Here is a 72,089-nt window from a genome sequence, read left to right on the forward strand (position 1 = left end):
AGCATCAGTGGAGAGCATAAACGGCCTGTCAAAATCAGGATGTGCCAACACCACACTGTTGAGGAGTGCGCTTTTGAGATCTTCAAATGCCTTCTCACAGGCATGGGTCCAATCCTCGGGTGTCAGCTTACGGAAGGTTCCAGCCCTCCGACGGCCACTGGCACCCTTAACCTTCCTCTTCTGACCCGACGTTAGAGAATAGAGGGGCTTTGCAATAGATGAGCAACCGGGGATGTAATGCTGGTAGAACAGGGCCATGCCTAGAAAAGATTTCACTTTCCGCTGAGAAGGCGTACAGCCATCGACATCCATGAGGTCCTCCTTCTTGAAGCCAGAAATGACAGCCACCTTCTCCTGGTCAACAGCGACACCACTGCTGTCTACCACGTGACCTAGGAACTTCACCGATCTACGGAGAAAATGACATTTCTTCTGCGACAGTTTTAGGTTGTTGGCCCTGAGACGTGAGAAGACCACCTCAAGCCGCTTCAGGGATTCTTCCTCAGACGGGGCAAAGACCAGGAGGTCATCCAGGTAGCAGAGGAGACTGGAGAAGTTCAGGTCGCCAAAGATGCTGAGCATCATCCGCATAAAGGATGCCGGAGAGTTGCACAGTCCTTGGGGAAGTCTGTTGTATTCGTACAGACCTAAGGGTGTCGTAAAAGCTGTGTACCGCCTATCAGACTCATGAAGGGGAATGTTGTAAAACCCAGAGGTCAGATCCATAGTGCTGAAGAAGGCGTTACCACCAAGGGCAGCCAGACAATCTCCCTGATGGGGCAAGGGGTGGGCATCCTTCACAGTCTTGGCGTTGAGCCAGCGGAAGTCCGTGCAGATCCTCAAGTCCCCTGATTTCTTCCAGACCATGACCAGTGGGGAAGCATATTCACTGATAGACTTGCTAATGATGCCTCTCTCCTCCATGTCGGATAGCACTTCTCTCAGCTTGTGATAGTCGGCCGGAGGAACACGCCGGTAGGGCAGTCGGAAGGGGCGTTCATCAGTGAGGTGGATACGGTGGACAAAATCATGCGCTTCTCCACAATCCAACTTGCCCTTCGAGAAGACATCCTGATAGGTCAACACTAACTCGGCCAGCCTCCTCCTCCATTCTTCAGTCACTTCACAGCTCTCAACATCAACATCTGCCAAGCCACAGCTTCTGAGTTGCTGTAAAGGGTCGAGCCCAGGGTCTGAGTAGGACATAGAGTCAGGGTGGGAAGCAGTCTGTGACTTGCATACACCTTGAGTAAGGGGCAGGTCCTCCATGGCGACACAAGGGAAGACGTCGGCCAACTTGGCATTTCGGCGCAACGTCACAGATCTCTCAGTGGGATTGAGGACCTTCATAGGAACCCAGCGGTCACCCCACATGGGTGTCACTACTCGCCCCACCATGATGTTCTTAGGAGCTGATCGGGCAGAGGTGGGCTCGACAATGACAGTACTCCCAGGTGACACAGGGGCATCACTCGGCAACTTGCCCCACACCAAGTACTCCCGCCGGGGCAGTAGAGTGACTGCTTGTCTCAATCTCACAGTGCCAACTCTATCCGGTAGATCTGGTTCAGACCAGCGGTTAATGCAACTCAGCAGCTGGATGAACTCCTCACACTGCGGGTCAGAGTTAGTGGAAGATATGAGATCCCAATACTTCTCAGTAGACTTCATCCTCTTCACAATGGGCCTGATCACATTGCTGCCAATGATGAGTTCATCTCTCTGCCCAGGCACGAGGAATGTAGGGACTACAAACTTGAATCCATAAATGTCCATTTCCAAATCATAGATACATCTGGGCTGTGTAACAAGGCCACCACAGCCAATGAGGACCACCTTCCCAGGCACAGGTTTAGGATGCAGAAGAACACCCGCAGACCTCAGCTTAGCCTCCGCGTCTTCACTGAGTGTGCAAGACATGCTGCCTGAATCAAGCATCCCCTTCATTGTAGACTTGCCACTGACGAGCACAGGAGAATAAAACAGATCACTGGCTACCCCCACTCTCTGTGACCCCACAAGGATTACTGTCTTATCATCAGGAAGCTTGCGGCAGCAGTTAACATAGACGGACTGCAGATCTTCAACGAGGGTTATCGCGTCACTGCCCATGCTACCCCTCTCACAACATGGGCGGGCTAGTTTAAATCAGCACCAGAGGCAGCTGCAGGTTGAGCGGCTTGCGTACATTCATGTTTCATGTGCCCTGGACAGTAGCAGTTGTGGCACAGCCTGTAGAGCCTGCAGTGTGCATGAGTTGAGTGTTCTCCAGAGCCACAAACTCTGCATGACGAAGGCTGAGAACTCTGCTGGGGTCGGCCAGACTGGCGGGGGCGGAACTGCTGATGAGAGCGGCCAGACTGATGGGGAGGCCCTTGACCTGGAGCAAGAGAAGCAGTGCACAGGGATAGGACCTTGTCAAACATAGCAACCACCTGCTGAACACCAGAATCAGTCACTGTGGGGCTGGCCGTAGGAGTCACCGGGGCGACAGTAGGAGTAGGGGGATGGGCGGACGAAGCAGGAGGCTGGGGGCTCATCACTGCAGTGGTGGGCTGAGAATGACCATAATAGACTGAGGCAGGAACAGAAGAGACAGGTTCAAGAGCCGGATGATGTGTCCCTTGCGCTGGCTGCAGCTCCACACCATGAGAACAATGGGAGGGAAATGCCATGGGCATCTGACTGTGAGCTGACAATGTCAATACATGTGGGGACTGGACCGCTGTTCTCCTCAGACCCCTCATGTGAGCGTCAATGCGTTCCTGGACTTCAGCTGCAGTCCACTGTTCAGGTGTCTTCAGTTGAAACAACATGGCAAGACTGGGGTCTGGGCAGTGACTAATGAACATCAACACCACTTCAGCCCCTGGGTCCTCCACATATTTACCCCGCCTGCGGAGACACTCATCTGCGGCATCCACGGACTTGTTAAGGCGAATCCAATAATCCATGGCACTCTCACCAGTTCTCGGAACAGTGCTATAGAAATCCCTCATGGGCAGATTGGAGTACGTCAACTCACTGAAGTTGCTCTTCAGAATGTCAAACACAGCAGTGGGCATATCTGCAGCATTCAAACCAGGACGGCTGCGGAGCGACACTTTCACCACATCCCTAGCCTTTCCAGTCAGTCTCGACACAATAAGCTCCAACATCTCCTCATGCGTTTTGCAGTCCATCCTCCTCAGAAAACATCTCATCATGTCCTCCCACTCATGGATGGAAAACGTGTCCGCTTGGTCACCCCTGAAATATGGCGGGGCCTTAGATTCTGACTGAACAACAACCCTCAACTGGGACGGATCAACATGACTGGTGGCCTGGGCTGGGACTGCCGGCTGGGTGCTACTGCGCTGGTGCATGGTAGTAAAACTGGCTGCGATGTTCTCCCCAATCTGCTTCGCAAGATCAGCAATCATACTACCAAATGCCTCTGTGGTAATGACTTGGGTGGGGGTAGGGATTTGGACAGGGGGAGGGTTGAACTCCGCAGCTGGTGTGGAACCGCCAACAGGACCGGACTGGGCCCTGGACACGGAGCTGGTAGCAGGGGCAGATTGGGCTATTGACACGGGGCTAGCAACAGGGTTAGACAGGGAAACTGGTGTGAAGCTGCTAACAGGGCTAGACTGGGCTATTGACACGGGGCTAGCAACAGGGTTAGACCGGGAAACTGGTGTGGAACTGCTAACAGGGCCAGACTGGGCTAATGGTGTGGAACTGGCAACAGGGACAGGTGAGTTAATCATCGACAGGTCATCATAACACCCAAAAGAACCCACAGACCCACCCTTCTCATTTTGCATGGAAAGCCATTGTGCCCTCCCCTTCCCAGCAGTGATACGACCACGCCCAGCATTGTCACGACTAGCCATCGTAAAATCATCAATAGTGTCTCCCCTAGACACACAATCAAAGTATTGTGTGTGTGGGGGGAATAGGATAAATAAAATAAAAAAATTGCACAATCCCACAGCATGAAAATTACAACCCAAAACTCAGGAAAACCATGTAGGGATTTGTAGACCTCATAAACACTCAGATAAACAGACTTGAAGTAAGCATGGGGAAATTGCATCAAAACAAATGCACTTTTCCTTTCTTTCTTTTTTTTTTCTCTTTCTATGTTATTTTAATTTATTCCCTTTTTCAATTATAATAACCGGTGTTAAAACCAAAAGTTCGTGTCCCAAAAATAAAAAACAACAAAGTCCATGGAAGTAAATCAAACAAAAGAAACAAAGACGAACTCCAATGAACTCACTGAACCCCAGGCACAGACTGACCGTCACGATAGCATGCCTCCACGGAGGCGGGGCAGATGGGCTGCAGTGCGGGGGGGGGTGATGGACGAACGAGAGGAGCGGGGTTTCGGCAGCTTTTCCCCGGGGACCAGGCGAGCGCTGGTCGGCGATGCAACGGGTCGTCACGGCACCAAGTGTAACCGGTGTAATCTGTCTCTCTCTGCGTTGTGTTGAATCATGGACAGACGGACCCAGAACTCTTTGGAAACCAGCTTTATTCTGACAAAGAATACAACAGAACGTCTCCACGTTAGTTCTCTTAGTGCATTGGCTCTCTCGTTCCAAGACGGAAGTACAAGAAGCCTACGAGCGACAGTAACATAACAAACAAATAATATAACGTAACATACCTGACAAAGAATACAACAGAACGTCTCCACGTTAGTTCTCTTAGTGCATTGGCTCTCTAAACAGAGTGAAACAAACACTGTATAAATCAATATAACAATAACATGACAATTCTTATTATATTATACGGAGAAGTCAACAAAGACACCCACCTCGTTCCAAGACGGAAGTACAAGAAGGAAGAGGTGGGGGTGTCGCGGGACATTTATACAGGGGCAAAAGGAGACTTAAAGGAGCTGTGACCTTTAATGCACTATGTACTGTATTCCTATACACGTGAAATATGGAGAATTCAGTCAGGTAAAAGCACTTATTTGTGTCCTATTTTGTGTAATTATATAATACTGTTACACACGCTATAGAATGCGTCTCCCTGAGAGGACGCACCTAACCTCGGGTCACAAGACTTTCCAAGACGCACCAAGTACCCAGTGGTCTAGGTTTACCGGCGGTGGGCGTGGCCGTGCATGTACACATGTACCGTGCCCAAATCAAATGGCTACTACTTTTACTACTGCATAACAACAGGTTTAAAGGGATAGTTCAAAAGCTGTATGAAATACTTACATAAATATAGTGGTTGCAATTAAATTAATCCACAAAATTAGCGCTGTGATATGGACACAAATAGTGTGATAGAGGGGTAAAAAAATTACGAAAGTTGCACGATAGAAAACTAGAACTATTCATTTAACAACTGTTTACCTGAACGCACATGCATTCTCATATACAGTATGGTAAGCAACACTGTCTATTAGAGTAATTTCAACTCCATACACTGTCACGTGTGCGGGGCAAGAGGGTAGGACCCAAGTGCAGACAGCAAGGCAGAGGCAGAAGTTCTCAAATGCAATACATTTATTTCACAAAGATACAGGAACAGAACACACCGGGACTTACAATAATAATCGGACAAGGAACTGACAGAACAGGGGAGTATATAAGGGCAGGGGGAAAACAGGACACAGGTGAACACAATCAACACTAGGATAGGCGAACAGGAAAACAGAACACAGGTGACTAGGGTTACACTAATACAGGGAGGTGAGGCAAGGCAGGTGACAACAAACAAGGCAGACAGGAACAAGACTTAAAATAAGAGTACACACTAAAACACACAAACTAGGAATAAGGAACACAGCAGAAAATGTCAGATCGTGACAATACACATACAAAACACCTTGTGTAGAGCAGGGGTTCTCAATCTGGGGGTCTTCTGGGAGTAGCCAAATTAATGGCTAAAAATGGAAATAAAATCTTACATGAGTACATAAGTACATGCATAAACTTTCCTTAATTATTATTATATCTGGTTTCAGGTATTTATTTGATGTATTTTCTCTATTATTAAGGTTATTATGCATTGCACATGCATTGTGTAAACCGGTGGCTGCGCGCACACACAGGTGCCCCCCCCCCCCCCCTTTCCTCCTTTCTTCTCTTTCTCCTCTCATTTTTTATTTCATTTATTTACTTCTTTTTTCTTTTTTGCATTTTTGTAATTTCCCCCTTCTCCAGTATTGTCTCTGCATTGGGGAAGAGTGGGTGGGCACATGTATTAACAAATGTATATGCTGACATGAACAAGGACCCCACATGGGAGGGGAAAAAATGTAAAAAACCCAATAAAAAGATATATAAAAAAATATATATATATATTGTAGTGGTCAATTTATATTGGGGTTGGGAATAGACAGTGTCCATATGCAGTGTCTATGGCGTTAACATTACTCTAATAGACCCCCAGGTGTTTTGTGTGTATACACAAACAAAACACCTGGGGGTCTAATTAGAGTAATGTTAACGCCATAGACACATACAAAACACCTGGGAGTCTATTAGAGTAATGTTAACTCCATAGATACAACACATATTAACCCCCAACTGACTGCCGAGTGTGACCGTGGATCAGGCCTCTTCATGGAGCCCACCAGAAGTGTGACCTGGACCCGGCCTCACAGAGCTCGACCTGGACCAGATGTGGACCAGACCCCTCCACGGAGCCTACCTGCCTATTCTCTGTCTTTTTCTCTCTCTGTCTATCTCTCTCTCTCTCCCTCTACCCCCACCCCCCCCCCCCCCCCCCCCGCCCCACGGTCGAGGCAGATGGCCGCCCACCCTAGAGTCGGGTTCTGCCTGACGTTCCTTCCTAAAGGGGAGTTTTTCGTTACCATTGTCGCAATATTGCTTGCTCTGGGTGGATCTTTGTTGGTTGTAAAGTGTCTTGAGACAACTTGTTGTGATTTGACACTATAATAAAATTGAATTGAATTGAATTGAATTGAACACACCGGGGGGGTCTATTAGAGTAATGTTAACTCCATAGACATACAAAACACCTGGGGGTCTATATTAATGTTAACTCCATAAATGCATACAAAACAGAAGAAAGTACAACAATCATGGCACTCCATCTTTATCGGTTATCATTCCTATAGTTGTTTCCAAATGGACCCTTATGGGTATGTAACTCTGAGAGTGTACAAATGGAACCAAATGGACCCTTACAGGTCTGTAACTCTGAGAGTGTACAAATGGAACCAAATGGACCCTTACAGGTCTGTAACTCTGAGAGTGTACAAATGGAACCAAATGGACCCTCACAGGTCTGTAACTCTGAGAGTGTACGAATGGAACCAAATGGACCCTTACAACTCTGAGAGTGTATGAATTGTTCCTGAGATGTCTTATACAAACAAACTTGCCCGGCCTTGCCTAGTGTGCACAACATGTGTTTTATTTCTTGTCTGTCTGTGCAAGTAAGACACTCCTCTGTGTGTGTGTGTGTGTGTGTGTGTGTGTGTGTGTGTGTGTGTGTGTGTGTGTGTGTGTGTGTGTGTGTGTGTGTGCGCGTGCGTGCGTGCGTGCGTGCGTGCGCTCTGATTCATGTAGCGCAGGGTGCGGCGGCTACAGGGTGTGTCCTCCGGTGACACACAGACACACACACACACACACACACCCACACACACACCGGGTGATCAGTGTTTATAAAAGAGCAGCCATGGTACTGAAGCTTCTAATCTATTAACTGAAGACTGGATTAACGTTCACTTACAGGTCAGTCCTATATCATCTAATCTACTCTCTCTCTCTCTCTCTCTCTCTCTCTCTCTCTCTCTATCTCTCTCTCTCTCTCTCTCTCTCTCTCTCTATATATATATATATATATATATATACACACACACACTGTATATATATATATGTATATATATATATATATATATATATATATATATCCCCGATTCCCCGTAAATTAACGTCCTGCTTGATCACACTACAGCGTCACTCACACTCAAAAGCATCAAAAGTAGCTTGTAGATCTGCTACTTTTGATGCCTTTGAGTGTGAGTCCTGACAACTGTCATTATTCATTTAGTGACATAACTGTCATTATTCATCTAGTGACAAACAGCTCTCAAAGGGCACCTACGGACGTCTGCAATTCGAAACTGGCCCCAGGTCCCCCCCCACCATGCCGTTTTCCCCTCACTGTATATATATTTTTTTCCCTTTTTACCTCCTTTTATGACGATTCCGTGCTTTTTGTTACATAGAAGTGTATATTTGTGTGTCTCTAAATGCTCTGATGAATTGAAAATGGTGGACCCTACTGTGAACAAGTGTAATGCTTCTTGGTGTTTGTCCACAGTTAACAGTGTTTGCATTGATTTGTGCTTGAAATGTAACTATTTTGCAACCTGCATACTGTTTATACATACTTCAATCAATCAATCAATCATTAGCTATTCATTGATATAACTGTCATTATTATTCATTTAGATTTCAGATTTTTATTGAAGGGACAGCCCCTTGAGATGCAGCATCTCATTTTCAAGTGATAATTTACTGTCATTCATTCAGTGATAACTGTTATGTTTTCTGCTCTGATTTGTAGAAACATTTAAAGAACATGAGGATATTATTATTCGTCATAGCAGGTACGTTTTGTATGTTTATACATTTTCTTGCATCCCTTCTTCTGTCCTGTGTTAAAGTGTCTACACTGCGTAGAGGGTGGATGGATGGATGTATGGATGGATGGATGGATGAAGGGGATTCATAATGTAGAGCCTAAATGGGCCCCTGAGGGTCCATTCGGTTTCATTTTACGCTCTCAAGAGTTAAATAATAAGGGTCCATTTGGTTTCATTTAATGCTCTCCAGAGCAGATCTATAAAAAAATCCCACACTGAATTGATTCATGCAGTGCATGTTCACTTAAAACATGATTTTAATCACGTATTATAGTATTATGTTGCTTCATGTAGTATCAAAATAACAATAATATTAATTTATTATTGCTGTTTCGCTTTAATTTGCCATTTTTTTGGCCCAGAGAATCTGTATAGAATCTAATTTTTTTTGGGGTGACCTCCCCATGCAGCCGTGGCTGCTGTGACCCCTGTGACCTCTGATGACCCCTGCTCTGCGGGGGCCTGCTACCCCCCCTCTGGAGACCTGATGCTGGGGAGAGGTCACGACCTCCGAGCCTCGTCCACCTGCGGCCTGACGGGAGCCGAGGTGTTCTGCACGCCGTACCAACAGGTGAGGGGCGCGCGCACGCACGTGTTGATTTTGACAACACATTTTACATCTTAGTTTTAGTCATAGTTTTCATTTCGTTTTAGTCACATTTTAGCCACCTGGAGTGTTATAGTGTTAGTCTAGTTTTAGTCGTCTAAATATCATGCGCTTTTACAAATCAACTGTAGATGCAGTCGACTAAAATGTATTTGGCAGGTCTCGATGCCATCATAATGGCTGATTTTACACTTGCTGTGAAAATAGCAGATCTGCTATTTTCGTCATACAACCAAGTGTAAAATGACTTATTATTCTGGACATTTTAGTCTAGTTTTTATTTGTTGACGAAATTGTCAATATATTTATAGTTTTAGTCCTCATAGCTTAGTTGTCATATAGTTTTACTTTAGTTTTTCTTTCGTCAGTGCAAAAGGTTAGTCGACGGACATTTTTCGTCATAATATTGGGCTGCACAATATATCGTTATCGTATCATTATCGAGGTATAGCATGCACAATGTCAGTATTGCAAGAAGGCAACGGTATCACAATCGATATATCATGGATATACCGTGAGTGATATTGACTTGTTATTCTGCAGTTTTTTTTATTAATGCCTAGTTTTGAATGTTGCAACAGTATATGACATCTTAACGGTAATATCAGAAGTGTACTGTAAGTGGTTAAACCTTTTATTTGGCATTCAGGCATTGGTAGATAAAAAACAACATTTATAGAGTGATATTAAGAGTGATTGACCTTCAAGGGCAAAGGTTTCTTTCTTTTTTTTCACCGCTTTGGCACTAAAGGTTTATTTGCCATTTTGCAAGTTGTGTGTTCTAGAGTATCAAAAAAATGGACTTTAATCATACACGTCAGAAACGATAAAGCAGGGTGTTTCCAGTTTTCACAACTTTTCAGTACTTGTGGAGCACTACTCCACTACATCTCAGAGGCAAATTATTGTACTTTTACTCCACAGCAATTCTTTGAAAACTTGAGTTACTAGTTACTTTGAAGATTTAGATTATTATTATAAAACATTACCCACTTCAGCCCTGCAGTACATTTGGGCCATTGGAAAATTGCCATTGTACATGCTCACACGAGTTTGTAAATTACTACTATTTTAAATGTTGTGTAAATTTTGAATATAAATTATTTCAGAGCGAACATTTTTAACTCAAATCTTTGCTTTTTTGGGGGGGGGGGGGGGGGGGGGGGTCCTTGACATGAAAAAGTATGAGCACCACTAACATAGAAACAGGTTTTTCAGAAAACGGTCTCAGTCCTAAATGGCTTGAGTAAAGTACTGGTGAGTACTTCACCACTTAGTATATTCTACGTGTTTTGGTTGCGGTTGTGTAACCATGGTAACCATGGCGCTTTGAGTGCAGACATGGCCTCAGGGATCAGAGAGGTGAGGGGTGTGGCCAGGTGTGGATTCCGATCAGCTTTCACCCAGACATGATGTGACACGCACGCAAGTGTAGCAGGGTGGCCCATAGTCTCACTTTGCCAGACTGTTGCCTCTCACAAATTTCAAATGCTTCCGTCTGTTGCTTCCGTCATACAGTCTGGAGCAACGGAAGTTCTGATCATGAGTAAAATATGAATGCTTCCGTCATACAGTCTGGAGCAACGGAAGCTCTGATCATGAGTAAAATATGAATGCTTCCGTCATACAGTCTGGAGCAACGGAAGCTCTGACCATGAGTAAAATATAAAGAGGAGAGACCCTCCACACTTCAGTTTTGTCTTTACAGTCACGCAAATGTATCATAATATACATAGAAATCATCCAAGCATATTATAGCTTGCTGCTTAGCAGAAGTGGAAGTAAGAAAAGAGCTCTAAAGATATTTGAATTCATTGATCCAAAATGCCGCAGCTCGCTTGGTCTTCAACCAGCCAAAATTCTCAGATGTCTCGCCCCTCCTCCATTGGCTCCCGGTCGCTACTCGCACAGAATACAAAACTCTGATGCTAGCATTCAATGCAACCAAAGGTATGGCACCCGCACCCCCATAACTTGCACGTCTGATCAAACCCTACAAACCCTCCCGCACGCTCAGGTCAGCCAACACAGGGAAGCTGGAAGTACCGTCACTAAAATGCTGGGACAACACTCCACAAAACCTTTCTCCCTTTTGGCTCCAAAACTTTGGAATGCACTTCCCATTACAGTCAGAATTGCAGACTCACTCCCAATCTTATGCCGTAGTCTGAAAACCCACCTCTTCAGATTCCATCTTGGCACATAGCACTTGCCCTAGCACTTGCCATAGGACTTGCCCTTCCCCATACCATGGTGCACTATGCAGCATATATGCATAGTTTCATAGATATTCCACCTTCTTAGCTTACGTATGATTCATTATAACTACTATTTTATGTAGGTATTGCAATGTTTTTTGTTCTTGCAGTCGCTCTGGATTAAGAGCGTCTGCTAAATGCCTAAATTGTAAATTGTAAAATGTTGTAGTTTGGATCGCAGGCAAAGCAAACGTCTCATTTCTGATCTCTCTCTCTCTCTCTCTCTTGGGTCACGAGCAGAAACCTCTGGGAAGCACTGCTTTAGAATAACAACAAAACAAAACCCATGAGCTGACAACCTTCACTGCTTTATAATAACAACAAAACAAGACCCAGGCGACAACCTTCACTCCTGTCGACTGGTCTGAATCAAAAACATTTACACATGAAACAGAGAAAGGGTGTTTGTGTCAAGTATATGAGTGTGTGTGTGTGTGTGTGTGTGTGTGTGTGTGTGTGTGTGTGTGTGTGTGTGTGTGTGTGTGTGTGTGTGTGTGTGTGTGTGTGTGTGTGTGTGTGTGTGTGTGTGCGTGCCTGTGTGCACGCATTTACAAAAAAAAGAAGAGAAAAAGACAGTCAATCTGCCATCTGTAACCTCTGGGTCGTTGCCACCACGGCCAAATGTATAAATAGTTTGTAGGCAAAATGACACCATAACATCAACCTCATTGTAAGAGGCTTTGTAATTAAAGGTATACGCTTTAACATGGTTTTCTTTGGTTAAAATAAGAGTTATAAAAGCTCTATATTCTGATACTATAAGAATATAGAGCTTATAGAATATGGAGGCAAAATATGGAGTATATGGTAATATGGAGAATATGGAGACACAATTGGAACTGGAATACTATAAAAAAAAAAAAAGCTGATGAATGTCTATTCTCTCCTGATTGTCAGAAAATGTATTTTCTGTTTATTAAGCTGCATGGTTTGGGTATAGGGCAGACAAGGCAGTGCTTGCATCGTATGGTCCTCTTCTCCACCTTTGCAGATGGCTGGGACACGGTTTTGTAGCCCCATCTGGCCATAGCAGCTATAGCTTTTGATCTCCCCGTTCCTGCTCTCGGGGTGGTTGAGGGTCTACCACTGGGCCCATGATGCTTCTGAGCCAGAAGGGAGGTCTTCAGATTAATTGCTCCCAGAGGTAGAAGGACAAAAAACTTTAAAAAGTGCCATCAATGGGTCATTCACACTCGTGTGAAGTGAGGGGTGGTCGTATCATCATACACGCTCCGTGCTCAGTCAAATCATCACGTTCCGTGGTACACACAGACACACACAGCTGTCCATAGGAGGGGCTTGCGCAGCAAAGAAATCACACAATGCATATAGTTCTGCATAGTCGTCCCCCCCCCCGCAACACAAACACACACACACACACACACACACACACACACACACACTCACACACACACACACACACACACACACACACACACACTCTCTCTCTCTCTCTCTCTGTCTCATATTGAACATTAAAGGGGTGATGACAGAGAGAGAGAGGTCATTGATCGCACACCTTCATGTTTTCACAACATGGCACCCTGTGATCTGTCACCAACATGGCACGCTGCCAGCCAGGGCACCCTGTGATCTGTCACCAACATGGCACGCTGCCAGCCAGGGCACCCTTATGTTCAAATGTTTTTGAGAAGCGCTGTTCTGAATCCTCAGCTCCCATACCCTGGCCTAGGCAGACCCACTTTGGGAACCGTGGCCCTAGGGTATAGGTACCCTCACAAAGAGCGTTTCTGCGTGGAGTTTGCATGTTCTCCCCTTGTCTTCTAGGGTAGGTACGAGGGGTGTAACGATACATCTTAACAGCGATATGATACGTATCACGATACATGGTTGACGATACGATACATGGACGATATTGGTTCATTATGGCGATACGATATGATACGATCCAATGATTTGAAATCATTACAGTAATTATTCGATACACTGTCAATGCTGTTTTGATTTAGATATACCTCGATTCTTACCTCGGTTTTTCGATGCAGTTACTATATCATTACACCCCTAGTAGGTGCCCTAACGAAAAACATGCAGTAATCCTGGTCTCTATACTGGGGGTGCATAGGTTGGTTAGACATCACCCGTGGCTTCCTGTGAGGTACAGTTTGGGGATGGTGTCTGACTCCTGGTCTGTCTGACTGTCAGTATGTCTAACTAAACACCCTCAACTCGGGCCGAGGGTGTGGGTGGGAGACGGTGAGCAAGCTAACTGTATCTGTATGTGTATTTGTACTGTATGTAATGTTGCACTGTGTGCATTGTGTTTTTGTATTGTGTACTTGCACTGTATAGTAATGTTGTATTTGTATAGGACACCCTCTAAAACGAGATGCTTGCATCTCAAGGGGCCATGCATCCTCCCAATATCCTCCCAATATAAAACAATCATTAATTGAAGGAAGCTCAGTCCGGGGCTCTCCTCAGGTCGGCAGGGGATGAGTAGCGCCCAGGATTACAGCAAAGGGTTACACAAATCATGGGATAAAAAATTAGATATAGTGTTTTCCCCTACATACAAGATGAAATGTTAAAATCTCTCTCTCTCTCTCTCTCTCTCTCTCTCTCTCTCTCTCTCTCTCTCTCTCTCCCTCCCTCCTCCAGTGGAAGATGAAGTGTTGTCCATGTGACTCCAGGCACCCGGCTGGACGGGTGGCCCACACCATCCAGGATGTTCTGACCAGCGCTGGACACGACCGATGGTGGCAGTCCCAAAAGGGTGGGTCGGTCGGTCGGTCTGTCTGTCTGTCTGTCTGTCTGTCTGTCTGTCTGTCTGTCTGTCTGTCTGTCTGTCTGTCTGTCTGTCTGTCTGTCTGTCTGTAATATGTGACCTGCTAACCCACAGTAAACATATATTTTGATTTTATTAAACATTGCTTGGTGTCATTTAAATATAAATCCAGTCAGTGTCCTGTTGGATCTAACATTGTTTAATATAATTTAGATATAAATCCAGTCAGTATCCAGTTGGATCTCCACGACCTGTTCCAGTTGGACACCCTGATGCTGAGCTTTAAGGTTTGATAATCGATATAATCTAATCTCTAACTAATCATTTTAGGAATGTCCTCAAAATTTGAGGACGGAATTGGTGCAGAGATATTGCTATGTATAATGCCGAAAATGGCGCTGTGGAATATCTATCTTAGGAAACTATACACTATAGAGTGCTATTATATGTCTTACATAAAGTGCTATTTAAATTACATAAATTGAGCCTAGGCATACGGCTGTAGGAGGTCGAGGCTAGGGCAAGTTTAGGCTTAGTTTTACTAAGGTCAGGGTTAGGTTTAGGCATAGTTTTACTAAGGTCAGGGTTAGGTTTAGGCATAGTTTTTGTGAGGTTAGGGTTAGGTTTAGGCATAGTTTTTGTGAGGTTAGGGTTAGGTTGAGGCATAGTTTTTGTGAGGTTAGGGTTTGGTTTAGGCATAGTTTGTGTGAGGTTATAATAACCCCACCCTACTAGTAGTAGCCCGCCGGCTAACACAGGTGTCCCATCAGAGGCCATCGAAACTCAGGCTCTACAAAAAAAGAAATGTACTCCCCTCACGTCATGTTGTCTCCACAGGGTCCACGTCCCGACGCTCTGGCCATAGAGAGAACGGTGGATAACGGCACAACCTGGCAACCCGCCCTCTACCTGGCAACCCACTGCAGCTCCTCCTTCCCTGGCGTCCCCACAGCCCCGCCCACAGCCCTGGACCAGACCTACTGCAGAACACTGCCCCCTAGTGGACCCCACGGCCCCTACAGGGACCACACGGTAAGGACTCTGCCCCCCTAGTGGAGCATACAGGGACTACACGGTGAGAACACTGTCCCGAACACTGTTTCCCAAACAGTGGGTCAGCACCGAGCCCCCAGTAAGGCTATCCAACGTTGAAGCTGCCAAAGTGCCACTACCTACTGGCGAAATGTGGAATTGCAGCACTTTAATGGAGGTAGACGTGGACGGACGTTCATGACGTCACGTGCGTAAGCCCGGACCTAGCCCGGAGGCAATGATGAGATAACGCGCTGTTTCTGACATTCAGACAGACACACACACAGACACACACACACACACACACACACACACACAGACACACACACAGACAGACAGACATTGGCTGAATTATAGTATGATGATGATATCCCGGTGCTTCAAAATGCCACTGAGCAACTTCCACTCAAATGACCAGCACCCATTTGAGAGTCACAAACTAGGGATGCACTGTAGAATCGGTAGCATAATCGGAATCGGCCATAGGAATGCCATATTGGTATCGGATCGGTCTCAAAATAATCCAGATTATTTTAATCCGTTTTCACCAGCAAAATACATTATAAAATGAAAAATGTCAAAATTAAATGAGTTCAATGTACATCAAAAGTGTCTAGTGTGTCTAGTCTCGAACAAAGGCCAAATCAAATATGATGTAAACTTTACATTTGTCTACGTTAAATTTGTGTACTCATTCAGTAGGGTTCAGTATATTTATTGATTGATTTAATACTTAAACAAGCCTAGGCCCTCGGGCGAGTCGGGCCTAGGCTTGTTTCCATTGTGGTCCATAATATTGGAATCAGAATCTGTATATAGGCAGAATCTGTACAGTATATAGGCAGATATGACCCTGCACATAATTGGATATTGGTCATAATGTCATAAGTGCACGCCTTTCGCAAACACATTATTTCATGGGTCCGTATTTTTTTCATTTGCTGTATGTGTTTCATACATCAGTGGTTCCAGGGGGTCCCCAGCTACATGAGAGTTTGGAACCAAATGGACCCTTGTGGGAGTGTACAGATGGAACCAAACGGGTCTGTTTGGTTCCATTTGTACAATCTCAGAGTAAAATTAGCCTTGATTTTACAAAGGAAAAAAAATCCCCGAAAATCTAACCTTTTTTTCCCCCAGTAATGTCATGAAGAAAGGAAAGAAAAATCTAAGAAATTCCATAAGTATTAGAACAAATTTCGCTTGTAGATCGGCTATTTTCACTTAACCTCGTGTCACCAGGCTTTCCAACTCGGAGGAAAGCCTGGTCTGTGTTCCAAAATGGTATGGATGGTAATTTACGTCATGTTGTAGACTTGTTTTGTAGTCATCAGGCTGGAAACCACAAAGCGGAATGAGAATTCCGCCATTCATAGTACTGATACTGTCTTGTGGTTTCCTGCCAGATGACTACAAATCATTGACTACAACATGACAAAAGTTACCATCGCTCCCGACCGGATCATAAACCCGGAATGGAATGCTGCCCATGCTAATTTTCACTGGTTTGGGTCCTGGGAGAATAATTTCAGTTTTGAGTCACTGGCTGAAAACTTTAGGGAACCACTGCCCCCTAGTGGACCCTACAGGAACAACATTGTTTTTGCATGGATTGCCTGTACAGCTTTGTGTGTGTGTGTGTGTGTGTGTGTGTGTGTGTGTGTGTGTGTGTGTGTGTGTGTGTGCGCGTGCATGCGTGCGTGCGTACCTGCCTGCGTGCACTGAATGTGATGATCTAATTGGCTGATGGATGCATGATGATAAGAGCACCCCTCACTTCACACAAGTCAGATTTTTAAAACAACACAAGAGATTATGTTTGACGAGTCTCTCTCTCTCTCTTGCCATCAGGTCCAGTTCAGTCCACTCCAGCAGTATTCTAATGTAAACAGTCCCAAGGGACAGAAGATCCAAGGTTGGTCACCATTTTCCACTTCAACGATGTATTATAAGCATTATAATAAATGATGCATTGTAAGTATTATAATTAAATGATGTATTGTAAGTATTGGAATTAAATTATGTATTGTAAGTATTGGAATTAAATTAAGTATTTATTACATGTTTACATTACATTACAAGTATTACAATAGCAAACTTCATCTGCTAGATGATTGACATGGTATAGTGTCATGGTAGTGACCGGATGAACCGCAAGGTTCCTGGTTTGATACCGGGCTGCCCCAGACAGTATCAAAGTGTGCTTGAGCAAGACACTGACCCCCAAACTGCTCCTAATACATGTACAGTGCTTTGGATAAAATGTGCTATATAAATGCACCATTTACATGGTGGACATTGGATGTAAAAGTCAAATCAATACCGCAATATAGAAATACTCTGTAGCCTTACCAGTAAAATTCCGGAATTCAAAATGTAATCTACTTGAGTAAAAGTAGGCTACAATCATATTGGCCTCAAAATGTACTTCAAGCGCTAAAAGTACTCATTATAGAGAATGTCTTGTTTCAGGTTTTCAAATGTATACAAATCTTTTGAACGTCGCCGATCTATTAGCTCACAAGCCGTCGCGACCAGGTATCATCAATATGTCTGACAAATGTCGGTGCAAGACTTGTACAAGACTTGATCTTGGCAAATGTTTTTATTTTTCAATTTTAACGTCATTATAATGTTCTTATTTTGATCATAAGATCCAAGTAATGAGTGTCAGTCTCCAAGTTTTCTTCAGAATATGTATGACGTAAACCATATATGCCACATATGCCATATTAGGACCCCACTATTACTAGTGATCCTCAAAATTAATGTTTTATATTTGCAGCCCCCTTAACTCCGAGAGTGTACAAAAGGAACCAAATTGAAGCGTAGTCAAATGGCCAAAATTAAGTAGTATATGTTTTGTAATGACCAAAATCAACAAAGTAACTAGTAACACATTTACAATATTTGGATCTGAGATGTAGCGGAGTAGAAGTAAGAGTACTGAAAATTGGAAATACTCCATTATATAACATTTCACAATAAAAAAAAACTTATTTACTTACTCAAGTTACTTGAGTAAAATTGACTTTGTTACTTTCCACCACTGGGTATGATGATTGATTGACATGGCTCCACAGAGGTGGGCGGGATCACAGGGCTGAGGGTGTGGCTTATGGAGCTAGGGGCGGTGCCCAAGCTGGCGGGCCGCGCCCTCTCCAAGTTCTACGCTGTGAGAGAGATGAGAGTCACAGGCAGCTGTCTGTGCCACGGGCACGCCCATCGATGCCTGCCCCACCCCTCTGCCATCACACAGGTAATGCCAATGGAAACGTATGTGTGTGTGTGTGTGTGTGTGTGTGTGTGTGTGTGTGTGTGTGCGTATGTGCGTGCGTGCGTGCGTGCGTGCGTGCGTGCGTGCATATTTCATTCTGAAAACAGCTGATCTACAAGCACACAATAAATCATTAAATTACATGTTTTTTAGTTATACTCAATCTTCTGGATCTCTTCTCCGCTATAGTCTTAGTTCTACTGGATCGCTTCTCCACTAGTCCATCCATAACATTATAGTCTAGTTTGTATTTGTTGACGGTGTGTGTGTGTGTGTGTGTGTGTGTGTGTGTGTGTGTGTGTGCGCGTGTGTGTGTGTGTGTGTGTGTGTGTGTGTGCTGTAGTGTGAACGAATATGGCTACCAGAGACGCTGCTGAGTGACATTCTTGCTGTATCATGATTCCAAACATGTGTCATAGGCTTGTGATTCTAACATACAGTAACTGCACCCATAATGTTTGTGTCCTTGTATGCATTTTCCTTTTAAAGTGTGGACCAAATAAAATAATTTAAATTTGTGTGGGGTGGGGTGTGTGTGTGTGTGTGTGTGTGTGTGTGTGTGTGTGTGGGGGGGGGGGGGGGTGTGTGTGTGTGTGCGTGTGCATGTGCGTGTGCGTGTGTGTGTGTAGGTGCACTCTCAGTGTGCATGTGAACACAACACAGCGGGTGTGAACTGTGAGCGCTGCGCTGACCTCTACAACGACCTTCCGTGGAGAGCAGCCGAGGGACACAACACACACACATGCAAACGTAAGCACACACACACACACACACACACACACACACACACACACAAACGCACACGCACAAGCACAAGCACACACACACACACACACACACACAAATTAAAAGTTTCAGAACTATTTCTACCCAAACACATCAACCCCAAACGCACAAACTACACAATTTGTATAACCTTGCGTGCGTGCGTGCGTGCATGTGCGTGCGTGCACACATGTTACATTCTAAACCTGCTAACCGCGTCTCTCGATCCTCTCGCCAGGTTGCGAGTGCAACTCCCACGCCGCGCGCTGCCGCTTCGACGCGGCTCTGTACCGGGCCACGGGCAGCGGCGGGGTGTGTGAGGGGTGTGACCACAACACGGCGGGGGTCCGCTGCGAGCGCTGCGCCCCAGGGTACCGGCGCAACCCCCACAGCGCCACGGACCGGCCCGACGCCTGCACCCCTGAGTCCGTCTGTCCGGACAACACCTACGGAGACCATCGCTACGGATGTCTGCGTAAGTCATGTGTCAGTCCACTGACCATCTGTCAGTCCACTGGCCATCTTTCAGTCCACTGACCATGTGTCAATTCAGTTTGCAAAGAGAACTGCACAAACGGAATTGACAGTCAGTGAAACCTTCTTTTCCATATGTGCATATATGTCTATATTTATATGAATATGTGTCTGTGAATGTATATATCTAAGGACAACATGAATGTATGCACTGTGCAGGTAGACAGATGACCATCAGTCCACAACGCATGTGCACCTAAATATGCGAATGGGATCCAGGAGTAGGGCCCGACAAGCTTAGAAAAAAAAAAATGAAATGAAGAAAAGAAAAGAAAATGATGTGTGCTATGTATGAACTGTATGTCCACCATTCTGAAAAAAAATATATATATATTAAATATGGAGATCAATTGTTGACTTCGACTCGAAACCTTTGGCAGCGTGTCAGTGCCACCCGGCGGGCTCCGCCTCCCCTCAGGGCTGTGACCGGACCACGGGGGCGTGTCTATGTCGCCCGGGAGTGGCAGGCGCGCGCTGCGACACCTGCCAGAGGGGGCGCTGCGGCCACTTCCCCCGCTGCGACGACGCCTGTCCTTCCTGCTTCGCCGCGCTCGACGCCTACGTCCACAACCTGACCCAGAGTCTGGAGACCCTGGGGGAGCGTGGGGGGCGCCTGCCCCCCTCCCCTACGGGGGGAGACCTGGGACTCCGTATACAGGTTACAATGCTTTGGGATTTTTTGTTTTAGTTTTAGTTTGTATAGATTGCCCCCCCCTAGAGGAATATAAGGGAGGTTTATGTCTAGCATTATAAATTCATAAATTCAGTTCCAGATTAAGTTTATAGACACATTAAACTAAGCATATTGTCTAATCATTTCAGATCGTTGTAAACACACAATACAGTTTCAGTTAGTTATATATATTTTTTTAATTATTATTAGTTTGTATTTATTTCAGTTAACAATTTCTTATTTGAGTTTTTTTTAGTTTCCGTTTGTTCGCTATAGTTTCCGTTAACTATAACAGCCTTGCGCTCCACACACAGACCCTGGAGGTGCGTGTGAGGCTGCTGCAAGACTCCGTTTCTCTCCTCTCCTCTTCTCCTGAGTCCATGAGGAAGATCAGCAGAGTTCTCGCTCATCTGAGGTGAGTTCAGGATCAGCCAGGCTCCGTCTCATCTGGGCCGCAGTCGTTCTCTAAAACGTTATTTTCATCGAGGCATCCTTGGATTGTTGTCAACAGGCTTATTTTGTTTAAAGTTGGAAATTTGGTATTATTATTATAAATTTAGCCTAAAATATTGTCTATATGCATACATTCATGAATCTACATGCTGACTGGCTGTCGTTATTGAGTTGTTTTTTATTTAATTTTTTATATATGTGACTATGGGTGCATTACTTTAGTTCGACCATTGGTCCAAAAAACGACAACCCACCTCAAACCCTAAGCACGGGAGCAGGCGCTAATGCTCCATCGGATCCCCTGTGACTATACCATTAACCACCTATATAAGGCAATATGTTCAAGTTTTCATTATGCTTTATGTAGCATGTGACAAAAACACTCCTTGGGCTAAGGAAACACTGAAGCGGCATTTGGGCCAATCACATGAACACGCCGGGGCGGCCGAGCCAATACACAACAACAACGGCAGCGCTCGTTTGTGAATCGCTCGCAGTGCACGCACACACGGTACTCGGTCATGTGTTTGGGAAAAATGCATCCCAGAATGTTCCATTGCCGGAAGAAGGGGTGAAATGGCCTCATACGCTGGGTGAGCAACTCAATGCCAGTGGATGGGAGGAGAAATCCAGTGGCGTCTCTATTATAGATAACTATCTATGAGTGCACCCACTTTGAGAAACCTTAATGGAACAACACAACTCTAGTGGTTGTAACCTGCTGACCACCTAGTGGTTGAATAGCGGTACTGCACCAAGGTAAAGCTCAGTATATCTCTCTTTCTCTCTCTCTCTCTTTATATTTGTCACATTGTAACAGGAAGTGTAGCTCTCATGTCTCCACTTGACACTGTCTGTCTGTCTGTGGTCACTGAGCACTGAGTGTGTAAACATCTTCCTCAGCCTTGGATCAGTAACAGTAATTTGCCACCATGTATTCTCGGTTTAGGGCCAAATAGCATACTAATTGACCTCCTTGGGTGTCTGTTGCATCTCTCTCTCTCTCTCTCTCTCTCTCTCTCTCTCTCTCTCTCTCTCTCTCTCTCTCTCTCTCTCTCTCTCTCCTCTCTCTCTCTCTCTCTCTCTCTGTGTCTTGTCCAGAGAGCGAGTGGATCAAATGGACAGTGACGTGGTGCTACCTCTGCACCATGTAGCGGATCTGGACCGGGAGCTGAAAGGCCTGCAGGCTCTGCTGGAGAGCCTGGTCCGGACATTTAACACCCAGAGGGACGCCATCAGGAACGCCACCTCATCCACCAATACAGGTCAGAGAGAGGTCCCTCCCAAGTAGTGAGGATCCAATCAGGAACCATTATGCAAATGTAGGGCAGGTTTATCACCAGAGGCATTTTTCTATCCGCCCCTTCGAGGAAATTCCACACCGAGACTCCAGACTCCATTATGTAAATAATAATAATAATAATAATAAAGAACAAAAAAAAACATTGCATAGATGCACTATTCTTCTTCTTATTATTATTATTAAAAAACAACAACATTGTAAGCGTGAGCTTCCGTTCTTTAGTTATGGTCAGTTGAATATGGCTTGTTTTCACCAAAAACGCAATCTGATGTTTTTAATTATAAATCCTTTAGCGTTACGGTGTGAACGAGCGTGCTTTTCTTTTTCAATTTCAATTCATGTGATTTCCGGGTGTATTTTTCTCTGGAAGTCATAACATCATTCATAGGTGGGCGAAGAGTGCCCTCTTAGCGTTGTCCACGAAGACACCAGATGACGTGGATCCACGTCCGTGGTGGTCAATGTGTTGAAGACGGAGCCCATCTCCTCTTCTTCAATTCCATGTTTCAATTCAAAGGGTTGTATTGGCATGAGAAAACATGTTTACATTGCCAAAACAAAAAGTGGAACAATACAATCAAAACAAAATGTAGATTAGATCAATCGATGCAGATGATTAGGAATGATTAGTCTTTAGGGTGGTTGTGTTCCATTTGATATCATTCTCCAATCACAGCAGCTCACGAATTGTGCTTCGCCTAGCAGATATGTTTTTTATCATTAGTCACGTTTTCAAAATCTCTGTGGGTGATTGTAATCTGTGTGAAGTAGGTGTCTCTGATGCCTTGGTACAGTGGACAGCATGTGTCTCTGATGTTTTGGTACAGTGGAGTGGACAGCATGTGTCTCTGATGTCTTGGTACAGTGGACAGCATGTGTATCTGATGTCTTGGTACAGTGGACAGCATGTGTCTCTGATGTCTTGGTACAGTGGACAGCATGTGTATCTGATGTCTTGGTACAGTGGACAGCATGTGTCTCTGATATCTTGGTACAGTAGACAGACGGTTAGGAAATGTAGCTCCGTTTCCACTTTATTTTGTTCTTCTTCCAGGAGCGTTGGCAGACATTCAGAAGGCCGTGGCTGCGTCCAGGAACGCAGTCGGTGGCGTGGAGGCCAGCGAGAAGACCCTGAGCGAGTCGCGGACCGCCAGAGACCAGACCACCGCTGGTCTGCTGCCTCACAGCAACAACACTGAGGACCTGGAGAAGCTTCGGCGCCACCTGCTGGCCAGGCCCGACCTCAGCCCCGCTGCTAAGCAGGTATATACCAGTGGTTTTCAACCCATTTCACGCCGTTATTTAGTTGTCATTTGACTTATTGTAAATTAAGTAATCAGTTAGTAATCAGTTACACCATTAAGTAATGATGTGGACAAGAAAAAAAAATGCTCCAGTGATTAGAAATTGATAATTCAACATATGCTCCTCAATGACTTACATTGTATGCTGAACCAGCTCTCAAAGTCACTCTTTTAGTACGTAAACAAACACTTCACGGATAGTCCTGGTTTTCTTCCTAATAAATTGTTGACGATACGATACATGGATAATTGGTTCATTATGGCGATACGATACGATTCAATGATTTGAAATCGTTACAGTAACTATTTAGCAAATACATTCAATATGTGTGAAAGTAATCTCACAGTGAACTCATATGGACAAACCCACGCCTTGACATGAACACAGAGAATGCACACATATTTCGATTGACCAATTGTAGCTATGTGTATTGGAAAAAAGTAATTAAACCCATCTTGTTCTTTTTTCCTGTTAAAATTGCTAAATACAATGCACACATACTAATTGATTTAATTGATTTTTAACATTGCAAAACGATTCATTACCAATTATTTGCATTGCTGATAATACGATAATGTGCTGTTTCGATATACTTACTACTGGACACTAAATGAACTGCAGCGGCCAATGAAGCATCTATTTATTATTTTATTTTTTTAATATCTATGTCCTGACGTATACTATCACTGAAGACGTTCTCGTGCATGTGCCTTCTTGACGTTCCAACGAAATCTGTAGGACAAAATCTGTGACAGTGGCGAAATAATCCCTGCATAGTTTTTGGTCACATTTTAGTCAGCTGGAATGTATTTGTGTTAGTGTAGTTTTAGTCAACTAAATCTACAGTTAATTTAGTCGACTAAAATGTATTTTTCGGTGGGCCTTGATGCCGTCGTAATGACTGTTTTTACACTTGCTGAAAATAGCTGATCAACAAGCTCACAACGCGCCACAGCTCGACGCGTTGTGAGCTTGTAGATCGGCTATTTTCAGCATGCAACCAATTGTAAAATTATTTATACTGGATCTCTTGTCCACTAGTCCCTTCCTAACATTTTAGTCTAGTTTTTATTTGTTGACGAAATTGTCTTAGTTTTAGTCATCATAGCTTAGTTTTTATTTAGTTTCCATTTAGTTTTCGTCAGTGGAAAAACGACAAACATTTTTCGTCTTAGTTTTAGTCGATGAAAACAACATTGATCCCGAGACGAAAAAAGTGAGCAAATGGAGGACAACGTGTAATTTTCCTGTCAAAGGCCCTTTGTTTTTTTTAACCCCTCGTATCATGTGACGCTGGTCACCCCATCAGGTGTGCGGCAGTAAGCGGGCGACTCCGTGCACCCCGCTGCAGTGTGAAGGCGGAGAGGTGTGTCCTTCAGCGCCACCCTGTGGTGGCGGCGGGGAGGGCGGCTGCGTCGGGGCACTGCCTCTGGGGAGGCGGAGCCTAGAGCATGCCCAGGAGGTCAAGGACCGACTGGAGAGGTTGAGCCGGAAGATCGCACATGCTATGGAGAAGGTACTGTTTATTATAAACAAATAAATCTACTATACTATACTATACTATATAGTATTATTATTATTATTACTATATATTTTTTTTGGAGGTGGAGGTGGCCATAGAGCGTGTCACGCGATAGCAAATGATAGCAACCGGAGAGGTAAACACTGGCGGTCGCCGCTTTCATATATGGAGTATACGGTTGTCTACGAACTTGTACGTAGCCTAGGGCTTTGATTATAATCATAGATAGCAGAGAAAAGGTTAAGCGTAACATAATAACAACAACAACAACAATATGAAAGTAAAGTTGTGGCTTTGATCTCCCCAGCTCAAGGAAACACAGGGAACGTCCAATCAGGTGAGGCGATCCACGGAGAAGCTGGCCAATCACATTAAGTTGGCAAGGGACGACCTGGAAGTGGATTTGAAAGAGACTCGTGATGTCATCAAAGACCTGAAGGACTTCCTGTCAGGTAAGAAGAACCAATCAAATCATCTCTATCATCTAAATGCCTTGTCAATATCATGTTAATGTGAGGTAAAGAACCAATCAAATCATGTCTCATTTACATACCATATCTACGAACCAATCTCATCTCCTCATTTCATCTCATCTCCTCAGACCCATCGTCCAGCCTGCAGAGCGTCACAGAGGTCAGCGAGCTGGTCCTGGGGACCAGACTTCCTCTGGGTGTGGCCGACCTCAGGAGGAAGCTGGACGAGCTGAGGCGCCTGGCGGCCACCGCCCTCCCGGCGGGCGGGGCCGTGCTGCGAGAGGCGGAGCCACAGCTGCTCACCGCCCGAAGACTTCTGCAAGAGGCCCGGGACGCCAGGTATGGCTGACCCACTTATTATATAAGCCATTAACGACCCGAAACGCATCTCTGTGTCACCTTTTAGGCTTTTATAACCACTTTAGCCATTATTGTTTCAACTTTAACTGTTGGGAAATAGCGGATCTACAAGCTCGTAGCGCGTCATGTGGAAATGTGGCGCAAATCATTGAATATATTCCTTCCTTCATATTCTCTCAGGCTTATGGCATATAGTTTTTGATTGTTGGTACATTTTGTAAAGCGTCCTTGGGTTCATGAAAGGCGCTATATAAATTCAAGCTATTATTATTATCATAGGAAAATGTGGCTAATATAACTCTATGCGTCTTAATTTTGCTGAATCTCCACCTTAGCCAAAATGTTAATGGCGTGTCTATTATTTTGGAAAGGGGCTCCACATTACGCACAACATATGAATCACCAAATCTTTGTTTAATTTTGCAGTCCATATAGCCTACGTTTGGATTAATTAATTCAATATATAGAGTTGATGTGATGTCTCATGTCGGCAAAAGATTTAGCGGCCTATATGAAAACACTATAGTGTCCCAAAGTGCAGTTAGGGTGACCAGATGTCCCGATTTGTGCGGGATTGTCCCGCATTTCAATGACTTTTCATGCGTCCCGCAGATTGAGACGTTGTCCCGCATTATGATAGACAGGCTCCAGTTTTCAAATGTGCGCTTTATCTGTGGGTCTGTCTGTGGTCAGTGTGGGAGAGCAGCGGAGCTGCAGAGGCTGTTATGACAGGGCCGGGGGGCTGGCCGTGACTGTGTGTGTGTGTGTGTGTGTGTGTGTGTGTGTGTGTGTGTAGGTAGGTGGGATTGGCTGTCAATCAAACAGCCGGGCAGAGAGGGGGAAATCAAATCAATGCGGTGCGGCAGCGGATAGTTTAGTCTTATTGAAAACAAAACTAAACAAAACAACGCACGAAACACAGTACAACGATTTAGCGTCTTAGCTAAAACATGGAGGAGAAAGGGGAAGAAAATGAAGTGCAGTTACAACAAGCACAGGGAAACTATTTATCCGTGGGTGAAGACGCCATGCAGTGCAAGGCATATTGAAAGAGTCTTCTGTGACATTTGTAATTAGAGTCGTTTCTCAGTGACACACGGAGGAGGTGATCAAAAGGAGGCTTCACAGAGCATAGACACGTTTGTACTAAAAACCAAAACAAGAAGAAAAGGTAACACAGCTGAAATAACTAGTGTTTACCTCACAGTACAACTGAGATACGTTCAGACTTGTAATGGACAACATAAACACCTAAAAACACCTAAAAGGTGTATATCCTGGCTGTGCTGCTATGGTGGAGAAGTGTGTTTACAGTTTAATTTATTATGAGTTGCCTCCAATGCTGACCAATTTTGATTTATATTTCTAGCAAGCAAGAGCTCTGCAAATCTCTACATGTGAGTAATGATATAGAAATAAAAAGAGGGAATGGCAGGGTGTCTGCGGTCAGTTGCCTATACAACAGGCTTAAAGCTAGTTAATTGTCAGCATTATCTTATTGACCGGTCAGGCCGGCCTGGTAGGCCTCAGGCCGGCCTGGTAGGCCTCAGGCCGCCTGCAGGCACACAACACATCGCTAACAAAACGGCTACCGTTTGTCAAGTAGGCATGTCGCGGTTTACCGAATTTCGGTAATACCGCGACAGGAACAGCCACGGTGTTGATACCGTGAGATTTCCGAGCATACGGTATTTTAATACAGCGTCGGTGGGCGGCGCATGCTAAGGCAAAACATTTATTTTCACCACACAGCTGCAGTAGATTGAAAAGTTGCGTCCTACCTTTGAGTTAGTGTTGCTGAAAGACACCCAGATCCAATTGTATATTCCATATTTCCATATGTACTATAAGAGTGAACTAGTGTCAACACGGAGGCACACAGTGACAATTGTGAGCATGCAGATTGCACTACCTCTGCTACAGCGTACAGGGTACGCCATTAAAACGGCCATTAGGGGGAGCCATAGTACAGTGAAATACAGTGGGGAATATCTATTGATTCATTGATTGAATACTTTATTGGCAGAAATGTAATCAGTATAGGGTACAGTCAAACACATTACAAAGGGATCACTGAAAAAAGTCCTTGCTGTCTTGTTCCATTCGGCCCTGGCCCAGGACCGAATGGAAACAAGACAGCAAGGACTTTCAATCAATTCATAATCATGACAAATAACTAAATTCAAATTATCATAAAGGTAAAAATTAAAAAATAAGATATGTAGGCCTGCAGGTTGGGGAACAAAGAAGGGCTTATAAGGAGGTGGGGGTAGTCTCTAGACATAGGTGGGGGGGGGGCTTTTTTATTTTTTTTATAAATACCGTGGAATTCCGAGGTATAGATTATCAATACCGGCACCGTACCGTACTGTAAAATATCATACCGTGGCATGCCTATTGTCAAGTATGCCCCGCCTCCACGAGTGCCGTATCACACAGCATGGACTTTGTCCTGTGCTCCTGTCAGTGTCGTGTCCCTTATAGATATGCCTTGTTTGAGCCGAATCTGGATTGCATGTGGTTTGTTGAACCCCTCTACAGCTGTTGCTTCCGTCGAAACCCAAATGTATTCATATAGGTCACCGATTTCAGTGTAACACAACACAGGAACTGGTGTTTTTGGTCCAACATTTTCTTAAACGCTCGGTGTGAGGAGACCCAGAAATAGCCACATGCGCGGTGGTGAGCTGTAGTGACCAATGAGAATGAAGCATTCATAAACAGCTGGTATTGACCAATCAGAATAAAGCAGTCAAACAGCTGGTATTGACCAATCAGAATGAAGCAGTCAAACAACTGGTATTGACCAATCAGAATGAGCATTCATTTCCCTTTCTGTGTGGAGTTTGCATCCGTGCCCCTTAGGGTAGGTATACCTCACAAAAACATGCAGGTCTCTAAACTGCCTCCTCTTGGCCAGCCGGGGCGCCTGATGGAGGGGAAAGGAACTGGTTGGAATAACGTGTTCCTTCCTGCATGCGCTACATCCAACCAGGGAAACTCCCCCCTGTCAGGTGTAAAGGAGCAACTTGGACACTCAGGGCTGTATTTTGCGTGTCTTAAGTACCAGGTATAATTCCCTAACTTGAGTAAACTAAAGACCTGGAGGCGTGGTCAATGCAATTTGGACACTCAGAATAGCCAAATTGCATTGATCACGCCTCCAGGTCTTTAGTTTACTCAAGTTAGGGAATAAGACCTGGTACTTAAGACACACAAAATACAGCCCTCAGGCATGAAGGAAGCATGAATTCAAGTCCGTTGCTCTCCCATATGTCGCCCATATATGGGGACTAGGTTGGTGGAGGGTGTGTAGAGCTCAGGGTAACATTAGATAATTGACACAGGGGTGAAAAATGGGTTACAAAATCGTGGGATAAAGATTATTATAAAAAAAGAATGAGCATTCATAAACAGCTGGTATTGACCAATCAGAATGAAACATTCATAAACGGTGGTATTGGCCAATCAGAATGAAGCATTAACAGCTGATATTATTGACCAATAGGGACGCGGCTGTGGGAGTGACGGCCGACGTGGACGGCCTGCTGGAGAGCTTCAGCTCAGCAGAGGGCGCCCTCTCTGGCCTGGAGGACAAAGTGCACAGCACCATGGACATCATAGACAAGCTTAACCACTCCCTGGTTAAGGTGAGTTGCAACTTTAATTAACGTCAAAAGCAGACGCTCTTAATCCAGAGCGATTTACAAAAGCAAAAACAGATAGTCATCATGAATCATAAGCTAAGAACCTGACAGTGGAATATAATGAAACTATGAAAACTTTGCTATGTCTGCATAAAACGCTATCTAAGTTACTTAAGTTTAGCCTTTGCATAAGCCTGTAAGAGTGCTGAGGCTAGGGCTTCAGCGACCTTATTTATTGTACAGATTTTCTACTGTTTCTAATAAACACCCTGTAATTCAACCACTTTGGACTGGAGCTGGAGTCCTGGTCTCATCTTCAATGCAAGAACTCGGCAGTAGACTCAATCTTGACAAATGTTACCTTGAATCTATATAGCCTTGTTGTAGACATGCAGTTTGAATAGCCTACTAATGAGCCCTAGCACACTTCATTAGAATTCATTGGCAGGTCTGTTCTTAAGTTGCTGTGTGAATTGCCTCAAAACTATGGCTTGCGGCCATCCATTATCAGGAAAGACAATAGGCACACATTCCTTCACATCAGTAACATTACCATGAATTACGAAAAAGTATTGAAGTCCACTTTCTTGCCGCTCTTAGCCCCTGCTCCTGCGTATCAGATACACCCCCTTTGAATGTTTGTCGACGGCATGCGATAGTTCTCATTTTGTTCCTAAAGTCATACGGCGTATGATGAGCTCCATGGTACAATTTACAATTTACAATTTACAATTTAGGCATTTAGCAGACACTCTTAATCCAGAGCGATTTACATTAAGCAAGAACAAAAAAGCATGGGAATACATCACATAATAAAAAGCATTTATCATGAAACATGCGTAAGTTAAGAACGTAACAGTGGAATATTGATATAATGAAACTGTACATATAAACTATACATATATACTATGTACTATGAAGTGCTATGACTACATACAATGCAATTATAGTGCTGTCTACATAAAATGAAAGTGCTATCTAAGGGGGTATTGACCAATTAGAATGAAGCAGTCAAACAGCTGGTATTGACCAATCAGAATGAAGCAGTCAAACAGCTGGTATTGACCAATCAGAATGAAGCATTCATAAACAGTGTTATTGACCAATCAGAATGAGTATTAATTTCCCGCTCGGGACACTGTGGGTGCTGGCGGCGTGTTTCCTCCTCCGCGTCATTAGTGCCCTTACCCGAGGCAGGGTTGGCAAAAGGGCCTTTATGTGTGGAGTTTGCATGTTCTCCCTGTGCCCCTTAGGGTAGGTATACCTCACAAAAACATGCAGTGATCATGGTCTCTAAACTGCCTCCCCTTGGCCAGCCGGGGCGCCTGATGGAGGGAAAAGGAACTGGTTGGAATAACGTGTTCCTTCCTGCATGCGCGTCCAACCAGGGAAACTCCCCCCTGTGAGGTGTAAAAGAGCAACTTGGACACTCAGGCATGAAGGAAGCATGAATTCAAGTCCGTTGCTCTCCCCATGTCCCGCATATATGGGGACTAGGTTGGTGGAGGTGGAGGGTTCCGGGAAATAATTTAGATTTTTGTTTTGTTTTGTTTGTACTCTTGAGCCCAGATTGACCATTAACCATTTGAGTACTATAGACGAATAACAGTTTAAGACCAAATTAATTTAGTATGGCGGTATGGCTCTGCTCATGTGATATCCCAGATTATCTGAGATTGTGTATTAGCATTACATTCACCCATTCACACACCGATGCCGGAGGAAACCATGCGAGGCACCAACCTGCATTTGGGATTCAGAGTCTTGACACTTTGCGTGTGTGTGTGCGTGCGTGCATGCATGCGTGCATGCATGAATTAGACAGGTTATTGGTTTATCCTAGATGACTATTTCTATGTTTATATATTCTACTGTTAGACTGATGATAAGATTCTTAGCTTGCTTATGATTCTTGATGACTATTTCTATGTATTTGATGAATTACCATGTGATGACTGTGATGTTCTTGCTTACTGTAAATCACTCTGGATTAAGAGTGTCTGCTAAATGCCTACATTGTAACTTGTACTTGTTATAGAGTAAGATTTTTAGATTGTTTTGTTCAGTTTTAACTTTTTGTTGTTTTGTGTATTTAGTTTTTTGTCCTTGCTTTGTATAATGTATCATACCCCCACCCCCTCCTCAAAAGGACCACAAACAAACAAGCCCAAGTGTTCTTGTGTTTTTCTCAGTCAGTCAGTCAGTCGGTCAGTCGGTCAGTCGGTCGATCATCGATCGATCAATGAAAAGCTCTCTCCTCTCCTCTCCTCTCCTCTCCTCTCCTCTCCTCTCCTCTCCTCTCCTCTCCTCTCCTCTCCAGGCTACGGCTCAGCTGTCTCCAGCAGAGGTTGCTATAGAGCAGCTGTCAGAGTTGACAGGGAGGATGAAACCTCGGCTGACTCGGCTCCGATCTCTGCTATTGGCTGGAGACCAGCTCTCCCAGCATGCATCTGGTGACGCCGGGAAGGCCAAGGTTGAGGCTGATGCTGCCGCTCAGGTGTGTGTGTGTGTGTGTGTGTGTGTGTATGCGTCTGTGCTTGTGTGCGTGTGTGCGTGCGTGTGCAGTGTGTGCGTGGGTGTGCGCGTGTTCGTGCGTGTGTGTTAGGGCTGTCCCCAATAAGGATTTACATAGTTAATGAGTTAATGTCTGATTTAACATAACTGATTTGTTTCTCCCAATAAATCATGACATGCAGTATATCCTTTTTTATTTTTTATTATGTTCAAACGATTTGATCAATTAGTCGACTCTTCGACTAATGGAGGTCAGGCCTAGTGTGTGTGTGTGTGTGTGTGTGTGTGTGTGTGTGTGTGTGCGCGCGTGCGTGCATGTGTGTGTGTGTGTGTGTGTGCATGCGTGCCTGCTTGCGTTTTTAACACGTGTGCCTATAATAACGTGCATGTTCGCCGCGCGTGCTTCCAGGAATTGCTGACCTTGAAGGATCGGCTGGTGAAGGTCAAGGCCGCCGACGCCGACAGCGGGCGCGGCGACGTCGCCAGCACGCCGGGGGAGCGTCTAGAGAGGCTGCGGGACGCCGCTGCACGTCTGAGCCAAGACTCTGGACTCATGATGGACTCTCTGGCAGGTTAGTCACCGCAGGGGTTCACAAACTGTGGCGCGTTCACCAATTTCTGGTGCGCGGACGCACCACAGTCTAAGGGCAGGGGTGGGTGAACTTTGAAGCTGGAGAGGGCCACTCAAGTTCCACACTCACTCCAGAGGTCCACTCTAGTTCCACACTCACTCCAGAGGGCCACGATAGTTCCACACTCACTCCAGAGGGCCACTCTAGTTCCACACTCACTCCAGAGGGCCACTAGTTCCACATTCACTCCAGAGGACCACTATAGTTGCACACTCACTCCAGAGGGCCACTATAGTTCCAAACTCACTCCAGAGGGCCACTATAGTTCGACACTCACTCCAGAGGGCCACATTGCATATTTTGTCATATCAAAAATAGCAGATCTACAAGCGTCACACTGCGACGCGTTGAAATATGAAGCTCACCAGTGCTGCTTTGTCCTTGTTGGTGCCCTAAACATACATACATACATAAAGACGATGGATGGATGGATGGATGGATGGATGGATGGATGGATGGATGGATGGATGGATGGATGGATGGATGGATACATTTCAAGCACAACTCAATACAAAAACTATTAACTGTGAATGACACCATACAGCATTACACTTGTTTACAAGAGGGTCCACCGTTTTCAATTCATTATAACATTTAGAGACGTTACATTTAGAGACATTATATACATATAGCCAAAAACAGGAAATCAACTAAAAGGATGTAAAAAGGGGGAAAGGGGGGTGGGGGTATGATGGGGAAAACAGGTGGGTGGGAGATTCAGATTTTACAGGGGCCCGTTTCGAATTGCAGCCGTCCCTAGGTGCCCTTTGAGAGCGGTTTTGAAGGAGTCAAGGGATTAACATGTCTTAATGACATTTGTTAGGGTGTTCCACCCATATGCAGTCTGCATAATATCCTCTCTGTTAACCACTAAGAATTATCTCTCGCTTGGGGGAGATAATAGATTTCTACGTCAGTTGTGAGCCACTCTGCTACATAACGGTCAATCTATTTGTTTCTTCATACATTGTTTTGTTCCTTGTGTGCTTCCAGGGAAGGCAGAGTCTCTCCAGAGGCTGCAGGATCAAGTGCTTCACAAGTCTGAGACACTCCAGGGTCTGGACACAAAGCTGCAGGGCTTACTGTCAGCTATCAGAGCTAAGGCCCATCTGCTGGCTACATGTAGTTAAGATCTCCTCTCTGCCATCTGAGCTAAGGTCCATCTGCTGACTGCATGTAGTTAAGATCTACTATCAATGTTTTATTTGTCAATACAACTACTTTAAAAAAAAAGATAACAGAGATAAAGAGAACAGGTCCATTTGGTTCCATGCAGTACACTCTGATCCTTTGATTGATTGATTGATTGATTGAAATATTTATTAACACTTTGCAGACTCAATACAAAGACTGTTAACTGTGAGTGGATGACCCAATTAAGCATTACACTTGTTTACAAGAGGGTCCACCATGTTCAATGAATCAAAACATTTAGAGACGTACAAATAGACACTTCTATATAGTTAAAGAACAGAACAGGAATTCATCAGGAAGCAAAAAGGGAAAAGAAACATATACAGTGAGGGGAAAGCGGTGGGGGGGATTCAGATTTTACGGGGGCCAGTTTCTAATTGCAGCCGTCCGTAGGTGCCCTACATCCTAAGAATGTATCCCTTATCGATCAACAAAACAGTGATGGTTGATGTAATGTGTGCAAGTAATGTGTTGATGATGATCGAAATAAACTAAACTAAACTATATCCTGTATGGGTCCATTTGGTTACATGTGTACAATCTCAGAGTTACAGATCTGTAAGGGTCCATTTGGAACCCCTTCAAAGATACCCATGGCCCAATGCTATGCATTGATCAATGCAAACCTTTCACTTATTATGTTGAAACAGTTTATTTATTTATTTACTCTTCAAAGAAGGTATTTTTCACAGAATAAAAATAATAAGTTTGTGAAATATTTGTATGAACTACAGATTATTACTTTCAGCTGTACTGTGCTCTGATTGGATGCAGTGTTGATTCTGACAGCATATTTAGATTTTAATTTTAGTCATAGTCACTTGAATAGTTTTCATTTAGTTTTTGTTACATTTTAGTCACCTGGAATGTGTTTATGTTAGTCTAGTTTTGGTCGACGAAATATAACATTTTAGTTGACTAAATCTACAGTTGATTTAGTCGATAATGGCTTATTTTACGGGTACAGGCTTTAGTTTAGACATACTATTGGTCCGACTGTCCTAAGTGCAAGCACGGGAGCCAGCACGGATCTGCAGTCGTGCAGGCATGTCTTTGGTATCGCACAGTTCTTCGCCTCATGGCCTGTAGCCAAACAAAACCTGCACTTGGTTTCATGGGCGTAGCTTGAACTTGACTCCAGGGGTGCGATGCATGGCGTTTTTATAATGCCCTAACCCCTAAATAATTGTTATTTAGGTAGTACAGCAGCACACAGTGTGCTGCTGTACTACCTGCTGTAGTAATGAAACCCTGTAGTGCTGTGCACACACACACACACACACACACACACACACGCACACACACACACACAGCACTACGGGGTTTCATTTTTAACTGACGTCAGCACACGGTACAACTGCTGCGCGTCTTACTCTTAGTCATTGACAAAGTGACAAAGATAAAGAAGGGAATACTAGAATAAAAAGACCACAACAAGCTGCTCCACTAGACCACGTTACTGTACCAAACATATACAAAATACTGTGCAACACTCTGCCAATCGCAGCCGAAACAAAAGACTGCAAACCGAATATTCCATCCACGCATGCTTCTTGTAATAGAAGGTGGGGTGGGGGGGGGGGGGTGCAATGCAACCCCTAAACCCCCCAAGCTACGCCCATGCTTGGTTTCTCCACCTCGAGTCTTTTCTGTGTACCCACTCAGCGAGGGAGCGGGGGAAACTTCTCTATTGGCTTTGGATCATACAACTATGGTTTCCATAATGTTTGGTCGTATTGCAGTTGTTCATGTCACAACAACGAGGGCGAGGCTTGATTTCATAGGGCGTGCAAGATTGATTTCAGCCGTCACATTTATCAAATAGGAATGACATTAAGGAAGGATCATCTGTTTGCGATCACTTCATAAATGCCGTGCGGGAAAGTTGATTAAATAGTCTCTTAATGTTTCAATTCAAGTGGTAAAGTTCACGTGGGCATGTCCGTCCATCTTTATGATTAGGCTACTGTTGTTGTCTTGGTATTCCTTTCATGCGACTTCACTCACTTCCAGTGCATGTGGATGGAGCTGCTGCTGTTGTGTTTGTATTCCATCTTTAGTCTACTCCATCTATCTTGCCCTCTTTTGCCTGTGGTAATTTTATGTCTCGTTTTGACTGTTCAAAGAATCAAAACTCAACTTTATCAGGCGATTGCAAATTTGCAGAGCAGGGCTAACATGCAACTGTATACAGCCACAGCGGACAGACCGGAGCAAATCAGTCTACTCTAACGTGCAACCAGTAAGCAGCCCAGTTTAAACACTCTATTTCCTGCCTGCGCCGTGAAGGGCCCTTCACAATAAAGCGTCTCCCTTTAACTCCCAATTAACTACATTTTACACTGCTTATTATTGACAGGAAATGTAATCTTAGTCGCGGTAACTTAACAGCGTGTTTGTGGGAGAGAGAGCCAGAGAGAGAGAGAGAGAGAGAGAGAGAGAGAGAGAGAGAGAGAGAGAGAGAGAGTATACAGTTTACCACCACGCATCTCCGCGCCTGCTACAGGGTATTAATGCAGAAAACAAAAAGAGAAACCTGATTTTGACACCGGTCACATATTTATTGTCAGTGCATTTCTAGTCACTACATGGATGGAAAATGTATTCACATGATTTACTTACGTATGTAGAAATACTCATTCAAAGTATTCAAAATGCTCTTGTGTAAAATTACAAACATATTGGCATTGCAATGTACTCATTATGCAGAATGTCTCATTTCACGTTTTCAAATGTCTACAAATATTTTGAAAATAGCAGATCTACAAGATCACAATGTGTTGAATCGTGACACATTGTAAGCTTGTATAGATCGGCTATTTTTAAATGGCCAGAATGTATGGTTGAAGTGGTTAATGTATGTTTTTTTGTAATTATAATCAAACTCTAAAAAGTAACTTTTCAAATAAATGCAGTGAAGTAAAAATACAGTATTTCCTCTGAGGTGGAGTATAAGTAAAAGTACTGGAAAATGGAAATACTCAAGTAAAGTACAAAAACATCAAAATTGTACTTAAGTACAGTACTTGAGTAAATGTACTTATTTACTTTACCACCACTGCTATTCTGCTATTGCAAATGTGATGGTACCGACTCCTGGTTCCTCGATGTTGGTTCCAGTTCCTTCAGTTCCGGTCTGGAACCCGGCTCTTCACCCATTCAGGGTTGGAACCCCTTTTGGTGTTTTAAAGGCGCAGTGAAACGGAAATGGTGAACAACATGAAAATGGTGTTTCCACATGAAACACCGGTCTGAAGTTTCTGAACCAATCAGAATGTCGCATCCCTTCAGGCGATGGGACGGTAGCTAGGGAAGGTAGCTATATGCTATGCGCTACAGCGTGGCATCAGACGGTCGCCCAGCACAACCAGTTTACTGTTATGTGGCTTATTTCTACCCTATAATGTTTTCAGAAACATATTTTAGCGTGATGATTAAGTTGAAACCGAGTAATACACTGTCTGAATGTTATCTTGAATGGAAATAAAAACGGAGTAATCTGTAATCAGAAGCAGCTGTGTTGCATGGATGCGCAGACATGGGGAATTAAACAGGTGAGCTTCATTTTTATTGGCTTTTATCGATGTGTATCTCTACACGTCATCACGCAGCACGTTTTCGTTTTAATAAATAAATAATACAATCGTTTTTATGGACCTTTGATATAAAAACACACAGAAATGAGAATTTCCCCATTTTTTTGGCATCCATTGTTAGGTATGCCCATATGATGACCACGGATATGGTCTAAGGCCCTCATTTATCAATCGAGTGTAAAATCTGCCACAGATTCGAGTGCAGGTTTCGTAGTACACCCACGTCGCCACGGCATTTATAAAGTGATCGCAAACAGCTGATCCTTCCTTAATTTCGTTCTGACGTTAATAAATGTGACGGCTGAAATCTATCTGGCACGCCCTATGAAATCAAGCCTCGCCCTCGTTTTTGCGACCTGAAAACGGCAATACGTTTCCTGAAACCATGGTTACATGAAAAAATAGGTTTCTCCCGTGCCTTGCTGCGCCTCACCCCCCTCTCTCATACACACGCACAGCACGCACAGCACGCACACGCAACTTGCAAGCTGCCCGCAGCCCAACTAACTGGTGTGTTGTTAAATAAATAAAAAACGAACACCTGCATGAATTAAATAAAGTTGTAGGCCTACCCTGTCTGTTTCTCCTCTCGCTTCCCTTATTGCTGCCCGCCTCACGGTCCTCACCCCCCCGCACGCCACGCACGCACATATCGCAATTTGCAAGCAACTTTCACTGTGTGTTGTTAGTTGTATATTAAATTATTAAAGTATTTTTAATTTAATATACAACAAGATATATTAGTGAACGAAAACCTGAACCTGAACCATAATTAAATAACAAATAGGCACACACACGAACGGTGACACGCTGCTGTTTTGCAGGTGCTCCTCCTGTCCTGTCCTGTCTGTCTGTCTCTCTCTATCACTGTGGTCCGTCCGTGACCAACTGCATGCACGTTCGACTGTCTATTTAGATTGCCTCGCAGTCGCTGCAGTGGCTGCAGGACTGTAAACTGTCAATTATATTAATGTGCAGCCAAAATATATGGTAGGCCTACTGGTGGTGGTGGGCTGACTGGCTGGATTAGCCTATACCTATCGCCGATGCGGTTCCCATGCACTTGCGCTGGGCTGGCACGGCACATTTGACATTCCAGTGACACGTCAGGTTTATTAAACGAGGAGGAGATTGCATATACCGTAACTCCAGAAAGACAAGTGCTGTTGGCCTGCTGTAGATTACAGTATATAGGCTACCCATGCATGTTGGGACTCTCCGCAGCTGCATTGCAACTTGCTACTTTCCAACGTCATGGAAATATTCCAGCACAGACAGCCCAAATCCGCATGCATGCGCTCATGCAAAACACTGTTTAAATGGCTTAAATCAAGCGCGATTTTAATTGTAAAGTTGGAAAGCTCCTACAAATTTCATATGACACAAAGACACATCTTGTAGGTCTATTCCTTTTTCTTTTTAAACATGTGTAGCCCATATACATACAGTTTTATATTAACATTTTAGGAGTGAATACATATGATTCATGCCTTTGGCAGCCTCTCAGCTGGTCAAACAATGCTGCTCCGCCGTTCTGCGACAGAAAAACAAGCGTAAGCAAGCTGCCGACCAGACGTGGGAATTGAACGTTGTCAAGTTCAATTTCAAGCTTTGGCGGAAATGGTAAATGTCAAAAATGTCGGAAATTTCGGCGTGCACCCATATTTTGGCGTACGCACGGTTGATAAATGAGGGCCTAAAAGTGTGAAAAACGTCTTTTTCATTTCACTGCGCCTTTAACAGGGGTGGACTGGCCACAGGACGTACCCAGTGCATGGCTCGGTGGGCCGACCCTCTGGTGGGCCGGTCTGGGCCAAATGTTAAAGGGTTGTTTCGGATTTTTGGTTATGAAGCTGTATGAAATGCTTACCATAAATATCGCGGTTGCAAAGATATTAAATGACTGGCCGAGGAGTGCTGCTCCTGTTTGGGGGAATATCAAGTAGTTTCCAGGGTCACTGGGGGCCACGCATTAAAAATAAATCAATCTACAAAACTAGCGTAATTCGTATTGTTGACCTATATCTACCATTATAGACCAACTTTCGTTCAACTTTGACCGCTCTGTCACATGGCACTATTTTCTTTTAAAAAAAAAGCTAGGTGCTATGCAGCTGCCCCGGGTCGGCTAGCTACGAGGTTTCATTTAATTCAAAACATTTACTTTTGACTCGTTCCGGTTACTTTATAAGTTTTGTTTTGTGTCATAGAGGAAAATAATAGTTGTTTCAATTCTTTCAAAGTAGATCTAAAATTTAGCGTGACTTCAACATGTCAGAATCAGACACTCCAAACCCAGAGTCAGACAACGACAGTGATGAAGCTCTCACTGCACAGCCGAGCACCTAGCCGAGCCACCAGCCGAGCCACCACCTTTTATTTTTCTCAAGTTGGTATGGACGTTCAAACCCACTGTAGCAAGCCAAAGTTGGACATCCCGGAAAGTTGCAACTTCGTACCATTTTGATCTATAATACAACACAGTGGGCTGTATTTTGCGTGTCTTAAGTACCAGGTCTTATTCCCTAACTTGAGTAAACTAAAGACCTGGAGGCGTGATCAATGCCATTTGGCTATTCTGAGTGGCCAAAGAGCATTGATCACGCCTCCAGGTCTTTAGTTTACTCAAGTTAGGGAATAAGACCTGGTACTTAAGACACGCAAAATACAGCCCAATGTTGTCAACACTTATAAAGAAACCGGAACGAGTCAAAAGTAAATGTTTTGAATGAAATGAAACCTCGTAGCTAGCGGACCCGGGGCAGCTGCATAGCACCTAGCTTTGGTAGTGTGTCCTGCCGCTGCCGCAGCCTGCCGCATGGAACACTATGGTGTTCTATGCGGCGCAGTGATACTGAACACAAAGAAAATAGTACCATGTGACAGAGCGGTCAAAGTTGAACGAATGTTGGTCTATAATGGTAGATATAGGTCAACAATACGAATGTGGTTGTGGTGGGCCAGTCTGGGCCAAATGCCGCAAAAATGTCCGTGCCAAATTTTTTGTCTCAGTCCAGCCCAGTGTTTTAAGCATTATGTTATACTTTAGCTGTTGAAAAATAGCAGATCTACAAGCTTGTAGCGCGGCACGCGTTACGAGCTTGTAGATCTGCTATTTTAGAGAAATCGGGAATATATATTATTTCAGATCGTTTTCAACTCAAATCTTTGAGAAGTGAGGGGCGCTAATATATTGAAGTAACTTGTGTTGATTAGGTGATGTAATGGTGATGTAACACAAACGGTGCCAACACAAACATTAAATGCCATTAACAATAAAGAGAAAATATGACGTATATGATGACGTATATGTTCCCGTCATTGTCAATGGCGTTTTTAAAACAAACATTGAACAATAAACAAACATTAAAACCTGTATATAGAGCCCTCAAAAAAGAAAAAGGAATGGCATAGTGTGCCCGAAAACCCCACCCACTGCTATGCCCTATTGGTAGACACTCCCTGAACACTGGTAGCTCCTGAGGTTTGGTATTGTAAAAAGAGTGAAATACTTTAATTAATTAAAGTTAGATTTATTTTAAATCTATAACATTTCCAACAATAAGTATTGCTTTCTAATCAGAAACAGTTGGGCTTTTCAATTTATTTTAGTTTAATTCATATTGTTTAACACTTCACAGATCAGCAGATTGCACGCACGCACGCACGCACGCACGCACGCACGCACACACACACACACACACACACACACACACACACACACACACACACAGTCTGTAAGTTTTTAAACAGGGCCGCCGTAATATGACCTTTTGACCTCAGATATGCACCTCCCCCCCGAAATTGTTGTCCTCGGAAGCAGCACTCTTCTCCGCCTCGCCAGCGACCCCCCGCTGCTGACCCCCTGCCGTGACCTCCTGACCTCTAGTGACCCCAGGTGCGTGACCTTTGACCTTGTGGCGCTGCAGGTCCATCTCCAGATTGATCCAGTTCTGGATCATGTGATCTCTCTCCTCGAAGGCCCGCCTCTCCTGGAGGGGCGGGGTCACGGGGGTCACCGTGTAGTCCTGTCGAAAATTAACCAAATGTATTACTTAGGTAAAAGTATCAAGATAGCTCCGTTTGGAACCTCTATATCTACGCTGCTATGCTTTAGCTCCCAGATGAGTTTCAGAGGAAAGCTATCCCTGGCCTGCACTGGTTGAAATGGCGTCTAGCTGGGTCGAGCCCGTCCGCAAGTAGTGGATTAAACCCCTTTCGCAGTATTTGTTTCAAAAAGTAAAGGTAATGTCAGCCAGTACCATGTGTTTCCCCGGTTTTCCCAATGGAATCTTATGGAAGCAGTACTGCACATGCAAACGCGGGTTGACTGGACTTAAAAAAAAAAAAATTAAGCCTGATTTTAAGCGGTTGTTTGATGCCTATGTTAAAATGTTACGTGCCTATGTTAAGTTTCTCAACTGTATCTTGGTTCTGATACCTTAAGTTTTGAAACAAATATTGCGAAAGGGGTTTAAATCCACTACTTGCGGACTGGCTCAACCTAGCTAGACTCCATTTCTACCAGTGCATGGATAGCTTTCCTCGGAAACCTCATCTCGGAGCATAAGCGTAGCAGCGTAGGTTCCAAACGGAGCAAGTATTAAGACTACAATGTAGAAATACTCGGTTACAAGTGCAAGTTTGGAGTTCAACACTCCCCCCCACCCCCCCCTACCTGGCGTTGGGCGGAGCATAGTCTGACGGCGCGCACGCTGAGGTAGCAAAGCTCCGCCACACTGAGCAGCAGAGACACTCCCGCTGCCACGAGCATGAACCAGATGAAGACCGACTTCTCTGTAGGCCTTAAACATACGCAATGCAATTAGAATCAGATGAAGACCGACTTTGTTGTAGGCCTGAAAACACAGTGATATTATAGAACCAGATGAAGGCCGACTCCATTGTAGGCCTGAAAACCCATAGAAGCAAATGAAGACCGACTTCTCTGTGGGCCTTCATTGTCAATGGCGTCAACATTGAACTAAACACAAACATTAAACCTGTATATAGGAGGGGAAGGTTTTTAAAAACTACTGAAACTAACTGAAACTTTACTGTTACAGTAAAAAAAAAATCAATGGTTACAGTAGGTTACATATCGGTAATTATTGTGATCAATGGTTTAAATATGTGTAATTACTAGAATTTCGCGGGGCTTCAGCCCGCTCATCCTAGCGCCACGCGTCGCCAATGGGAAATCACAGTAGTATAGTTTTGGGCCACAATACACCAACAACCTCTGCGTCCACGGGATGCACTGTACTCAGCATACACAGTAATAATAATCCACGTGGAAAAAAAAAAATCGCTGGGAAAGAAATGCGGTAAAACAATAATCTAAGGACACGATCATTTTGCATGCCCACATCCGACCTCATCCTATGTTATAAAAAAATACACGTGTGAGAGAGAGAGAGAGAGCGTCAGTCAAGTGGCTCTGTGGCTGCGATGCGCTCCGCTCAAACAGCTGATCTGCGAGCTTGTCATATCCAGGAATCAATAATTCATACTATATCGTACATGTCTGTGAACCAATTGTTGGAGTCTGTCTGTCTGCAAGTTTGAAAAGCAATCACGCATAGTCAAGTACCTGGCCTGGCCAGGTGTGATAGGAAATTTAGCATACTATCGTCTCAACGAGAGGCCACTTGATTAAAGTTTCAAACGCCACTCTGTATGCATTCTATGTAAAAGTTTGAACCCCCTCCCAGAAATTCAACTGTTTGATGTGACTCTGTATATAATGTCTGTAAATACAATGTTAGGGAGTCTTGGCTGGTCGCAGCAGCGGTCAGGACATAGGAGCCCTGGGCTCCCCGCTCAGGGTCTAAGGCAAAGCGCTCTGTCTTACATGGTTTTTGTCTTCAATAAATACAACTGATGCATCTTCAGTTCATCTCTCTGCCTGCTTTTCTTCAACTGGTTGTCCGGTGCTTTTGACTACAGTCTGCAGTTTGCTCAGCCTTTTTTGTCTCTAGTAGATTTAATTAGTCAGTGTAAAGGTGATGAAATTACACGACAGTTGGAGCCTGAACAGGGATCAACGTCATCAACAGCTGGTTGCAAAATGCCCCATATAGGTCCCAAAACATGATATTTGTGAGCACCGCCACTGTCCATATTTGTTTGTCTTATGACAAAAAATGCTCACCAATGTCTGATAACTTGAAGCAATTTTTTTTAAGTAATTGCAAAAAGGTGCCATAATCCGACTAATCGATTAATTGTTTAAATAATCACCCGATTAATCGATTATGAAAATAATCGTTAGTTGCAGCCCTAGTGACAAGCAGACCGGATTCAATGGGAAACACACTTTGTGTAATAACACACACCGATATTTTGACTAATAATTGACCAATAATTGCAACTGCAAACAACTTTTGGTTGGTATATTAAGCTATGTTAAATCCACTGTTGCCCACTATTAGTATTTATTACCGAGTTGTGCTTGCTAATACTACTAGCCTACATTACAAATATACTGTATAGGCCTATTTGATATTTGTATATATATTTTTGTTTATAAAATAAAATAAAACGTTTTATTATTATTATTTTTCAGTGGTACAACCACCCCCGTACGGAGCTATGTGTGTGGGTGGGTGTATGGGGGTCTGGGTATGAGCAAGAAAACAGCATGGTTGTTTTTCACCATCTGTGCGCAATAATGCACACACAAACACACATGCACGTATTAACTGTATGCTTTTGGGGGTGCCAGTACATTACAGTACAGTAGAGGGTACAGTAGAGGGGCCGCCACACAGTAACTCTGTCATTTCTCAACCTTTTCGGACGGTTTTCGAACCGGCCTGGTCCCCTGGGTGCGTTCCTGGGGGTATGGAACAGGGTATGAGGCTTGGCACCGAGCGCGACATGAGGAGATAGATCTATCTGGAACAACTCTGTGACGTCACTTGCGCACAACGTTTTGCGTACAATAAATGTGTAATTAATGTGATCAATAATTTAAATATGTGAAATTAATGTAATTATTGTGATAAACCCACCTGGACAGGAAGCAGTCGACCTGGTGACGACAGGGCAAGTGGTTACAGACATAGCCATGTTGGAGGGTGAACCCGAACAGCAAGTACTGCCCCACGATGAATCCTACCTATAACACATAAACATTTAATGTTATAATAGTATAATGCCCTACGATGAACCCTACCTTTAATTTATAATCATTTGCTATACTATAAAATAGCTCTATTGCTGATTACTTAGGTTAGAACCCGCCGCAGTGGTGTCCGGTTAGAACTTAAACCAGGATGCTTCGACTTCTGCCTTCTTAAAAACTTAACTTAAAAATAACTTAACTTAAAAAAATAATAACTTAAAAATAAATCTTTAAAAAACCCAAATATGTACGAGCTGCGTTCGCTTCCCGCGTTTGCGCGTCTTACTGGTATATTACCAGTAAGACGCGCAAATGCGGGAAGCGATACATATTTGGGTTTTGGACATATAGCTGCTTTGGGGACTCCTTATATGGTTATGGCTGAGTCATGGTGACACAAATCACTCAGCTCCATATATGGGCACAAAAGCAGGACAGACAGACAGACACACAGACAGACAGACAGACAGACAGACAGACACCAATAAGCCGCGCAAACGCGGGAAGCGAACGCAGCGCGTACATATTTGGGTTTTGGACGTATAGCTGCTTTGGGGACTCCTTATATGGTTATGGCTGAGTCATGGTGACGTAACAGCGGGACAGACACTTGCATCAATCACAAACAAATCACTCAGCTCCATATATGGGCACAAAAGCGGGACAGACACACAGACATGATCTGCTAGGTGTCATAGTAAGTGCTCACTGCGTTTGTAATCACTGCGTTCGCAATGATCTGCTAGGTCTCATAGTAAGTGCTCACTGCGTTCGCAATCACTGCGTTCGCAATAACCCAGCGTCCTAGTCGGATATCCCCATATATGGAGACTGTATATCCAACGAACACTCTCCCAGTTCGGCTAATATGAATGGAAGTGAGAGTCTTCATTACAATTACACTTTGTATATTATTTATTGATTACCTCCAGTAGGATCTTTGCGAGAACGTGCAGAGCGTAGGAACGAAGCAGACGTCCTCTCAGGTTGATCTTCCCCTCGTCAGAAGTGTACTTAGGAAGCTGAATAGCATCATAACATTAACATTATCATCCTAGGAACCTGAACAAAATCATAACATTCACCTGATTATTGGAACATGAATAATCATAATATTCACATTATCATCGGGACTCTCTTTTTTCTCGAGCCTTTGAGTTGATGGGCGGGCGCTGATGGGGCCCTTGTTTTACAGCACCGGCTACTACTACAGTACTGGTAGTTATATAACCACACAAGTGGTTATAATGTCACAAAAACTATGCGTAAACCCTAACCTTAACCCTAAACTCACAAAAACTATGCCTAACCTTAACCCTAACCTCACAAAAACTATGCCTAACCCTGGCGGGTTGGTTGGTTGGTGTCCAGGTAGCTCAGGCGGTAGAGTGCTCGCCTTTGGACCACACAATTCGATCCCGGGCACCGCCAACTCAGCGAATAAGTAGCCCGTACTTCCCAGTACTTAATACAGCGAGCTGGATATAATGAGCATAAACTGCATTTCCCAGAATGCAATTCACCAAAGTGTCTTGCGCAGATCGCACGCAGCACGCACGCACGCACTATGCCCGCCGGCACGATACTACAGCATTACCATGGCAACAGAGTCCGTATGTTAATACCAGGGGGGCAGTCAGACGGATATTTTGTGAAGCCACTAAGGAAATGAAAGTTCATATAATGGCCTGTTGTGGCGCTCTCATTGGGCTCAAAAAAACCCATAGCCCCATAGAAGTCCATGTATTTGGGCCCAACTTCACCTAGACTGTATTACCTTAATAAACATGGTCATGAATACTTTTTGCTTCCAGTCACTAGTTTAAAGTCTCATTTCTAATGTCATAATATTCTTTTTGGAAAATTATGGTCCCATTTATTAGAAAAATTACCATAAAGTCGCGCATGTTCTGAGGGGCGTGGCTACCGTTACAGTCTATGAACGGGATCCCCCACCCACTCGAGTCAAAATAAAAACCAACGAAGAAGAAGGGGGAAGTCCCGCCTCGTTGTCTGGGCCAGCCAATGGGCCAGCTGGCCTGAACTGGGCCAAAACGGATCTAGAAAGATGGCGACTTCCATTGCAAGGACTGACAGGCTTCATTTTACGTTCACGTTAGACCCGCGGGACGCTTTGTCCATATTTTTTACAGTCTATGGTTAATACATACTGACGTGACTCTAAAATGGACGTGCAAAACACCACCACACAATAACACAGCCCACAGGACTTCTCCACCACGCTACAGCGTCCCGACAGAGCAACCTGTCAAAACAGCCAGCGCTGGACACAGCTAACTTTAGCATTGCTACAAACACTCACTGCAATCCGTGCACCGCTCGCTCAATACTTGCGGTATACTAATGCGGACACAACGTGATAATACTACTGCACAAATGCTACCAGTAGCCCATAGCAAACAGTAACATTTACACACTACATTTCAAATCTAACTTACCAACGGGCTGTGTGCTCCTGATGACATATCGTTGAATGTAATGAGTGACGCTCTGAACTACCATTCATATGGTCGCGGTCGCACAGTCGCGCATGCACAAACACTTCCATCCAAGTTCCATAATCATGACTATCATACTGACACACGTATCAAGCATAATGTAAACATGAAATTAGAGTTATGAAATTATTAAATAGGACAATTATGAAGGAAACTTATTTTAACACCCCACAGTTCCCATTATTTATAAATGAACTTTTTTATGTGCATAAACTTTACTTGTTTTTAAACCAAAACCCAAAAGAACCGAACAGATATACCTGGTATCCACAGAGACTAGTATCAGGTAATAGGAATACCTGGTATCCACAGAGACTAGTATCAGGTAATAGGAATACCTGGTATCCACAGAGACTAGTATCAGGTAATAGGAATACCTGGTATCCACAGAGACTAGTATCAGGTAATAGGAATACCTGGTATCCACAGAGACTATAGTATCCGGTAATATACCTGGTATCCACAGCGTAGGAATATGTTGGTCTGTTCGCCCAGGGTGGTGTGTTGTTGTTGTTTCATCTTCTTCCTCATCTAGAGACAACCACACAGAAAGATCCTTTAATGCAAGTGGTGTTCAACCCTTATATTTTCACATCAAGGCCCATTTTTTATTTATTCAGCATTTAAGTCACAGACCACCATTTTTATGACATTTAGCCCCTCAGGACCTGCACAACTAGAGAATATGTTGTTGTCGTTGGATGAGTTGGTGTCCACAATTACATGCTGTATGTATTGATGTTGGTACCATTAGGAGAGATGACAGGCAAACTCGAAAGCGAAATAACTATTATTCCACATTCTCTAATCGTGTAGACTTCTTGTCAATTAACTAATGCAGGTGTTTAACAAATAGCTTAACTCTTGAGGGTTTCATTTGGTTTCATTTTACGCTCTCAAGAATTAAAGAGGGTCCACTTGGTTACCAACTCAACATCATTTAGCGGAGGACCACCTGGAACCCCCTCAAGGAATGGTGGTCCCCGGACCACTGGTTGAGAACCGCTGCGATATAGGAGTGGATTTTGAAGGCCTACCATTGGGTGTGTGTGTGTGTGTGTGTGTGTGTGCGTGCGTGCGTGCATACCTTCTTCTCTGCGTGGATGATGTGCATCACGTGACCCAGGTACAGCAGGGTGGGCGTGGCCACGCTCAGGATCTGCAGTGTCCAATAGCGCACGTGAGAGATGGGAAACGCCCGGTCGTAACACACGTTCTCACAGCCAGGGGTCTGCGTGTTGCATACGAAGTCTGACTGCTCGTCACCCCATACCTAGAGAGACAGACAGACATACAGTTAGAGAGAGAGACAGGCAGAGAGACAGACAGACTGCTGGGTATTACATACGAAGTCTGACTGTAGTGTTCATCTCCCCACACCTAGAGAGCGAGAGACAGACAGGTAGAGAGACAGGCAGGCAGGCAGACAGACAGACAGACAGGCTGCTGACTGACTGCTCATCACCCCATACCGAGAGAGAGAGGGGGGGGGGGGGGGGGGGGGGGGTAGTAAAAACTAGACTTCATTACTTTGACCATTAACCACTTTTGCGTTGAGTTTGGCGGTGTGGCGTTGAGTTTGGCGGTGTGATATTACAGATTCCATGTGCAACATACACAATCTGAGATCACAGAGACAGAGACAGAGCACAAGATAAAAACATTACATGAACAACTGAAATTGTATGTCATAACCAAATATCATACATATCACATATAGAACAATCCATAAATCACTTCATCACAGCGTCACCCATCACAGAACAAAGACCGCCTGATGTACTGCGGGGGTGTGTGAGTCACAGTAGCTTGAAGCCAATGAGAAACAGAGAGAGTGTGTGGGTCTTATAGCAGATCTACAAGCTCACAACGTGAAGGCTTGGTCATAACAATAAATACATTAACAAATATAGTATAGTATAGTATAGTATAGTATAGTATAGTATAGTATAGTATAGTATAGTATAGTAGTATAGTTCAATCAACCTCATGTCTATGCAGTGGTTATACTGTATAAGAAGTAAAGCACCATTATCCAAGGAGCTTTACACAGATTGTGCATTACATTCACACATTCACACACCAATGGCAGAGGAAACTATGCAAGGCACCTGCTCATTGGGAGCAATTAGGGGTCCAGAGTCTTGCTCAAGGACACTTCGACACTTAACTTTGGGGGAGCACACATGGATCGAACTGGGAACCGGAAAGGTTCCCAAACGGCCACTCTACCCCTGAGCCACTGCCGCCCCATTATTGTATTTAAAGTATTTAACATAAATTTAAAGTATTTGCATTTCACAATAATAAAACAAAGTACCTTCTCGGCTCCGGCTCCCAGGACCAGGATGCGGAACACGAACAGAACCGTCAGCCAGACCTTCCCGATGACCGTAGAATGAGTCTGGACCTTGTCCAGGAGACGACCCAGCAGATCCCACTCACCCATGTCTAGAAACAACCCAATGACAGGGTTATTAATTATCAACCCAACATGTAGGAATAACCCAGGGTTATTATCAACCCAACACACCCCACTCACCCATGTCTAGAACAGTGGTTCCCAAAGTGGGGAACGGGGACCCCTTTGGGGTCCTTGAGAGAGTTCCAGGGGTTCCCCTGCAGCTAAATGTTAATTTAGAACCAAATGGACCCTTATGGGTATGTAACTCAGAGAGTGTACAAATGGACCCTAACAGACCCTCTCAGAGTTAAATTAGAAATGCTTTAACAATACAAATTGGGGTCTCAGAGATAGAAATGCTATTAAATGGGGGTCCGTAGCCTAATGCATGTCAAAGGTTGTTGAAATTAAAATGGTTGAGAATCACTGCTAGAGCCGTAACAATGTTCTCTAGTGGGGGTCCCTGGCATATATTTTCAAATGGGGGTCCAATTACTGTAAATTTGGGAGTCCTTGACGTGAACACGTTTTGGAACCACTGGTCTAGAACCAAAGACATAGAAAGGTAGACGCCTCTTCCGACTCTGGGTCGAATGCTCTCAAGTGCACGGGCAAGCTTCCGCGTTAGTGCCAAAGAACGCAATGAGTCACGTGACTGGACTACCTTTCTATGTCTAGAACACCTATTGTAGAAGCTGCCTCAGGGCGGACCAGAGGTAGAAAGCTGTCGTTCCCTGATGTCATCGCTAGGGACACATGCTTCAGTGGGCAGGAACTGGGGGTGGCAATGAAGGACTGGGAAGTCTGGCGTAGCATTGTGGAATCCATGATCTCGACCGCGGTCGAAAAATGATGATGATGATGATGAGAAGCTGACGTGGCGTTGTCAGCTTGTAGATAGGCTAGTTTCTCCATGTGTCGTTTTTGAGGTATTAAAAAGGTCTTAAAAAGTCATTAAATTGTCACTTTATAAATGTGCAGATCGCCTGTATACACTATACTGTATGTAGGTTTGTTTACTGTTGAGTGAGAAAACACTGTTCAATCTAGGGACCACCTGAAATAATCTAGGAACCCCCCAAAATAATCTAGGGGTAAAATGTGAAGCAGCTGGCAGTAGTGGGAAGTAACTAAATACATTTACTCGAGTACTGTACTCATATTAAGGTTGTTTTTTGGGGGTTTTTTGGGGGGGGGGGGTTGGTTTTTACTTGAGTATTTCCAATGTCCAATACTTTTACTTCTACTACACCACATTTCAGAGGTATTGTACTTTTACTCCACTACAATTATTTGAAAACATTTTCTTAGTAATATTACTTTGTAGATTTTGAGTGTTATTACAAAACTTCGGCTACATTAACCACTGCATTTCGGCCGTTTGAAAATAGCAGATCTAAAGCTCACGCTGTTTTTTTTTTATAAATTTGGAAACTTGAAATGAGAAACGCTGCACAATGAGTAGGCTAGTTTTACTTTTGGTACTTTAGGTACATTTTGATGCCAATACTATTTGTCTTTTACTCAAGTACATTTTCAATTACAGACTTGTACTTGGAACAGAGTATTTCTATATTACAGTATCAATTGAAGTTAAAAAAAGTCTGAGTACTTTTTTCCAGCTGGTAGCCTGCAGTGAAATAACGCAAGATAACCGTGTCCTCTCATTCAAGGCCTGTCGTCCTTATCACTATGTGTGTGTGTGTGTGTGTGTGTGCGTGCGTGCGTGCGTGCGTGCGTGCGTGTGTTCATATCAATGTTTTGGGAACCAATGTCTCTTCACCTCTGACACATCAAACTAGCCTGGAAGCCAGACCAATCTGCCACAGGGAAGAAAAAAAATCACACCTGTGTGAATTGAGGGGCGCTCTTATCATCTTACAACGGAATTTGGTATAGCTTGGAGCAGCTACCGTATAAATGTTACTTTATTCAACGATTAGGTGATGTAATGATGAAAGTAAAACAAACAGTGTCATAACAAACATTAAATTATCTTTATTGTCAATGGCATCCAATGTTTGTGTTAGGGACAAGATGATGTACATTTTCACTTCATTGTCAATGGCGTTTTTAAAACAAACATTGAACTAAACACAAAACTATTTATAAAATATAGCTGCGAGCAGCGATAAGGCGGGACCAAGGAGAGGGAGAGAGAGAGAGAAGGGTGGAGAGAGAGAGAGAGACAGAGAGAGAGAGAAAGAGAGAGAGGGGGGGGTGGAGAGAGAGATAGAGAGAAAGAGGGAGAGAGAAAGAGAGAGAGAGGGGGTGGAGAGAGAGAGAGAGAGAGGGGGTGGAGAGTGAGAGAGGGGGGGGTGGAGAGAGAGAGAGAGAGAGAGAGGGGGGGTGGAGAGACAGATAGAGAGAGAGAGAGGGGGGTGGAGAGAGAGAGAAGACAGAATACACTTATTACACTATTACACTATTACACTATTACACTTATTACACTATTGCACTATTAGACTTATTACACTATTACACTACTATTACACTATTACACTATTACACTATTACACTATTGCACTACTATTACACTATTACTTATTACACCATTACACTGCTGTTACATTATTACACTATTACACTACTATTACGCTATTACACTAAATACACTTATTACAGTTACTAGTATCTCTATTATTGTGATGTCATGTCCGAGAGTCAGAGAGAGAGAGAGAGAGATAGACATGCACAAATAAGAATCACAGGCTGAGTTGTCACTACGCAGATTTGAACCAGTGACCCTGTGGTCCAAAGGCAAGAGCTCTACCGACTGAGCTAAGCAGACACTGTCAGCTGACTCATTCTATACAATAACATCATGCAGTATAGGTATTAGCTGCCAACCGTATTTGGAAGACGTATTAGTTGCATGAGAGGTTTCACAAAACAGAAACTTTCATTGGCTCATAAAAACTTCATTTTTTCACTTAAAATAAATCTATTACGATTTTTTGTTCGTTTAAGTCCAAAGTTCAACTGTAGACGTTTGTGTACATTTTGATCAAAGATTCTGGGAGGAGATAGATTTTAAATGGTTTTCATATAATTAAAAATGGCGGGTAATCTAAAGGTCAGAGGTCAAAAGTCAGAATACGAAAGTTGTTCGCCATGAGGAGACAAATATGTGTATCAAAGTGTCATTGCCAACGGTGAAACGGTTCATGAGATATGCACGTTCAAAGTTTGCATTTTCAGTGCTATAGCGCCACCATTTGGCCAATGGTCATGGGCTTCACATGGTCACCGTTTGGCATGGCCCTCTACCAGATTACCGAGTTTCGTAAAAAGCGACTGCACGGTTCAGTCAGAACAGCTATTTTTGGCGGAAGAAGGAGAAGAAGGAGAAGGAGAAGAAGAAAAAAAAACACAAATACAAGAAGTGACCAAAGTCACTGCGTGTCTTCTTGGTCCCTTAAAAAGCTCACAATGCATCACATCACGACACAGTGTGAGCTTGTAGATCTGCTATTTTCAAATGGCTGAAATGTATATAGGGCTGAGTGGTTAACACCTGTTTTGTAATAATGATCAAAATCTATAAGTGAAATCTAAATGAAGTTTTCAAAAAATATATAGTGGAGTAAAAGTATAATATTTTCCTCTGAGATGTAGTGGAGTAGAAGTAAAAGTACAGACAATTGGAAATACAAAAAAAAAATTACTTAAGTAAATGTACTTTATACCATAGACTCCAACATTGATACTAATTAGTAGACCCCCCCCCCCCCCCCCATAAGAGAAGATTTTTACAGCTCTATAGCAGTGATTCTCAACCAGTTTAATTCCAAGGACCCCCAGTTTGAACTGAATTAGGCTACGGACTTCTATCTCTGCCACCCCAATGTTAATTCAACTGTACACTCTCAGAGTGTACTATATAATTTTGCTGAGCACCCCCTGGAACTCGCTCCAAGGACCCCTGGGGGTCCCTGGATCCCACTTTGGGGAACCACTGCTTTATTCCACTGCTCTGTTGTGCCCGTTAACCAGGCTGCAGTGACTTTTATCAAATCTTAAGTTTTTCACAGACTGGTAAAAGTCACTCTTTGGCAAACATAAACAAAACAATGGGTTTTTAAGGTCGCTGTGCGGCCTTCATAATCCACTCCTAGATCGCAGTGGTTCTCAACCAGTGGTCCGGGGACCAACAGGTGGTCCTTGAGGAGGTTCCAGGTGGTCCCCAGCTAAATGATGGAGAGTTGGTATAACCAATGGATAGTTCATAGATCCTTAACTCTTGAGAGAGTACATTGAAACCAAACCAAACACTTAAGGTTTGCCCACCTGCCTCCTGGCAGGTAAATACAACTTCTGCGGGCATGCAGGTGGAGTCTGCTTTCAGGTTGCCTGACCGGGCAAGTGACTCCTTTGAGAGGGGCCGCAAGTTCACGCAACCTAAGTCTATAAACACAACCCAACGCGATATCTGTCTAAACACCTGAACGTGGCCAGAGCACTCTCGGCTCTGTCTTCTGCTCTGTGGAATGTAAAATAAGAGTGCTGTTTACCTAATGTGCTGTTTTCACTGTTGCAACAATTACACGTATAAAATATAACAAGTGAGAATCCATAGTCATAGTCATAGCGAGTGTATTTGGTATAACAAATTGAGGTATGACATTTCTTATAGCACAGCCCCAGAAAAAGCATAATCAATAAATTTAACAGTAAATCAAAATTTTAATTAACAGGCAAGTGTGTGCAAGTAGAACATGACCTGTATAGCTGCCTGATGGGCAAGTGCCTCTGAGATCTTAAGTGTCAACCCCTGCTGGGTCCATTTGGTTTCATTTTATGCTCCCAAGAGTTACATTGTTGTTAAACATCTGCATTACTTGAATTTACAAGAAGTCTACACTTCTAGAGAATGTGGACGAATTATTATTTTGATCCTTTGCCTGTTCTCTCTCATAATGGTACCAACATTAATAATTAAACAGCATGGAATTGTGGAGCAAACTAGTAAACATAGCAGATCTACAAGCACGCAATATACTGTACCTACAAGGACACAATGCGTTGTGAGCTTGTAGATCAGCTATTTTCAGTACTACTTTTCACCACAAATAGTTGACACCCTGTTGTGGTTGTTGTTGTGGGTAACATTCTGTGTAAACTCTTCTCATGAAATCAGTGGTTCTCAAGGTGTGGTCCGGGGACCCCCAGGGGTCCTTGTGGGCAGTTCCTGGGGGTCGCCAGCTTTGATTGATTGATTGATTGATTGATTGATTGATTGATTGATTGATTGAACATTTCATTCACAGTTTGTAGAATGTGTACATTTCAAAAGAGAGTACAGGACAAAATCTGCTACGAGAATGGAACCATAAAAAGCAAGAATTGTTTACATCAGGGTCCTCCATTTTCAATTCATCAGAAATCTTAAAGACGTGCAAATATACAATTAAAGTACACTAAATTAGCTTTTCATATAACATCAGTTAAACCACCCTATGAATTGCAGATCTACAAGCTCACAATGAATTTTCGTGTGACCCGTTAAGTGAGCTTGTAATATTGTGGAACGTTCTGTTCTATGCTGGAAACAATACTGACTGTAGTTCAATGCATTGGTGGAAAAAGTTTGCATGTTTTACTTAAGTAAAAGTATCAATACTTCAATGTAAAAATACTCTTTTTTAGTAGTCCGGGCGGTACTCAAAATGTACAAAAAAAGTATCGACATCAAAATATACTTAAAGTACCAAAAGTAAAACATACTCAGAATGCCCCCATTTCACAAGTTCTCGGTTGCGTATTAAAACAAATGAAAATAACCGGATCTACAAGCTGATGCGTCACATTGTGAGCTTGTACTGTATAACATCAGAGATATATCTGACTGTTAATACTGATCAATGTCTGTAACTAACAATGTATAGAATTAATTAAAATTTTCAATGGACTAGAATCATACAGTCTTTATTCATACAGGGGGTTCTGGGGTAGAGAAGGGCTGGGCTGGATGGGAACCATGCACAAGGTTCCCGGTTTGATCCCAGGCTCCCCCATGAGTTAGTGTCGAAGTGCCGTTGAGCAAGACTCTGAAGTCTGATCCCTAATTGCTCCTGATGAGCAGGTTGCTGCCTTGCATGATCAGCTATTTTCACTAGTCTCGACCTGAAACCTTTGGGAAGCACTGGTCTATTGAATACTTTCATTTAAACTCACCTTTTAGTCGACGAAAATGTATTTTGGCGGGCCTTGATGCCGTTGTAATGGCTGATTTTACACTTGCTGAAAATAGCTGATCTACAAGCTCACAACGCGTTGTGAGCTTGTAGATCATAGTCTTAGTCGACAAAAACAACACTGCATACTATTTTGTTTTTAACTGACCAACAGACTAGTATTTCTTTATAGAATGTGTTTAAACTCACCAACAGACAGCAGTATTCTCAGCAGACACAGCAGAGGTGAAGGCAGTAAGTTGTGGAGCGAGAGAGACACACACAGAGATGTCTGTTCCCTTATCAAAATCCTTCAACCCTCCTCCTCCTCCTACTGTGTGTGTGTGTGTGTGTGTGTGTGTGTGTGTGTGTGTGTGTGTGTGTGTGTGTGTGTGTGTGCGTGCGTGCGTGCGTGCGTGCGTGTGTGCGTGCGTGTGTCGTCCTACTACTGCTGGTAGACACACCATACGAAAAATACAAAAAACACCTCGTTCTCAAGGAGTGGCCCGGGGACCACCAGTGGGCCTTGAGGGGGTTCCAGGTGGTCCCCAGCTAAAATGATGGGAGAGTTGGAAACCGTTTTACGCTCACAAGAGTTAAATTATGGTTAGACATCTGCATCACTGGGGGCACGGTGGCGCTATAGGAGGTGGTCCTGGGTTTGTTTCCGGCCAGGGACGCTGTGGGCACTAGCAGTGGTGGAAAGTAACTAAGTACTTTTACTTAAGTACTGTACTTAAACTTGACAAATCAAAGAAAATGTAGACAAGTGGTTTAAATGTCTGCACGCCATAGGCTAGCTACATTTAACGTAACACTGTAGAACACACCACCTTATCAGACAACATCACACTGATAAGCACCAGCATGCAGGCCGGCAGCACAAGAACCCCACCTCTCATAAGATGCATTGGAAAACTGCACTTGTGTAAAAACAAAAAAAAGCCCCATCAAACTTTCAGATGCTGTTTTTCTCCCAGTGTGGAGGAAGGATGATTAGGATTTTTATTGTGACCTCCCACTCTTGAAATAATATTGGTTTCTGTTGTGTGTGAACAATAATAGCAATTCAAAGCAGTTGTTCTCAAAACCACACCTACATTCGCTATCATAGGAAGGGGTGGTGCGCTCATGATCACGGCAGCCGAGCCTGGCTGCACGCGCACCTGCAGCCCATCAAGTATAATTTATGCTTCGTCCAGCGATGGTGTCGCGCACGCAGACCTCTACACTCCCAACAGTCGCATCCGCGATGCGATGTGAGCTTGTATTTCAGCTGTTCTCTGTGTGCAATACTATTGGGCAATGAAGTTTAAATGTCTCCTAGGGTGCACCTCACTAGCCAACACACAAGAGGAGGTTGAATGAACTGAAACCAGCGCTCCCCAAAACAACAGGTTTGGGGAGGAATTGATTACATGAAACAGTCACCCGTGCGACCAGTCTCAATGTTTGTAAACAAATAATTGATCTATAGCAGCGCTACTCAACCCGCGCCCCGCAGGCCGCAACATGTCTGTGCGACCCGTCATGCCTTCATGGTCATACCAATACAAAATATTGTTGTTCTGCTTTCAGTGAGGAAAAGTCATTTCTAGCGTTTCTTGTTGGATCAACCTATGTATGTGAAAGTGCCTTCTCAATGGGAATTATCAAGTCTCTCTCTCTCTCTCTCTCCCTCTCGTCACGTAGTTGTGGCGTTTACTGTTTACCGTCCCCGATGTATGTCGTCTCTCTCCTGCCTCCTCTTTAACAGATGTCGCCCAAATCAAACCTGATTTAGCTGATTTATGTATTTGTAGGCAGTAATTAGTAAAGTAAAGTGTGACTCAATATGTCACTGGAAGATATTCATGATTCTCTGTTGTGTTTGTCAAGCCACTGACTGAAGCCAGCTGTAGGCAGATGTTTTCAAGTATAGGCCAATATTTAATTCGAGTATTTAGCCTTTTTTCTGACATATTGCACTTATTACATTGTTGCACTGTTACTATTCACATTTGGTGAATGAAGCCTGTTTCTTAATTTGGAATCATGTATGTCCAGAGAGCCTTATCATTATATCCAGAGAGCCTGAACCCATTAAGTAGGAAACATATATTTTGTTGTTTGTTTCCAAAACTGTAATTTATATGTATGTTATTATTTGTACCTGTCCATGAGACTGTGATATGGCTTATTAATTTCAGTAGTAGTATCTCTGATATTTGATTCAATTATTTGCAACAGTAGTATGTTCATGTTCTCATCACATTTTGTGAATAAAAGCCTCATTTTGTAACTTAATTTCATTATTAATCATTGCGTGTCATGACAATAATTTTGTTCAATAAGGTTTGGCCTTTCCTAGATGGAAATGTAGTTTTCTTTGTGTTTCCTCAATTTTTAGACTACTCATAGGCCCTCATTTATCAATTGAGTGTAAAATCTGCCCCAAATTCGAGTGTAGATTTCGTAGTACACCCACGTCGCCACGGCATTTATAAAGTGATCGCAAACAGCTGATCCTTCCTTAATTTCGTTCCGACGTTAATACATGTGACGTCTGAAATCTATCTGGCACGCCCTATGAAATCAAGCCTCGCCCTCGTTTTTGCGACATGAACAACTGCAATACGACCTGGAAACCATGGTTACAGGGAAAACAAAGTTGCTCCCGTGCCTTGCCCCCCTCACCCCCCTCTCTCATACACACACACAGACACACGCACGCACACGCAACTTGCAAGCCCAACTAACTGGTGTGTTGTATCTTAAATAAATAAAGAACGAACACCTGCATGAATTAAATAAAGCTGTAGGCCGCTACCCTGTCTGTTTCTCTCTCACCTCGCTTGCCTTGCTGACATGTCCACGCACGCACCTCAAGGCTACATGACACATCGCATCGCCATGAATGGAATACGTTTGTAGGCTTATATTAATATTACCCATTCGTGGATTCCGTGCACAGTGCACCACGAAGGCGATCAGTGAGACTGCTCACTGCTGTGATAAGTCCTGTGGGTGAGTGATGCCTTCATGAGAGATAGGCTACCATGTCGTCAAGGCAGTCATAATCAACGTTTATGGAGTTTATTAAGGCTTGCATGTGTGCTGGTATGTGTTTGTGACGCACGCCGCGGTCCCGTCCTCCCGACCCCCGAAAATGATCTCGCTTTTATCTGAACTGTCAAAGCACTTATTTAAATGATGAATGATTAAGCCCCTTATGCCTATAGCCTGCTACAATTGCAAATAGGCAAACTGTATGCTTGTCATTGTCACTTGGAAATAAAGGCGTGCAGTCCATTTATGCCTTTTTTATATAATATCACAGTGATTATATAGGCATCTGATGCCACTCATGCCGCTCCCAAATCATCTCACAAGTGCACTTGGATAACAAGGCCAGTAAAGCACTGTTTGATTAAGCACAAACTAATACATTGTAAACATGTTATATTGTTTTTAATTGCGCAATTTTAATTACTTGTAAAGTTTTACATGTATATGCATACAGTTTTTTTTTTAACATTTTAGGAGTGAAAACATATGTTTAGATGCCTGTGACAGCGTGTCAGCAGTTCAGACAATGCTGCTCCGCTTGTGTACGACAGAAAAACATCCGAGGACAAAGCGTACGACAGCTCCCGACCAGACGTGATCTTTGTCCTGGCACACATTCAATTTCAAGCTTTGGCGGAAATGGTAAATGCCGACAATTGCGGTAATTTCGGCGTGCACCCATATTTTGGCGTACGCACGATTGATAAATGGGGCTTGTGGACTTTTGGTATTTCGCTGAGTGGCCCCTGAGACATCCTAAAAGTTGAGTAGCCCTGGTCTATAGGATGCAGGAAATTGTTTATCCTAAAAGTAATCCTTAAGTAAAAGTATCACTATTGCAATATAAAAATACATTGTAACAAGTAAAAGTCCGGAATTCCGGTATTAGTATCAAAATGTACATAAAGTACCAAAAGTAGTACTATTATGCAGAATGTCCCATTTCACGTTTTCAAATGTATACAAATATTTTGAAAATAGCATATCTACAAGCTCTCAATGTGTCGCACCACTGCACATTGTGAGCTTGTAGATCGGCTTTTTTCAAATGGCCGAAATGTATAGGGCTGAGAAGGTTAATGTTTGGTAATTGTCAAACTCTATACAACTATAACTAACGTTGTAAAATACATGCAGTGGAGTAAAAATATATATATTTGCCTCTGAGATGTAGTGGAGTAGAAGTAAAAGTATTGGAAATTGGAAATACGCAAGTACAAATACCTCAAAATTGTACTTAAGTACAGTGCTATACATTTAAGCATCTGTGCTTTACTGGAACACTTTACTGGATCACCTAGAGTTCATAACAATCTTAATTTGTAATACTTCACTGTCCAACACTGGTAATAAAAACACCAGACCACCTTTCCAGACACCAGACCAGGTCTTTCAAGTCTAAAACACAGAGGAGCGAGCAGAAAACTATGAAAAACGGAAGGATGACAATAGGCTATATCCATATTTCACTCATTTATTTGACTTACATCACAATAGAATTGATAGGCCTACAAAGCATGCATGACTGTATATGAAAATGACTATTCCACTTATTGTAATTTCTTCAACAACAGTAATAATAAGTTGTTCAATAACAACTTCAAGAATGACAAGTGATTACTAAGAACAACAACAAACAATGTTGAAATGAATATAGAACAAAGAATAAAAAAATGCCAGTCCCCTGGGCAGCATTTGTGCAACGCTTGGTTGGAGCCACAGTGTGCCTGTGAACTGTTTTTACATTACAGTTTGCATTCAAATAAAGTACAGTTCAATACTGTCTGCTAAGAGAATTTAAAGCCAAGAAATGGAGTACTAAAGATGAGACGTAAAGGAAGTGTGTACTTATATTGAAAGGGCATGTTCATGTAGGCTACAACAGCATCTAGGGCATATGCTTACTGTAATCGATAGTGTAAGCAGTCTTTACATTTCCATGGGCTCTGAATCGTCTTGTGGACAGAAGAATTGGATACCTTCCTTGATATTCTTAGAGTCTCCATTATAGTTTTTAAGAATGATTTTAAATGCCAGGCTGTGATTCTGTCTCTACACTATTCTCATCACATCCTCCTTCACCTGGTCACATGTGTCATTCTTGTGAATGAAGGTGTATTGGAGGTATGCATTCAGCACATCAAACCTCTCACTGTACACAATTTGGATGATGATTCTGGGAAGAATGCGTGGCAAGGGTTGAGCTCAATGGGTAATAAGGGTAATAAGGGTTGAGCGTACTCAATGATACTCTGGGGAGGTACTTTCCGGGGCCGTACTTTCTTAGACTTAACCGACATAACCCCCGGTGTGCATTGCAACAACATTACAACGCTCATCAAAGACAGGTGAGCCAGATGAAAAGAAAATAATTAATCAGCTAAATATTGGCTTTGCTTAAAGGGGAATTTCTCCCTAACCATTTTTCTACAAAAGTAAGTTCATAATTATGTATATTGACCAAAAGATGTAGAGTGCTGGTCCTGGAGCTGCTCCTTCAGCTGCTCCTGGAGGGGGTCTAACGCTAGAACTCGTATTCAATAGCGCAATAGTTTTTTGTTCACATCTGTTCTAGATGATGTGACAGCAACACTCCATGCATTGTTGACACTGCACTCTTCCTGGTCTACGTGAGCTGACGTTAGACCCCCTCCAGAAGCAGCTGAAGGAGAAGCTCCAGGACCAGCGCCCTATATCTTTTTTTTTTTTTTTTTTTTTGTCAATATACATAATTATCAACTTTGTAAAAAAAAAGGGTTAGGGAGAAATTCCACGTTATTCCAACCAGTTCCTTTCCCCTCCATCAGGCGCCCCGGCTGGCCAGGGGGAGGCAGTTTAGTGACCAGGATTACTGGTCAAAGTATTGACCAGTAATGAGCTGCCACAGAACCTCTTCATAACAATCCTTTACAATCTTTTCACGGTCATCAACTGGAATATAGCATGGGTTTGTCACTTTCACTCCTACATCCCATAATACAGATTCCACCCCTCTGAGGCGAGGTTGCAAAGTGTTCTAACAATCCACTTTGGGTAGGGGCTGAGTCAAGCTCCAACAAAGCAAAATCATGATAACATCCTGAATCATCCTTTTCAAAGACAACATGTTTAACAGGCACTGAATTTGGCTGGCGCTCTTCTTCATAACAGAAAGACACTGTGAGCTGCTGCCTCAGCTGTTCTTTATCTTTGTCATAAACCACATGACCACATGTGAGGATGAACTTATCAAACAGGAGAAAACTACTTCCTAGAGGAATGCCCTCTACTCTCACCTGACAAACAGAGTCAGCCTGGAACATTAACCGCTTCTGCATTTTCACTGTCTTGCATATTTTGTCACTCTTTCCCAATCCTACACGAAAGAGCTCTTCCCCGGTTTTTGAGTTACCTTCTCTGTCTGCATGCATTTGACTAAACCTGGAAACTGTACACGCAGGCGATTTCCTTAGAATCTGCAATTGAACATGGTTTTTGTTTTGCTGTTTGCTCTGACATACCAGTAGGCACATCTGTTGCTGACCGCTGTGCGGAACTGGTGTTGGGATTAGCCATACTGGTATTGGTAGTAGAACTGATGCTGGGACTAGTCACACTGGTATTGGCACTAGAACTGGTGTTGGGACTAGCCATACTGGTATTGGTACTAGAACTGGTGCTGGGACTATAGTCACACTGGTATTGGCACTAGAACTGGTGTTGGGACTAGCCATACTGGCATTGGTACTAGAATGGGGAACTGTACTTTTTGACTGCTTCATCATTTTGGCCTTGAATGTTTTGCCATCATGGTCATCAACAAGACTGGAAATGTTAATGGTTCTGTTATCTTCTCCTGTATCTTTGAATTTACAGATAACATCACTTTTGAAGCGCCAATCCCGTTTCAGGGCTTCCTCTATTGTTTCCCTTTAGTATGCATGAACACTAAGAAACGTAGCTTGTTTTGCTGTCAGGGCCGTGCTCAGAAATATTTTTCTACATGAAAAAGGACTATGTTGTTTCGGGTTGTCTCTGGACATACACCTGTGTTTTGAGGGATTCCCTTAGGTATTATGAATTTAATGATTGGATGCTCAATTAAACATTATGGAAAGTGTGTGTGCATATTCTTTACGACTTGTACCCCTGCCTCTCACAATTACAAGTTATTTTGGCTTTCTTTTGAAATGTTGGGCATGTTATTAGTACGTCCATGATGGTCTGGCTTCTGTCTTCTATAAATAAAGGTCATCATGTAGCTCTTCTTCCTGTGCACAGTAAAGAACAGTCTTACAGTGTTTCCTTTCAGTACAATCTATCCACCTGCAACAATGGCCCTTTACCAAAATGAAGGCACATTGAAATATGAAAATCCTAAGCATAAAAGTAAATTACTGTATGACCGCAAGGTGAGTGAAGAAAGTTGAATGGCTTATGTGGCTTTGTGTATCATCATATCTATCTATCTATAAATGCACCAAGTCTCTGTCTGTATGTCTGTCTGTCTGTGTGTGTATAATCCACGTAACTCGAGAACCGTTAGCCCCACCGACTTCAAAGGCCCCTGGACCGGGCCCCTGCCCAGCGTCCATATATGGAGCTGGGCAGCTGTTCTGACCTCACAACACTCCATATTTGGGCATGCCTGACACGGAACTCCACAAGCTGGCTGCATATAGGCTACTCCACATTTGGGCATGCCTTACAACAAATATGGGCATAATATTTGGGTGGGGCATGCATTTCTAACTTGCATCGTTTCAAGTAGGCCAGTGCCCAACGGGCACCGTTTTAGAGGCTCCAACGCATAATATCTGGGGGAGGTATGCATTTCCAACTTGCATCGTTCCAAGTAGGCCAATGCCCAACGGGTACCACTGTAGAGGCCCCACGGGCACCGTTCTAGTTCTATCTAAAATATAGGTTTGAAATCCTGTAATTCTTTGTGAACTCTAAAGAAATAACCTAAATGTAGGTCATTAATAAAACTACGATTCACTTTCCAACTTTATGTGTAAATCCTTCCTTCCCCTGGACTAGGAACTGATTAGAGGGTGCCTGTGTGTGTGCGTGCGTGCGTTCGTGCGTATGCAGAGAGAGAGAGAGAGAGAGAGAGAGAGAGAGAGACGTCGGTTATCCTATTATAATATAATATATGATAGAAAAATAAATACATTATTGACCCCCGAGGGATAAGTTGCCCACATAAAGTAGAACACTAAACCAAAATGATATTTTGATCTTATGACTACCCAACGACTTTAAAAGTCGTTGAGTGAGTTGTGATAAAACCATATAAGTGACTCATGCATCGCTAATGTATGTACAATTGTACTGAAATTGCAGTAATTGCTGCTGAAAAAAAAAAAAAAAAAAACATCTTTACTATAGAAAAGATTACCTTGGGATCAGTTGTTTCGGACTTCATTTTGAGTGGTAATGGCAGCTGATGGGATGATGAGAGGCACTCCACCTGTTAGTGGGTAAATGTGCAATCCATCTCACTACTATGCACAACACATGCTGTTTAATATGAACTTTGTTCATTGAGTTTTATGCACACATTGAAAGCATTGATGTTCTGAGATCTGACAACATCAGTAAAAGTAATCAAGATAATTTAAAAATAGCAGATCTACCAGTAGTAAGAAGCCCTGAGGGCGAGAACACATGCACGCATCCGCCTGGGTGACAGCAGACTGCTGGGCGAGCGCTGGCGCTTTGGAATGGGGGGTCAGATCAACATATGGAATGAATTCTGCAGATCTAGGTGATGATCCAGCCTTCTCCATGTATGGCTATCCAGGGTTTGATGAGGTCAGTGTCGTATATGGAGCGTCGACCATATATGGAGATGGCCATATATGGAGTGTCGACCATATATGGTGCAGAGCCATATAATAGAAGAGTTGCGTTATTGAGGGGGCACAGAACAGCCCGGTCACATGATCCCGGAAGCGCTCGGCGCACAGCTGCGCTCATACTGGGAGCCTGATTAGGGACAGCCTGGGGACAGTCTGGAGTTGAAGTACATTGTTTTGAACGAGAGCGCCGCGGATATCGGCAATTTTAGGTATGTATGCAAACAACTGTTTTAAAGTATTACTCAGTGACAACTAAAGTCTCTGTAATGTTTATGTTGTACTATTACTAAAAAGCGATCTAAAATAAATGTATTTAAGATCATTAAAAGCCGGACCGGGGCTGTTGCCTTTCACTCTTCCAGTCACTGACGTGTAGCCTAATGGCCATTAGCCACCTGTTGTTCACCAACAATGAATGAACGTGGCAATACATATTTGATTTTCTTTTACATTCCATTATAATGTTCTTATTTTGATCATAACACCCACTTTAATACTGAAGAATATGTACGACAATTATTTACTATGACACTATTTTAGTTTATTTTAGTTTATTCGCACAATAAAACCGTACAAAAAAAGGTGTGCTGTGTGTGCAGGTGAGAAAAGAAACCCAGGGAGGGGCTTATATGTGGTTCTCACCAAAGATAATATACAAATGGTAATATACAAATAGTAAGACAAAGTAATCAAACATAGGTATGGAACATATATGAAAATATATATGGCACATTGGAGTCCACTAGTAGTCTAGTAGTGCTTCTCAAATGTTTTATTTGCAAAGACATTTGGTTCCATTCGAACACTACACATTTGTTATGGTCAGCGCTATCTATTCATGTGTTTCTGGTAATATATTTGTCCACTCATTTAGTCATTTTGTATGTCCGTGGCAAAAATGGAACGTTGGCAAAAATGTCCACCACAATTAAGCCAATGTGGAATGTATGGTATGTGTTATCACTGGCAAAAACGTTGATCAAAGTAGTAATTCTTCCACATTCTCTATTATTGTATAGACTTCTTGTAAATTCAGTAATGCAGATGTTTAACAACAATTAACTCTTGAGTGTAAAATGAAACCGGGCCAAATCAACCACGTCCATTTGGTTTCATTTTACACTCAAGAGTTAAAGATCTACATATATGGGTCCATTTGGTTACCAACTCTCCATTTAGCTGGGGACTACTGGAAATTATATTGGTGCTGTGTTCAAGGCAAACTAATAAGCTCACTGTTTTGTTGTTAATTTCACATTCACTTAGCCCAAGGACAGTTTTTTGGCAAAACTTCATGAAAACCCGTTTGACACATCGCATGCTACTTAAAGCATGATGAAATATCTTGTTACTGGTAGGGTCACATATTATGAAAATTGCTCAACATAATGCAAGTTAGCATCCGGCAGTTTGCTACATGCTGGGGACCCATACTCAACATTTCTAACATAAACCTCTGGTGTACTCAACATGCCTGGGTTAACATTCTGGCAAGGGCCCAAATTAGAGCTGGCATACTTGGTCTGCATATTGAGACAGGTAGATGCGTAGGCACTAGGTACGGTTGAGGAGGATAGATTATGTAGTCTGTGTGATCTAAAGGAAATTGAAAATGAAATGCATTTTGTTTTTTATTGTCCATTCTACAACTCTATTCTTAATAAGATGGATCCAAATCATGAATTTATATGGTTGGAGGACTTTGAGAAACTGAAATGTTTATTTCAAAAGTACACCTTTTCATTTGCCTCATTCCTTGAAAAGGCCTGGTCAATGAGGAGGAGAGCCATTTACATGGCCTTGTTTTATTTTTTTTCATTTTGTTCAAATACTGTACAAATATACATTCATGTATTTAATAATACATTATGGAATATGAACAGGAAGGACTAATGTCAGTTGTTTTTAACGTACTTTGTTAAATGTGTCACAATCCCATATGGGATGAGCCCAAGTGGCATGACACGAAAATAAATATGTCATTCATATAGTATGATGATGATGATATGCTCATTGTGCAGCATGACACGCTATAAGCTTGCATATCTGCTATCCGATATAAAAAATGTGACTGTATTACACTGATGCTTTCCTGTTCTTAACAAATGTGTCTATATGTGTCTTTGTATTTTTCAGACCGTCCAGGTACGATATGTAGGAGTCCACAGACTTGCAGCTGTACATTTATGGCCACTACACCATTAAATACAGCCATGCCCATGGATTAGCCAGACTGCTAACATGGATTCACTCACATGTTGCTCCACGCTACATTTGAGTGAATCCACGTATCGGTCTGATACATTCCTAGACTCCTGGCTTCACTGGAACTCCATCTCCATGCATGGCCTGGGAGCAGATCTGTCTATTATTCAGCAACTCACTCACCAAGTCATTGTGAATTATATGGTTTTACAGCTAAATTAGGAAACAACTGAGGAATATGGGATTCCATAATTATACAATACTCTATGTTCTTCTGCCTTGTGCAATTTACATAGGTTACATAGGCTATTTCTGTTTATCTGCACCTACGTGGGTGTGGCCTTCTCAGAGTGAGAAGGAGCCGAATTCCGGTGGCTATTGGCCAGTGTTGTTTTTGGCAGGCATTTTTTTGATTTAGTCAGTCTTAGTCTTTTGGATGAAATGCTTATTAGTTTTAGTCACTCTTAGTCTTAATTAGTCTTAGTCAGTCTTAGTCATTTCTATCCTTGATAGTTTTAGTCGACGGAAACTCCTAAGGGTTTTAGTCAGTTTTAGTCATTTTAGTAAAAGGTTTTAGTCCATTTTTAGTCAAAAGTTTAAAAATGTCTTTAAATAAAATGTCTATAGCGTACAGGTATTAATGCATTGACAGGTTGTCATTTGAAGCTATATGATTCCCTGCTTTCATATGACATGAAAAAAATTAAAAAACAATGGCAGTCCCTCAGTCAAATGGTCACAAATATGCCGGTATATAACTTCAACTGAGATAGACTACCACAGTACTGTGGTAAAGTTCTACAGTTAGGCTACTGACAAGTTCAGATGCAAATAATAACATAAAAATAAAATGTATGATAGGCTATTTCATACACACACACACACACGCACACGCACACGCACACGCGCGCTCCGGAGGGCGGTCATTTGGGTCTGAAATCAATGACACTCTCAGCGCGTCGCTGCGGCGCGTTGTGAGCTTGTAGATCTATTTTCTGAAAATAGCAGATTTATTTATTTTTCCCAAATGGCGTTGGTGCATGCCATGGTCTAGCACCGTTTACATTTTGCTGTGCAATAGTCTTTGTGTATTGGCTGCATATACGTGCAGAGAGATCAAAGTGTCAGACTATAATGGCTATAATGGCTTATTTGAGACTTTGTTGATATTGCAAATAGCAGATCTGCTATTTGCAATATCAACAAAGTCTCAAATAAGCCAAATCTGCTATTTTCAGAAAATAGCAGATCTACAAGCTCACAACGCGCCACAGCAACGCTCTGGATCCTTTAGTCAGTTATTATTTATTGACTATATTGTCAATAATTTAGTGTTAGTTTTAGTCAATGAAATCAACACTACACGTGATATTTACAAAACAATTTATTTTATGTCAGATGAGGAGGCTGCTGGTGATCCGGATGAGGATGAGTCGGCTGCTGTGGATCCTTCCACATCCAGTGCAGCACCACCTGTAGGCCGTAAAAAAGGTAAGAACATTTTTATGCTATCACACTTTTTTTACCACACGAAAAAATCACACTCATGTGAAGTGAGGGGCGCTCTTATCAGCATACATCACATTCCATGCCCAGCCAATAAAGTGAGCACATTCCATGTTCATACATACACACATACAGACGCTTTGTCTGTATTTACAGGTCGCAAGGCAGCTGAGGAGGATCCTCTGTGGTCCGACAGGAAGGACGACTGGCATCCAGAGGAGTTCCCGTTCACTGCCACTCCCGGTCCTCGTGGTGCTGCGGCTGAGCTCCAGTCAGACAACGCCATCGACTTTGTGGAGCTGTTTCTCACGGACGGCCTGCTCCAGGATATGTGCGACCAGACCAACCTTTATGCAGAGCAGAAAACGCCAAGCAACCTGCCACATTCTAGGTCCCATTCCTGGAAGCCAGTCACACTAATTGAACTGAAACGGTTCTTCGGGCTGCTGTTCCTCACTGGTCTGGTTGAGAAGGGTGAGCTGGAACAATACTGGTCAACAGATGAGCCAGTAGAAACGCCCTACTTCGGTAAAATCATGTCTAGGAACAGATTCCAGATAATATGGAGTAATTTGCACTTCACTGACAACACCACTCTGAACAAGAATGAGAGGTTGTGCAAAATACGTCCAGTCTTGGATTTCCTGCTTTCCAGGTTCAGAGGGCTGTTCACACCAGGCCAGAATATCAGTATAGATGAAGGCATGTTGCTCTGGAGAGCATAGGCGGACTTTGAACTTGACGCCAGGGGGTGCGACTGCTTGGCGAGCGACTCCCGCGATTTTTTTAACCTTTATTTTATTATTTTAGCGTTTTTACAATGCCCTAACCCCTAAAATTGAGTTATTTAGGTAGTACAGCAGCTCACACACATACACACATGCACTACAGCCGTACAGCGAGTCATCATATCATGATAAGAGAGATGATTACAAACTACAGTCAGAAGCCATAAGTTAAGTTAAAAAAAAAAAAAAAGAAACCCCAAAATCCGCCCATGCTGGAGAGGCAGATTGTTGTTCAAGGTGCCAAACCTATAAAATATGGCATTCTATCTTATATTCTGTGTGACAGTGAGACAGGCTATTGTGTCAACATGAAGCCCTACAGTGGAAAGTCTACTGAGGAGACTCAGACCACTGTGCCCAAGCTGCAACAAATTGTCACATTTCTCCTTGATGGCTTGACTGGCTTTGGATTCCGCTTATTTATGGACAATTTTTACAACTCTGTGCGCCTGTGTCAAGTTCTCCTCGGTCTGCAGATCCATACTTGCGGCACCATGAGGAAACATCGAGGGGAACCACAAGCCATAAAAGCGTTGGTCTGGTCGAAGAAAGAGAAAGGGCTTACAGTGATGCGGCACAACGAGAATGTGATGGTGGTCGGGTGGCTGGACAAGAGGGTTGTCAGGATGGTATCCACGTGCCATCACCATGAGATGACATGGGTCCAGGAGAAGCAGAAAGGAAAGAAGGAGACGGTGCCGATGCTGAAGCCTGCGGCTATCGCGGACTACAATAAATACATGATGGAGTGGATAAGTTAGATCAGAACTTGTCATACTATTACTTCACCAGGAGGACATGCAAGTGGACCAAGAAGTTCGTCATGTATTTGTTCCAGATCGCCGTGTTCAATGCCTATGTCATCTACAAGGCTAAAAACCCAGCTGGCAGCTGTAAGTCCCTGTACTCCTTCATCCTCAGTACAGTCAAGTCCTGGACCACCCTGCCCCTGAGAGAGAGGGCGAGAGAGGAAGCGGGAGAGGAAGAACACCATGACCCACCTGAGACGGCACCAAGGGCACCGTACCTCCACGACCCTGCTACCAGGCTGGATGGCAGAGTTGCAGCCCACATATTGGTCCGCATCAAAAGCACCAAAAAGAAGTACCCCAGTAAGAGATGCAGGGTTTGTCACAGAAGGGGGGTGCGCCATGAGACAAGGGTGCAGTGCAGGAGTTGCAACATTCCCTTGTGTCCTGGGGAATGTGCCACACGGTACCACAGTTTGGTAAACTATGCTGCTCAGTAACTTCTCCACGCACGCACGCACAATGCAGTGGTTTTCTAATTCTGTATTCAGCATTTCATTTATTTATTTATATTTATTATTATTATTATTATTATTATTAATTAATTAATTTATTTATTTATTTATTTATTTATTTATTTATCATTGAATTTGATTTAGTCCACAATTCCATGTTGTATTGATGTTGGTACCACTGAAGGGTCTATCTGGTTTCATGTCCATTTGATTTCATTGTTGTTACATTACTGTACACTACTGTACATTACTCTACTCTACATTGCTGTACTCTACTGTACATTACTGTACTCTACTGTACATTACTCTACTGTACATTACTGTACTCTACTGTACTCTATTCTACTCTACTGTACTGTGCTCTACTGTACTGTACTGTACTGTACTGTACTGTACTGTACTGTACTGTACTGTACTGAACTCCACTGTACTGCAATCCACTGTACTGTACTGTACTGTACTCCACTGTACTGTACTGTGCTTTACTCGACTATACTGTTCTGCTCTCTTCTGTACTGTGCTGTGCTGTGCTGTACTGTGCTGTACTGTACTGTACTGTACTGTACTGTACTGTATGGTTTGGTACCATAATGTACCTTACTGTACCATATTGTAGCATGCTAGACCGTACTGTATCATACTGAACTGTGCCATACTGTACTATACGGTACTTTACAATACTGTGTGTACTGACATTGAACACAAGCGTGTACTGTAAAAAAAACATTGATTTTGGTAGTGTATACTGTAATATGAAAATAAAGTAGCACCTTGAACCCTGGAACGTATTATTATTTTATTTATTATAACTTTGAATGGCTCAAATGATTTTGTTGATTGTAAAACAATCTAAATTGAAGTAGACTTCCTAATCTTTCATTTGAAATATGTCGTGACTATGTAGTAGCAGGAAAAACATCTATAGTGACATGTTTCACAAAAACGTGTATAACTCCAGAAGTATTCTGAAACTGCTTTATCTGCTGAAACCACACTCTATTCAATTGGTCACAACTCCATAACAGCACATTGTATCAACTCAGTTTATTTTCTCCATGATAGCAGACATTCTCCCGTTTCTTTTAAGGTATTTCGTGTTTACAAATTCCAATCAGAAAAATATTCTGTGAATTATTTTATATTGCCCTATGTCTTCAAAAACAGCTGGCAGAGCCTATCTGGTTATTATGAGAATATCTGGCAGTGAATTAATAAGAGAATTGAGGTATATTGTATATTGTACTATTGTACTTAACTACTCAGTTAGATGATACATTTTTCACATCAGCCCTATACATTTTGGCCATTTGAAAATAGCCGATCTACAAGCTCACATGTGTTGCATCGGCATCAAAATGGACTTGAAGTATTAAACAATTAAAAGTAGTCATTGTGCAGAATGTCCAGGTTCTGACATTCCAGGTTTCCAAATCAGTGCCTTTAGTATACTGTAGGTGTAAAAGTTAAAAGGTTAAGGTCCTACTGTTTGTCACATACATGTTTTATAACCATAACCATAACGGGTCTTTATTAGGAAGTGTTACCAAAGATGTAAGTCCTACCCACTGCACATGCCGACTACTAAACATTTTATACAGTGGCGAATATATCAATGCACCGGGGCCCAGGCCCCCAGGGGGCCCATGAAGGGGGAAGAAAAAGAAAAAGAGTCAAGACGACG

At 43.2% G+C, this 72,089-nt stretch overlaps 2 protein-coding genes across 2 annotated transcripts; one reads left to right on the forward strand and one right to left on the reverse strand.

Moving 5' to 3' along the window:
• The first annotated feature begins 7,625 nt into the window (after nt 1-7,625).
• lamb3 (laminin subunit beta 3) lies at nt 7,626-34,033 on the forward strand. The gene is made up of 21 exons (XM_080790585.1): nt 7,626-7,712; nt 8,551-8,593; nt 9,040-9,200; nt 14,117-14,231; nt 14,457-14,530; nt 15,081-15,275; nt 17,127-17,190; nt 18,359-18,534; nt 19,182-19,302; nt 19,556-19,792; nt 20,232-20,509; nt 20,839-20,939; nt 22,079-22,242; nt 23,335-23,543; nt 24,895-25,101; nt 25,415-25,559; nt 25,709-25,919; nt 29,449-29,590; nt 31,908-32,084; nt 32,511-32,673; nt 33,727-34,033. The coding sequence occupies exons 2-21, from the start codon at nt 8,566-8,568 to the stop codon at nt 33,861-33,863; spliced, it is 3,105 nt and encodes a 1,034-aa protein (XP_080646711.1). The 5' UTR covers nt 7,626-7,712; nt 8,551-8,565; the 3' UTR covers nt 33,864-34,033.
• A 7,269-nt stretch (nt 34,034-41,302) lies between these two features.
• LOC308334107 (gap junction Cx32.7 protein-like) lies at nt 41,303-49,620 on the reverse strand (the record flags this gene model as incomplete). Its single annotated transcript, XM_080790695.1, has 7 exons — nt 41,303-41,551; nt 42,202-42,328; nt 44,540-44,646; nt 45,579-45,674; nt 47,625-47,702; nt 48,259-48,444; nt 49,492-49,620. 7 exons carry the CDS (start codon nt 49,618-49,620, stop codon nt 41,303-41,305), a joined length of 972 nt encoding a protein of 323 aa, XP_080646821.1.
• Between the last annotated feature and the right edge of the window lie 22,469 nt (nt 49,621-72,089).

The sequence above is a fragment of the Protomyctophum bolini genome (assembly GCF_963924005.1).
Source record: "Protomyctophum bolini genome assembly, chromosome: 19".
Taxonomy (NCBI): Eukaryota; Metazoa; Chordata; class Actinopteri; order Myctophiformes; family Myctophidae; genus Protomyctophum; species Protomyctophum bolini.

Coding starts and splice junctions, on each gene's coding strand:
- lamb3 (XM_080790585.1), top strand. CDS start 8,566: ATGAGGATATTATTATTCGTCATAGCAG. Junction 8,594..9,039: donor ATTATTATTCGTCATAGCAG/GTACGTTTTGTA, acceptor CTCCCCATGCAG/CCGTGGCTGCTGTGACCCCT. Junction 25,102..25,414: donor TCGCACATGCTATGGAGAAG/GTACTGTTTATT, acceptor TGATCTCCCCAG/CTCAAGGAAACACAGGGAAC.